Genomic DNA, 72,089 nt, shown 5'->3' with positions numbered 1-72,089 from the left:
AGCATAGGAACTTAACCACTATGCCACTGGGCTGGCCCCTTGGAAGTCTTTTTAAAATGCATTTTTCTATCTACATAGTACTTATAGAATGGGATTAAAGAGATTTGAGTGAATTTCTGACTCTTCCACGTAATATCTGTGTAAATCTGGGGAAGCAGCTGAACTTTTCTGAGCCTCATATTCCTCATTCGGTAAGTGAAATAACCTCACAGGTTTGCTGTAAGAATCAGGCAAAATATTGATCGCTTTGTAAACAGAAGTAGAGAGCATAAAATTTAGTTATTACTGTTCTCAAATAACATTTATATTTTCAGTAAAGAACGTGAGTCTTGGGCTTACGTGACTTTGACAAGGGAGTACAGAGCCACACAGTGATTGACAAGTGACCAAGTCTGTCAGTTGCAACATGCCTGCCCTAGACAGAGCTTTCCAGGCCCGAAGGTGTGTGGCCTCCTCCTCTTGCTGTACCTTCTTACCAAGCTGCTCTCATTATTTTTGTGCATCCTTCACATCCGTTGATTTTACTGCCAGCCAATTTGGGTCGTTAAGAATCCACCATGCTTGTTAAAAAAAAAAAAATCTCTCTTTGAGTTTTCGTTTTATTTAGAAGAAATTTTGTCAGTTAAAATACAAGGCTCAATTTTTACCCTCGTATTTAAATAAAGCAAATTAGAGATGACAGAAAATACAGATGAGAGTTCGATATAATGTCAGAGCATAGGAAGGGATGATATGTTAGCTTCTTTGTTTGTGTGTTGTGGGTGGAGGAGTTTGATCATTGGCTAAGACTGCAAATGTGATTGAGCCTGAATATTTGTGGTTTGGCTAAGGAAGGATACCAGATGGTCACCAATCCTAAGTGGACTCTTCACTCTGGGAAGTGGCCCCTCCAGAAGACACTTTTGTGTACACTCTCATGATTGGATGTTGTCAGCCTCTTGTCTCACTTAAAATAAGTGGATGCTTCTATTTTTCTTTCTTAGCTAGAAAGTAACTTCTTATGGCATTTTAAATTATTTCTCAATTGCTAATCTTATTCCAGGAAAAAATATTTAGAAAATATTATGAAAATTACCCATGGTCATAGGATTTTTGTGATTCATTATTGTGGACTAAGGTCATTCTAGAAGTTTCAATTGGATGCTGATTCCTCATTTCTTAAGCCTATACGGTCCACAAAATGAAAGTGTTTACAAATCCTTAAGAATGTCTTCTTAGTTCAAAGAGAAGACTCTGGAAAGTAGCAATTTGGGGGTAGTGTATTCTTTCTTTAAAGCTGAAAAGGTGTATCAACTTAAACTTTTTAAATTTAGGTTGAACATTTACTTACTATTTATTAGCTTCTTGCACGTGTGTATATATTCAGTCATTCCTTTATCCTGATTCATGAATAATGCTCTGGGATTTATAGTTTCAAGTCCTGTTTGGACACAGAAGGAGTGTATATCCACTTGGTAGTCATGAGTAGAACTAATACATGCAAGAATTAGAGAGTGATATAATAAATCACATTAAATTATAAATTCAGAGGAATTCAAAGAAGAGAGCTGATATTGTGCTTTGGATGTCGGCAGGAAAGAGAAAGATGTGAAGGCCATCCATGTTGTTATGAGAGAATAATGACAGATGTATACCTTCTTACATGTAAGTGTTAATAAGAAGACCAATTCGACTAAACCAGAAGATTTAGGTTGAAGAAAAAGAGCTATGGAATCTTATTTTCAGTGACTTTAAATGTTAGCAAAAGTGTTCTAGATGAGAGTTCTTCAAAGCTGGAAAATAGGGGACAAAATTCTGAAAGTGGTATTTTAACAAAAGCATTATGCAGGATAAAGGCAAGAGGATTTTGGTTTTGACTCTCTGTCTTCTAATTTAGTTTTTAATTTCATCAAAATTATGCATGGACATAATTTAAAGTGGCAGATATTCTACAAAGCATCTTATGAAGCACAGTAATCCTCTAGCCCTCTTTCTTCTGGTCTGCTTCTTGGGGGCAAAAAACAACAAAGACGTTCATACTTTTAACTTCAGATTCTCGTGTACCTACCTCTGAATGCCATGCTTATATTGCCACATCCTGATTTATCAGACACCCACTTCCTGTCTTCCTATTCCTCCATTGTAGATATTTGAAACCATTTTTTTTTTTTCTCCCCAAGCTTTTCTGTTTGCTCTGCTGTTTTGAATTTTCACAGAGGTATGCCTCGGTGTGGGTCTCTTTTCATTCACTCTGCTGCGCCCTCATAGACTATTATGCTGGAATCACATGTACTTTAGTTCGGGAAAAAGTGCTGCAATTATGTATTTGATGACTTCTTCCTTCTGTTTTCTCTCTTCTGGGGTCTTTTTGTTATTTGAAATGTTCCTCTAATTTTCTAATTTTTCATGCCTATTTTACGTGTTTTGTCCTTTTCCTCTATTTTCCAGGAGATTCCTGTGGCTTTATCTTTGATCCTTCCAGTGGCTTTTTTCTCTCATTTCTGCTCTCTTGCTTTTAATTTCAAAAGCTTTTATTTATTCTTCAACTTCCTTTTTTAGACGGCATCCTTTTCTTGTTTTGTAGCTGTAACATCTTCTCTTATCTATCTGAAGATATTAACGGTCATCTTCAAGCTCTCTTTCCCTCCACAGTTTCTGCTACATGTGACCTATTCTCTTTGTCTTGGTCTCCAGCTTTCCCATTACAGGCATTTCTTAAATGCCTTAGCAGTTGGCTCAGGTTTAAGAAGGAGAAATTCACCATGTCAGTGGGAAGCCTGAGCTCACAGGTGAGGCTTATCCTCTGGGTCTTCACTTTAGGATCATCTGGCTGAGCTGCTTTGTCACGTAACACCTGAGCTTGATTTCTTTAGCTCTTTCCTCTTCAGCTTCAGGAAAGAAGGTGCTTTCAATCTCATGTTTCCTGTGTGTAAGTCTGGCTCACCGCATCCTCAGATCTGACAAAGGTGGATGTCTCAATCCTCAGGAAATGCACTGCCTTAATCTTTCCAATTTCAGTCTGATATACCTAAAATTCTAAGTTAGTAATAATCAGCTAATGTCTCCCCAAAATAAACCTTTAGTCCTCTCCCGGCATTAGGAAGGGCAGTGGCACCTTATTTTTTCTAGGTGAAATTTTTAATCAATTCTCCCATTTTGGGCTCCCCTTCAGCTCACTCCCAGAGGAAGCTTGTACTGTGGGATTCTGAATGTTTCGTGAGCTCTGCACTGTTGAGTGGGCTGCTTCTTGGCGTCCTGATTTCTGGCTAAGCATTCAGCTTTTTTATGTCTTCTGTGTCATTTACCACTCTTCCATTTCTTTTCTAGTTTCAATATTTTGGTGCTATTGTCTTTTAACCTGGTATCTTTGTCCTTGGGATTTATGTCTTAAAAATCCCTTTACTCTAATTTTTGTGGGACTTAGAAAGAGATTGGAAGACAATATGAGTGCTAAATATTCTACATTTACCCAGGAGTTCCCATCTGTGTTTGCTTTTGTTTTATTAGTATAGGAATATTGTAGATAAGGAAACCAGTTAGAAAGTGATAACAGAACTATTATGTGAAATTAAGAGGATTTGGACCAACATAGTAATGGTAATAGATGTTTTCAGAGGAAGATTCAACAGGACATGTTGGCTGATTTAGGTGGAAGAAATGAAGAAAGCAGTCAAGGGTGAGGCCAAGATGTCAAGCTAGGTGACTAGACCAATGGTGGTGCCACTGTTGGAAATTATTAGGGTGGGATTGGGAATCAGGTTTGACAGAAGGTAACCTGAAAGTCTATGTGTGTGTTATTTTCCAAAGTAAACATTGCTCATGTATAAGACAGAGATTTTCCTTCTGCTAATTGTGGATTGGGTTCTATCTACAACAACCAAAACCTGTTCTAGCTAGTTTAAGCAAAAAATATTTTAATGTGGGGAATTAGGTACTATAAAATTCTTGCAAGTACTAGAGAAGCAGACTCTATGTTGCGTGTCCAAGAATAACTTCTGGAACAAGACTGTTGAAATGACATGCCAGGAGAGTCACTACCTCTGCTACAATCATGTGTGTCGAGAACCAAGAGGAGATCATGGAAACTTGAGTTCAGGAATTCACTGCCATAGCTATGATCCAGTGATCAGGATATTGTTGCCACCACAAATGTGTTGCAACACTCGTGTGGAGCCAGACATTAGCACATTTCTGTAGGTATAGCTAGCATCCTTATAGAATGTTTTAGGATGTTGCTTTATAGGATGTAGCATCCTTATAGAATCTTTTATAGGATGTTTGTAGGTTGTTGCTTCATAGGAACAATAACTGAAATATCAGCAAAGTTGTTCTTTTTAACGTCCATCTTCGAAATCTCATGCAAGTGCATGTCATTAACGGAACTTAATTTCACATTCAGAACTCTAGCTTCAAGGGAGTCTTGGAAACGTAGTTTTTAACTTTCTAGCCTCTAAAGTAGAGGGAAGATTACCAGAGGGATGTGGGGATGGATGCTGAATTTACAATATCAAACACAATCAACCTCAAGATGATTATGAGGATAAACATGAATACCTGCTTACTCAATGTACATAAATATTACCAAATAATAAAAGAAGAAGCAATATGATCTCACACATAATGCAACCATCCATTGTACAAGTGAAAAAGCACTTAACTTCTCACCCAAAGGGAGACTCTTGACCCATTAATTGTGAATCAAACTCTCAGTGATGTTCATTTTCCTTGATATTCTATAAACTAAGGAAGAAATTATAAATTTATACTTGTGCTATAAAAAAGCAGAAGGGTGGAAAGGGAAAATCTAAATAGGTTAATATACATAAATATACCTAAAAGAGAGAAAGAAAGAAAAAAATTAGCTAGTAAAGTCTATTACTGATACTAATCATAAGACTGTAATTGATACTTAGAACTTCCTTCCTCTACTATCCTTTAAATAGTCCATTTCCCCTCAGCACTTCAGCTAGTTGAGTTCTTTACTGAATGAAGGATGATTCAACCTGTTGGGGGATATGACTCCTGCCAATATTGCTCCAGGCTTCTAATCAATTTTACTGTTGGATATAGAAGTGTTAGGGGCACTCCCACATAATCCCTTGGATATAAGCACAAGCTTCTTTGCCCCATTGTCTATCTTATTTCCCCTTGTTGATTGAGATCAACCACCCCAGTCAATATATTAACCTATTTTTTGGCCTATTGGTTCAATGATAAGAGGAAATGAAAAATGGCAGTCTTGACATCCAGTTCATTTTCACATCTCTCCCTTGGTGGAAGCCTTCTTCCCTTCAAAACTAAATCAGCTTCTAAACCAGCAGAGCTCAAAATTGCAGCAATAGGGAGCAAAAATGTTGCAAGTAGGTCATGAGGTATAATAGTGAGAGAAATCACAAACCTACTTCTACCTCTTGGTTCTAAAATTCATACTTTCTGGTTCTAGGAGAAATGGCATCATGTATATTCACAGATTTAGAGCGTATTTCACATTGTGTAGGTCAGCACCAAGCTTGTAAGTTGTCATCCTCCAGGTGGTGCCACAATTAATTCTTCAATCAGCCAATTCCACAATACTGTGAGTCTAGCTTCTTCCAAATGATGGGGTACATGAAAAGATTAGTGAATCCCATGAGTGTCAACTCACTGCTTTACTTTCTTTTTCTGTGTAGTGACCTCTTTGATTACAATGAAAGGATACTGTGACGATGAATATGGCATAAAGTAAGATTATGGATGCTAGGCTTGTAGATGCAGATGAAGTAGGAAAGGCAAACCTTTTCTGTACCCTTATGGTGAGAAACAATTTCTATCCTCTCTCTGAAGGATGAGTTCAGTGTTATCAATTAGTAGGAACTGGTGCTGTATTGGAGGCTTAGCACTGATTTCTGCTGTTGGAAGACAGGCTAACCATTTGTTTCTAGAAAAGCTTTGAGGAGGGTAAATCCTTATGGTTGAAAGTGTATATAACATCAAACCCTGATGCTGTGGCCAGTGTGTTCACGCGTGCTTGGAGCCAGTCCTTGAGTAGTAATGGGGAAAACCCGATTGAGAGAAAGGATTGATACATTCTCACTAAAGGCCACTTGTTGCTTTGTAGTCTTTCAGTGACAATTCTTCAAGGACATACATATTCTCAAATTCTGGGCCAATTCTGAGAGGTACATCCTCTTAGATGCCTTTATTCTTTCTTCAACAAGTATATGTTTTTCAAGAGTATATGATGTGTCAAGCTATTCTTAACACAGGGAATACAGCAGTGAGCAAAATCCTGGCTGTATGGTGCTTACATCATCAGTGCTCTAAACTTGTTCTTCCAGTTCTTGATCATACAGGCAAACTGTTAGCTATGGACCAGAAATCTATATAGATCTCCACCTCTGGTCTTATTTCTTTCCAGGCAAAGTGGACAACCTGATGTGCCTCTCAAATTTCTGTCCATTGGAGATTTCCCTTCACCCCTCAGTGGAGTTTTGATGCTGCCAAAATCTTTTTAATTTCCATGTGCAGAAATTGATTAGCTTAGTAGATATGAGCCCAGTACTGATGTGAGCACAAGATGGGGACTCTGGTTCCCTAGGGGCATATAACATATTTTTGCCATTGATCACAAAGGGAATCATGAAAGAGTGTGAGTAGATTAGCACATACCCATCGACATATGTTCACACACACACACACACACACACATCCCAGTGGTCATTTTATACTGATGATAGGTTTGTAACTTCATTTCTACATACGAAGTGATATAGTGGAAAGACCACTAAACTGAGTTAGAGACCTAGTTTATGGTTTTAATTTAGCCATATACTTGCTAAGAAAATCACTTACCATGTGATCCTTTGTTTCCTCTCTTATAAAGTAAAGATTGTAACATTTGACCTATTTTCCAGGATCATTGTGAGTCTAAGATATGAAAATGCTATGAAATGTGTTATGTAATATGTGGGAAATACATATGTACAGGGATGTTTGTAAGAATGTTACTACCTAAGTATCAAATAATTGAGGGGATAATTAAATAAATATAGAGGGATAATTATGTTTTCAAATAACATTTAATAACTCGGGAGATTTTTCATTAAGTAATGTTATATGAAAATCTATTCAATAAAATTGAATTATGAATCAAAATATGAACAGAATAAAAGTCATAAATTTTTAACAATGGGTTTTGAAGGACTGTTGGGTTAAAGAATGAATGATGTTTGTTTTCTTTAGTCATTTAAAATAATATTTCAGTGCAATTTAGTTCTTTGGTAGAAGTAACAAATTTATTAATGTACTGTGAAAGATATAGCTATAGTTCACGAAAAACTTGAGAAAAACCATACATTGAGCTTATTTTCCTGCTATGTTTAGAGAGTAGACTCTTAATGATTAATTACAGAAGATAGAAAAGAATAATTAAACCAAGCTTTTCCCACTACTTTCATTTTGAGAAGTTGTGTCTTTTAAGTTGTCAAGCAGTATCTCTATGAGGTCAACATTACCGCATTCTTCATTTTACAGATGAGAAAACTGAGGCACAGAGATTAAGCAACTCATTCAGGTCCAAATCAAGCTCACATAGCCAGTAAGTTGCATAGATGGAATTTGAACCCAAGCCGTTTGGCACTCTAGTCTGAGCTTTTCATTGGTATGCTGTAGGGGATGTTGCCTCCTGCCCTGTCTCCAATCTCTGTTTATTGAGTGTTTCCTGTCTCTAATGAATAAGACACAGTCCCTGCCCTGTAGGATTTTTATTAATGTAAGCAAATACATTAAAATGCAGCAGGATAAGTTAATGCAGGTATGGCTGGAGTCACGGAGGAGTTAAAAGGAAGATGCTACTTCTCTGGGGGAAAGAGAGAAGCATTAGATAAGGCTGTACAGAGGAGGTGATATTTGACTTGGGGACTGAAGGAAGAGAAGAAGCTGGTTGGGAAGAAAACCACACGACTAGCGTCAGGAACAAACTGGTCTATTAATTCATGATGAAATGGTCTGTGTCTTAGCTTTGTCTTCTCTGTTTTAGGCATGGTAAGCAAGCATTCAAATGATTCTCACATGTAGGCAAGACAAGAGATGACAAAATGGCCCAAGGAGTTTTTTGGCAGTGGGCAGGAGGCTCTAAATATTGCCTGTGTGGTCAAGAGATGCCAATGGTGATATCTGACTGTTTCTCTTTCCTGAATCGTCTTGTTCCTATGAGGCCAATAGAACATGCTGTGCCAGTTTGTGAAATCTCTCAAATGTTTTGGATTGGAATTTTGAGCTGAAGGGAATCCTTTCATTTACTCTTGGGGAAATATAATTTCCTATTTAGTCTTTTTAAAAGGAGTAATTAGAAGGCTTTGCAAAACTAAATTTTACCAGACATTAAAAAAAAAAGTGAAGCATAATTTTGATGAACCAAGAACAAAGAAACTCAAAAGACATAGAATATACTATCTTAACAGATTGATTTAACATGCAGAGGTAAGGCGTTTAGCACAATTTGCTTGGAGTTTTTACTGAATTTATGCTTAAAACTGAAACTCTCATCAGAGTCACCTCTAAGGATGGATGTGTCTGTCCCCGATTTTCACTGTAGCCAGTGAAAATAGGAACTACTTTCTCTACTTACTGATTACCCCCTCAGAATGTGAGAGGCTTCATTTACGGTAACTAGAGGAAGACAGAGATATGTTTGCTGGGTTTACCAAGGCTTATGAAAGGCAAAAATACTATTTATGCTTTTACACATATTATGCTGTCAACAGAAATATACAAGCTTGCAAATCCCACATCTAAAGTTGATTCTTTGTAATTCACATCTTTATATGTTAATAGCATAGTAGTGCTATGGATTGAGTCCAAGAAATCAAGTGTTTTGTTATGTTTCACTCTTGCTACCCTTGGACAGAGTTGGCTTATGTTGATGAGGTTTTGGGAACAAGATTATCACAGTGCCTTAGAAACTGTCCTCAAAGTACTGGCTGAAGCACGGAGATCTTGTCTTGAGAACATGTCATAAAATTATTAAAATGATTGCTGTAAATTATTGGAGACTGTCATAAAGAATGTGGCATGTTAGGATGTTGGAACAAAATGGAAAGCAAAACAAATATCAAAGTTTCTAAGGAAGCACTGAAATAGATTTTGTTGACTTGATGTGAAAGGGTAAGAGGACTGGGAGAGGCCCTTATAACAGTCATGTGATATGGCTGTGGAACCTCATCCTAATGAAATAATTCAAAAGAGAGAGAGAAAAAAACTATCTTCATGTGACTGTTTCTTGTAGTCTTATTTATATTAGCAAAAATATAATATTCTTGGGCCGGCCCGGTGGTACAGCGGCTAAGTTCGCACATTCTGCTTCGGCAGCATGGGGGTCGCTGGTTCAGATCCCAGGTGCAGACCTACATGCTGCTTGTCAGGCCCTGCTGTGACAGGCGTCGCACATACAAAGTAGAGGAAGATGGGCACGGGTGTTAGCTCAGGGCCAGTCTTCCTCAGCACAAAGAGGAGGATTGGCAGCAGATGTTAGCTCAGGACTAATCTTCCTCAAAAACAAGAAATATATATAATATTCTTTATTAAATCTCAACCTGGTTCATAACTAACTGTCCACTCTCTCTGACCTGTATCTGAATGTCCCCTAGGCACCTAATTGTCCCCCTAACGTCCCAGCCAATGATGTTCAAGGCTGAATAATCATTAGTGAAAATGCCCCTCCCCACTGCTCCCTAAGCTACACTTTACACATTTCCTGTTCCAGGATAATGGGTTCATTGTTGACCCCATCAGTCACTTGCCAAATGGACTCAGATCTGCCTTCAACAACGATAGCTCTTTTTCATACATCTCCATGGTGTTCTAATTTACTGCCTTCCCATATTTTTTTCACCCTTTTATAAAACTTCCTAACCTGCTTCCTTGCCTTCAGGATTCCAGGCCTTCCCTCTTCCCTCTCTCCAACCTCAACCTCAGCCATCCTCTACATATTGCCACAAGTTCTTGAATCTCATCCCTGATATTAAACTCTGCGTGCCTGCAAAATAAACTCCAAATTTCTTAGCACTGGGATATTGCAGTAAACATCCCCGTGAGCTCTGCCATCCCTTATTTCCCAGTCTAGCCCTCATCGACATTTTGAGCTCTACCGTTCCAAGCATCTAGACCCTGCACACAACTGAGTGTGCCTAACACTCCAGCCTCACTCCCATATTTCCTTAAAGGTCCATCTTTTCCTTTTTCTTGTTTTCCATTTCTTATGCTATCCTGTCAACTGCTTTTTCTTATGTGCACTATTCTTATGCATTTTGTCCCAAATTAGAGCTAGTTAGTTGTTCACATAGCTCTGTCTTTCTTAGTAGATTGCAAGCTCATTGAGGGCAAGGATGCTACATTTCTCACCTGTGACCTTATGCCTCCTTTTTGTCCCAAGTAATAATATCAGTCTTCAGCTTATAACAGATCTTAAAGTATATCCGTTGCATCATTAAACAAAATATTTTATTAACTAATATCTAATTTGATGTAATTGTAAGAATAGCTTTATACAACTGATGTAAACTAAGAGATTCAAATTGAATATTCTCTTCTATACTTAAACAAGTAGTTGAGTGTGATAGGAGGGTGCCAACATTGATTGTGAACAAACTATGTTCCAAGCACTGATCTAGTGCTGGTCTGCTGGATGCATTCAGTTGCTGATTCAAATGTATGTACTGTGGGTCTGCTATGTCTCAGGATCTGTATTAAGAGCTAGAAAGATGAATAAGATAGAGCTCCACCCTCAATGATTTTATAGTATAGTTTGGGAGAAAGACAATGAAAGTACCAATTTTAATATTATTCACCATGTACCATAATAGAGGAAGCCAGAGAGTGCTTGGGACACATAGCATGGTAGAATGTTAAGGGAAGACTTGTTCAGGGGACACTGCCTGTTCCAGGTGGGGATATCCAATGATGGAACCATGAAAGAGGACATTGGTGCACGGGTTTTATAAAGAGTTGAATAAATATGGCTGATGAAAGAGAGTGTGTATGTGTTGGTAGAAGTTAAGGAAGTTGGTGATAAAAGGAAGAGGCTTGAAAGAGAAACTAGGGCTGGGAAATGGGGTAATGGAACATCTTGTGTTGATCTAAGAGTTTGAATTTCGCTTAGAAGAAAATGGGAAGGTACTGAAAGTTTTGAATAGGTAAGTGGCAAAATTAGAATGTTCAGAAAGTACATTCTAGGCTTTACATATATTATTTCATTTAATCCTCTCTTTCCAGATAGGTGGTGGTTATTCCTGGTTTACAGAGGAGGAAAGTGATCCATCTCTTCTTTCTATTCCTTTCAGAGCTGACTATTTCTCATCATTTATCTTTCTCTTTCTATGTTGCCTCTTCAAAGAAGATTTCTCTGACAACCTTGACAAAATTTCTTCTTCGATGGGGGAAAAATAGGAGCAAGTGCTGGAGGAAAAAGGGGATGGAATTTTAATAGGTTGGCCAGAGGAGGCCTCATTGAGAAGTTGACATTTGGGAAACTTTAAAGATGGTAGGGGAGTTAGTCATGAAAATATCTTGGGGAAGAGCATCCAAGGCAGTAGTATCAGCCAATGCAAAGGCCCTGAGGCAGGATAACGCTTCTCTTGTTAGATAACAAGCCAGGAAAATGAAGCTGGAGCATATTCCATCTTTCCATAACGAAACACCTGTAGAGAATAAGTATGAAATAAGTATTTGTTGAATAAATAAATGAATAAATGAAGAAAGGTCATATATTAAGTCCTCAACTAGTTTGCTCAATCCCTAGTCCATATATATCCTTTCCATTATATTACCCTGCCCTTTGACACTCAACTCTTAGATGGCCGAGATCATTTAAGCAGTGTTGAAGTAGAATATCTATGAGGGAGTATCCAGTAAGGATTCCATACAAACTCATCTATAGTTTACGTATAGATGTGTGTGCCATCTCTGCAGACAAATACTCTTTCATGTGTCTTTACAAGAAGCAACAGTGACACACAGTGGTTGATGGAGTGAATCAGACATGTACTCCCTCCAGATATCCCAGGAGGTGCGGCAGATATTTTTCCGACTTTCTTTCTTTGGAAAGTTGGTTGTCTTGTTAATTCAGGCAGGTATTAACCGCCCAATATATTCAGCATATCCCTTGTTGTAAGCTGTCAGACTGTGACACAACATCATATAATGTGACGTTACATGATACAGAATGCCTGAATTAAATAATAAAAAAAAAGATCCCAGACACTTCTTTCAGTGAAATAGTAGGTAGGTAATCTGAATATTTGGGGTAATTGGCTCTAGGAAGAGAGAAGCATCATTATTTCAGGCTCCCTAGTGAGCGTTAATTAGCCATATTGCTTCATTGTGCGACAAAGAGAACACTGCTAGTAGTGCTAAATCTATAATGACACCCTGGCTTTAGGAGCACAGGTATTTTAAACTACCTTGACTGACTGACATGTAGGTAATTCTATTCGGAGCCTAGCAGTGAACTCAGGCAGTTGGAACTGTCTCTCCTCCAAGGGGCATGAATTTGTTGTTGTGACTCTGAGAGCTTTCCTTCCCTTTGTCTTCCCCAAACCCCGTAGTCTTCCAACGGGGGAAAATCATCAAGTATTCTCAACGGCAGGCCTGTGTTCTCCCTGGGCTTTGAGAACAATGCGTCTGTGTTTTTGAAGCATCAAGTTCTGCAGAAAGAGATTCAGCAGCTCTTAGCATTTAAAGATGGGCCATGACAGCTCCGAAGGGCTTTCTGGGGCCCCGGGAGCCCCCTTTAATCCTTTGTTTGCAGATATGGCAGGAAGCCTCCTTGCAGAGAAGGAAAATTCTTAAAGGCTGAGTTTTCTGTAACCAACATTCAGCATTTTTTATTTTAATAATAATAACACCAGAAATAGTGTAAGTGGAGAAGCAGCAGCATAGAGAGCCTGCTGCTCTGCTTCAGGTAACGGATGAATGTCCTGCACGTAGGGACGTGCTGCTCTTCCATCTCTAGGAAATGCTTTTGTAATTTTCTATATTTTCAGCCAGTTGGGATTTTCCCTACCATCCTCCCACCAGAGCCTTTGGAGACATTCATCAGCACAAGGGAGATGGCCAAGGCTGTGGAACAATTTGAGGCCAAGGGTCAGAGAGAAGCTGACAGGTTTACATGTGCCATCTTAGCCTCTGAGAACACTAGGAACGGGAGCTTGAGTGTCTGAAGTCTGTGCTTCCCAACAGAGCTCCTGAGATGCTGAGCTGAAAACACTGTTTATGGACAACTGCTGGAGGAAGGCGCCTCTACATGATTTCCTGCATTTTCAGTTAAACGTGAACTTCTTTCATTGAGTTTACGAGTCCATCTGTGAACTGTGGATACAAAATTGAACTGAGCATGTAACTGAGACTGGTATTATCTAGGTATTGCTGCAATGTGGGTGGAGGAAGGGAAGAGGAAGAAGCTCAAAAGAAAGTGAGATTTATATCATCGTATGGAGACAGGAAACTCAAAGGATTGACTTGCGGCCCTGAACACATCTGTTGTGGGGGCAGCACGAGCACTTAGCAAGAATCTTTTTTTTAGTAATCTTTCAGGCTCCTTTCCATTTTTTTCCTCTGCTTAAAATAATGATAACAATAAGGCAATAGGGGCTGGCCTGGTGGCACAGCAGTTAATTTTGCACATTCTGTGTCGGCAGCCTAGGGTTCACCATTTCAAATCCCGGATGCAGACCTATACACCACTTGGCAAGCCATGCTGTTGCAGGCATCCCACATATAAAGTAGAGGAAGATGGACATAGATATTAGCTCAGGGCCAATCTTCCTCAGCAAAAAGAGGTGGATGTGAGCTTTCAGCTAACCTTCCTCAAAAAAAAAAAGATAGCAATAATAGTATTTTTATAGTATATTATGGCTAAATGAATGCTTCCATGGATAGCCCACTTGCTCCTGATTTTATCAACATAAAAAATTTATTGACTGCCCCACTGCATGACAGATCATTTGCTTAACAGCTCCCCACTCTTCATCAGGTTAGACTCAGTCTCCAAGTTTCACTAACTCAACTCTATTTTCCTGGATTAAAACAATAACAACATCAAAATAAAGCAAAAAAAAGTTCTTACCTGCTATTATCTCTTCAATAGTTTATAAATATGAAAACTCTGACAATAATTTTTACTGGGTACAAGGAGGATAAGAAATATGAAAAGAGATGCTGGAGGAAAGAGAGGTTTTCTTTCCTGATGAGAAGGCTTAGGGCTAAACTTGGAGTTTTATACAAAGTGAGGGGCACTCCCATCGTGGACTGGTGTGTCCCTCTTCTGTGACCAATGTGGTATAACCTGCAAGCACTCTGAAATGGGGCACAGTGGGACTTTTTCTAATTATGATTTTTCAGATTCCATGGATTATAATTTTGTCTGTATGTGAAAGCTAGTTCCATATATCAAAGACTTAATGACATGAGAGTACATGGAAATGTTATGCTAATCATACGTTTTGATTGGTTGCTGTTTGTCAGGATTCCTGTGAAGGGGTCATCTTGAAGAGGTAGGTAAAATGATATTAATTTGACTCTGATGGAGCCCTCTTATATAGTCTGCAGATTTTCCCGAGTGGGAAAACTTCAAAATCATATCAATCACAAATTTTAGTGATTGTAGCTGTTTGTTATTTGTTTAATTTTAATTAAATTAATTAATGATTTATTTTCTTATTTTGGCAAGTGGACATTGTTTTGCATAGTGAAAATAGAAAGGGATTACTTATGACTGCTTTAGTAATTTAGAGCTTGAAGAGTCTTGGGGAATAATTTGTTTTTTATAGTTGGAGAACCTGAAGCCCAGACAGATCGGATGAGTTGTTCAAACTAAGTGTGGAACAAATTCGGGACAAAAGAGAAAATGAAAGCTAGTTCTTACTCTTAGTCAAATGCTTTTCCTGATAAAGCATTTAGCCTGTCTCAATTCTTTACAAACTCCCATTGGCCAAAGACATTGCTTGTGAATCAAAACATTCTAAAATGACCTTGCTTTCTTCTTTTGGCATCACTTTGCATAGTGTGTTATGGTCTCCCAAGCCCCAATGCTGTGAGCTCACATCTCTTCAAGGCTCACTGTCTCTACATGCGGGCTACTCAAGGCTGGCCTTTTACCTCATCAGCCTCTTTGGATCCCCAATCCTGAGACTGTTTTGTTCTTTTTTGTGAGGAAGATTGGCCCTGAGCTAACATCTGTTGCCAGTCTTCCTCTATTTTGTATGTGGGATGTCACCACAGCATGGCTTGATGAGTGGTGTGTAAGTCCGCACCCAGGATCCAAACTTGTGACCCCCTGGTCACTGAAGTGGAGTGCATATGCCACTAGGCCAGGCCCCTGAGACTGTTTTTTGACCTGGCTTTTCATTTGTGGTGTCTCTGGATTCAATCCGTAAAGCTGGGCTAGAAACAGATTCACTTTTCAGAGTAATGAGAGACGGTGAATTTTCTAAAATATTTTCTCCGTGGTACTTTGATTTAAGATTTTTATTGGGAATTAATACTTTAAATCAAAAAGGAACATGGAAAAGACTGGAAAGGGAGGACAAATGGAAAGACAGAAGGAAATGAAAACAGAACTGGAACTAGTAATCCTATGTTGGCAAATCTCAAATAATGTTGGTCGATCAGTTAAAACAAATCAGAGGCCAGTGAACTACCTTATATGACACTCGGCAAATTATAAAGATCTTTCATATGTATTACATTATTTGATCCTGCCAATAGCTCTGTAGGGCAGAAATGATTATGAATAGTTTATAAATAAGAAAACTAAGATTCAAATAAGCTCAGTGGCCTGCCCACATTCACCCAGCTTATAAGTGGCGGAAAGAACCCAAACCACAAGCTTCTGGCTACAGATCGTGTGCTCTGCTGACTATATCACCCAACTTTACAGTTTTTCCAAATGACTCAGGTGCATTACGGAACTCAGCTGGTTGGATCTCTGTTTCTCTTAGAGCAGAAGTCATAGGTTTGATTCTTGCATATCTCAGTACCTATTTAGAGTAGAAAGCCACAGTCAATTACAACACAATTGAATGCTCTTTAGTTTCAAGAACAAGGTATCTGTATATATGATGCAAATCCCTCCACTTTACTAGAACAAGAATACACAGTCTCCATCTTACTGGTAGAGGGTTAAACCATCTTTGCATATCAAGAATAGTTTATTTTTATTATCATCTGTTGTGATATGCAGTATTGCTTCAATATTTGGATTTGCAAAGCTAGACTATAGCCTAAATACCTACCGTTGAAGTCCCTGCCACCAGGTAAATGGAGATGCTTTGAGATACGATTGTGGATATCATCTAAAGCAGAGAGGTCTATAATATTTTCCAGAATAAAATAATTTTTTTTAGTTCCCATAAATGTTACTAGATATTAGTGAGGAAAGGTCCTGTGAGAATCTTTGACAAGAAAACAAAAATCCCTTCTTCGATTAATGTTTGCAGGCCTTGCATATTTAACAAGGCTATTAGTTTGAACTGATGGCATAGGAGCAACATTGTGATCTTCAGAAAAAACGTTTTTCTCCAGAATTGTGCCCTGCAATCTTCAGGCTTGATTCGTTTATTTCAAGGGAGGATTGTGGGGGAAAAAAATCTCATTTGCTTGGCAGCATATCATTCCTGGGGGAATAGATGTTTACATTTTGCTGAATTATACAACTCCATAGCAGTTATTGGAGAGCTAAAAATATATTCATATTGAACTGGAGGCAACCACATGTTGATAATGAGCCCATTTTGTGCCTTGGCTTGTGGAAAAGAAGGTGAAAATGCCTTATTCTGTGTTATTTTTTCCTTCTGACAGTACTGATACCCTGCCACAGGCAGTCTAAAAATAATAGCATGAGGTTAACTGACAATTGCCGCTGTATTTACTCTGATATTCTGATATTAGCATGTTGCTTAAAAATACTACTGGAGGTGCTGCAGTATGCATCCAAATAAATTTTCTTTATTAGAGGGGAAAAACTGGCAGAAAAGACAAAGAATGTTTCTTTAAAATGATCAGTAGAAATATACGTGACTATTTTAATAATCTGCTGTAATGATCTGATTTTTTTCTAAATCTGCTCTGTGCACTGAAAGTAAGAGAATCCATCCAAGAAAGGTGTCATTAAATGCCCCTGCCTCCACACACACATACACACATGTGTGCGCACACGCACATCTACATTGTGCATTCACATACCTATGTGTGTATACGTACATCGAGTAGTTGGAAAATCGTGATTTGGAAACCTAAGTCTGTAAGGATGATCAGAAGCCTCTCACCTCTGTGACACTGCATCTCACCCTTAAGATCCGCTGTCCGCCCTTCTTCCTGTTTACTGCATTAAGAGGCTCTCTTGCTTCTATTTGGAGTCAACCAATGGGAGGTACCAACAGGATATTGGAGTGACTTTGAGGAATCTATTTCCCCATCAGCCTCCCTGTAGGACTAAGTCTGCTCCCTTAACAAAGGCTGCAGCTCCTCTCAGGAGCTCTTCCCTAAAAGCTACAATTCTGCCTGGGTTGCAGGTAGATCTCCCATCTTTTTTACCATTGGCAAGAGGAGGTGATGGCTTCCCCCAGTGGTTGCCAGGCCTAGCTGCTTTGTCATCCCTTGTTGCTTCTCTTAACCCTGATTACATCTTTGCAAATAATTATTTTATTGAACTCTCCTCAACCATCCTGTTTGAGTGTGCTTTCCGTTTCTCATGAGGACCCTGAACTGAAAAAGATGCTGTGTTCAGGCACTGTGATAACCAATGGGGTTATAAGGGCAAATGACACCCAGACCTGCTCTCGAGGAACTGATCACAGCTAAGACAGAGTTATACACAGAGTGATGGGGAAGCATGGAAAAATGTTATCTAAATCAAGTTGAGAGTGGAACTAAGGGAGGAGATTTTTGCATGAGATGATACTTGATTGAAACTTGTTGTTATTGAAAAATTCAAATATTTAAAAATAGAAATAATATTATAATGAATTCCAAAGTAACATCACTCAGTCTCAACAATCATCAGTTCCATCAACTCCTGGCCCAATTTTGTTTACCTCATCCACTTTCCTACCCCCTCCCCAGGATTATTTTGAAATAATTTCTGGACCATTTATAATTTCATCTCTAAATATTTTAGCATATATCTCTAAGACATAAGCACAGTATCATCATCCTCCAAATTAGGAAACATATATTTAAAAAATATGTCGCGAGTTCATATTGATACTTTCAGTTCAAATTTAAGACCATAAGGTTTTGGGGCCGGCCCAGTGGCCGAGTGGTTAAGTTCGACCGCTTCGCTGCTGCGGCCCAGGGTTTTGTTGGTTCGGATCCTGGGACAGGACATGGCACCACTCATCAGGCCATGCTGAGGCGGCATCCCACATGCCACAACTAGAAGGTCCCACAACTAAAGTATACAACTATGTACTAGGGAGATTGGGGGAGAAAAAGCAGAAAAGAAAAAAGACTATAAGGTTTTTACTTAACCTTATCCATGTTAAAATAGTATCTCCTTTCTCTCACTGTGAAAAATCCTTGCTTTTAATAACATCAACGGCTGCTGGCCCGGTGTTGTAGTGGTTAAGTAGAGTGGCCATGCTCCACTTCAGTGCCCTGGGGTTGGCTGTTCAGATCCTGGGCGTGGACCTACATACTGCTCCTCAAGCCATGTGGTGGTGGCATCCCACATAGAAGAACTAGGAGGGCATCCGAGTAGGATATACAACTACGTAAAACAAACAAAAATCTGCATAATTCTCCTTTGTTTATCCCATGCTAATCACACAATAATCTTAGACTAACAATATGATTTCTAAAAATAGTTTCACTTTACCTGTTGTTTTTTATTTTTTGTTTTTGCGTTGTTGTTTTTTGCTATACTTTTAATCCTTAGGGCATATCCCACCAGGGATGGACAATCAAATTACCATGTTAACATTACTTGAAGTAGATCCTTTCTGAGTACTTAAATCCCTACCCCCACTGGATGTAGTTACGTCATTTTTATACTTTTATTTTGATTTTTAAAGTTTGCATTTTGTTAAATTAAGCTTGTTTTATAATTATGTAAAATATCTACAAAATTAAATCTTTGGCACAAAGTATACCAAAGAAGGCTGACTATGTCACTCCAGTTCTTCCCTCCCCGGACAAGTAAATTTAAAATTTTGAAAAATACCTGCGGGCATTTAGGAAGGTTTGTATTTTTGTTTTAATGATTATCTTTGTACTAATACTTTTATATAATATTCATCTCTCCCGCCCCCCTTTGGCTATTGACTCTTGTTTCCTACTATGAGCAATAATGAAATCAGCCAGTGACTTCCTTACCTTTCTTTCATTTCTCTCACCCAGCAGTTGTTGATGTAATATCCTTGTAGATCCAATGGAAACTATTAAACAATCAGGGAGTTTACTGTATTTCTCAGCTTTTGACACTCGTACCATATCTACATTGTTAGGATGTGCAACCATTTTATTCTTACAACCAATAGCCTTAGTTCTATAGAAAAGTATGTATTTCATGCTTACTTCTTGTCCTTATGCCAAAGACGCTCAAGTTACTTTTGTTGTATGAAGATCAGTCTCTGATGGATTCTTCAGGAAGGGCTCAAGGGAGTAACTGACAGTCCTATCCTGCTCACTGTGGTTTATAATCCCAGCAGCTTCTCCTTAGTGCTAAGCTTTGTGATGTAAGGGTTGTTTCGTTAGTCAATTCTGAGAGTTTATAGCCCCTAGACTCCAAATAGGACCATCAGGTCATATTTTGGACTTCTTGCACTCATCCTTGAGTTGGAAATTTCAAAATCCTCTCCCGTTTTCTCCTGCTGTTCTCAGAAAGGCCCAGTGTGCCTTCCAGTGAGCTCCTGATAGAAGGTTGGGTGTTTCCAGCTCTCACTAGTTCCTTTGCCTCTCCTCCCATTTCTCTCACCTAGTTTTGCAACCATATGGGTCTTGTAGTTTTTGGTGATTTAGCCCCACCCAATCATATTTTGGACTTGTGGATGTGTCTTGTGACCTAGAGTTATGATAGATGTTGTCCTTTGGGTCTTGTTTTTCCTACTGTAGCTGCTCTATTTTAGTGGGAACATTTAGGGAACTGCCAGATCTTCCAGAATGCTCCTTGTGCTGAATATTGGAAAGTTGGCTAGATGTGTAGGTGAGAGGGCTGGAAGGGAGATCGCAGGGGAGAAAAAGGAGGGCTTCCAAATAAAAATAGCATGTGGGAAGGCATGACTATATAAAGCATCACGATGCAACAGCAGAGCTGGATTCTGCTTCGGTCTGCCTCTGCTAAAGGGCTGGTGTGAGGTCACGGAAGGAGGGGACCACCGAGACAGTTGGAGCTTGGTCACAATGAACCCTGGGTGCTAAAGTGGGGAGCTGGAACTTTAACGCTACAAGGAACTGTTGAAGGATGTAAAGCAAGGAAGTTCCATTAGATTAATCATTCAGAAAGGTTTCTCCGGCAGCTGTGTAGAGAACGGTCTCGACATAGTCCAGAGGGTAGACAGGAACTCTCCTCCCTCCCCACGTTAGGTACCTATGGTAAAGTGAGAAGTGCCGAGGGACTAAACCAAGGCAGTGGCCGATGGAACAAAGATGCTGTTTGTTGGGTTAAATCTACAGGGTACGGTTAATGATTGGATTGGGAAGGATGGGGTTGAGGGGGAGGTGGACCCAAAATGAGTCTTAGGTTTCTCTGTAATATCTTGGCTCCTAAGGTACTACTCATTCTACTTCTTGTGGTTCTCATTCTTCTGATACTTCCCCAAATGTTGCTTTTGGAGATACTTGTTTGTTTGATCGTACCCTGTGAGCTTAGTTATATTTAGGATTCAGATATAAGACTTGTTTTAAAACTTCAATAAACACAGTCCATCATCTACAAAATAGTACAAAGAAGACACAGGATTATTTTTGCTCAATACACACCCAAACTGGCTATCTCTCTGCCAAAATTTGACTTCAGCATTTATGTTTATATTAGCACTCTAGTTTTCTTCTTTGAGATGAGAGAAGAATAAGATAGCAGTAGAAAGGGGCAGGAAGCTGAGATAGGTAATCTGGACTAGATTGTGGCTTCAGAGAACAACTGGAGCTTCACTCCTGTCCCTTCCACCCATCTCAGATAAAAGCCTCTCTCCTGGCTACTCCAAGTGTGTTCTGCAGCAGGGAGCTGGTTAGAAATGCAGACTCTCAGGTCCCGCCTCAGACCTTCAAAATCAATTACCACATTTTTTTTAACTTGAGTTCATAATAGTTTACATCATTGTGAAATTTCAGTTGTACATTATTTCTTGTCTATCACCACATAGGTGCTCTATCACCACATAGGTGCTCTCCTTCACCTCCTGTACCCCTCTCCCACCCACCTTGAACTGTTTTCTTTGTCCATGTGCTTCTTTATATTCCAAATATGAGTGAAATCACCTCGTGTTTATCTTTCTCAGTCTGGCTTATTTTGCTTAGCATAATTCCATCCAGTTCCTTCCATGTTGTTGCAAATGGGATGATTTTGTCTTCTTTCCGGCTGAGTAGTATTCCATTGTATATACATACCACATCTTCTTTATCCATTCATCAGTAGATGGGCACTTGATTGTTTCCATTTCTTGGCTATTGTGAACAATGCTGCAATGAACATAGAGGTGCATATGTTACTTTGGATTGTTGATTTCAAGTTGTTTGGGTATCAATTACTGCATTTTAACAAGATCCGGAGGTGATTCCTCTGAATATAGATGTTTAAGAATCACTGCTCTAAAGCATGTTAGGAAGTGAACTTTTTCTGATTCTACCTTAACTCTTTTCAAATAACAAGATTCTCTACTATAACAAAGCATAGTATTCACATTCATTTAGTGAATATTCTACAGAAACTTCAAAGAGTTAGCGTGAGGAGAGAGTATAGCATGGCAATTTAGTATTTGTGCTCCATCTAGAGTCAGTTTACTTGGGTTTGAATATGACTTTACAACTAATTAGTTATATGACTATGAGAAGATACTTCATCTTTCTACAGACTACTATTATCATTTGCAAATGTGAATTAAGAGCTCTTACCTCTTTTTTTTTGGTGAGGAGGATTGACCCTGAGCTAACATCTGCTGCCAATCTTCCTCTTTTTTTTCCCCTCTCCAAAGCCCCAGTACATAGTTGTATACCCTAGTTGTACATCCTTCTAGTTCTTCTGTGTTGGATGTTGCCCCAGCATGGCTTGATGAGTGGTGTGTAGGTCGGCGCCCAGGATCCGAACCAGCGAACCCCGGGCTGCCAAAGCCGAGCACGTGAACTTAACCACTATGCCACCGGGCTGGCCCCAAGAGTTCTTACCTCTTAAGATCATTGTGAGGATGAAATGAGATCGTATGTGTGAAGCGGTTAGCACAGGTCCTAGTGCATAGGAAATGGATCCTAAATTTTAGCCATCATTATTAAAACTGCTGTATTTGTAAGGCTGCAATTTGATTATATCTGATTCTGTTATCACCATCTGTTACATATCCTACATAGAATATAAATTCACAAAGCCACTTAGAGGCCAAAAACAAACAAACTTAATAGCTTAAAAATGTCTTTCACACATCTTGGATGTATTTAATGCCTTGTTAGAAGTAACACTACAGTGTGCAGAAACTTCATGCTTTCCAAATGGGCAATGTTCTTGGAGAATATGTTAGTGTAGAAGTATCTGGAGATATTTCTTAGAGAAAGGTAAATCTTCAATATGGTGGTTCTATGTATGTCTGTCATGGTGCTTCCTGGAAAAAGTGAAATATCAACATTAGAATTTAAAAAATATTCTATTCAAGGATTTGCTTATGTGTTCTGATACAACGCATCTAGGTAAACGAAACAGAAAAATCCCTTTTCTTTTTAAAAAAATTATTGAACTTTAGAAAGCTTGAGTCATTCTTCATGTTTCTACCCACTCTTTTTATAGTTTTTGGTGTCTATGTCCTGATAAACTCCTGGTGAAATTTCACTTTAGGAGCTGAAGGCCCCAGGCACTGTGTATGTCTTCAGAGCAGTTCTGGATCAGTCATGTCAAGAAGCAGCAATGACACATAAAACGTGGATTCTAATCATAAACAAACAAAAACAAAACAAACCCCTAAGTTTTTATAAGCTTCAGGAAACGATCTGACTTAGTCTATAATCATCCACATATTCTTGTTATTATTATTCCCTAGCAAGCATTTCAAACTGGAGAGGCCCATACTATGGAGGGGAGAACCAAGTCAGAGAAATAAAGCCCAGATTGTCTTTGTTTCTTCTTACAGAGCTCAGCATTTCCATGTTCCCTCAAAACAAAGAGACTCCCCCCTCCACACCCTTGGCGCTCCCTATTTATGTTCACCTGCTACTCAATTAACACCCATCGCACTGCACGCTTGCGGGGGGTTTACTGTCAGACCACCTCACTGCAGTCCTTCACCCTTCCTCTCACCTACATTACACATGGAGTTAAAAACGGTCCCCTAACTGTGCTTAGAAACACGTTGTTTCATTTGGTGTTTGTGTAAGGTTTTCCTTGTGAGCATTACCCTGGGTGTTCATAAAGTTCGGACTGTATCTACATGTGTCTGACATTTATTACCTTCCATAGGACTGTAAAACCCACTTTTCTCTTTTAACTGCTTCTGCTGACATGTTACATAAAATCAACTTTAAATATTACCTATAAATTAATTAGCATTTTCCCTCTATTACGAAAAGCAGATGTGGTCTTACCAACACTGCTTTAGTGTAGTTAGAAGTTTGAATTGGATTCTCTGAGAAAGACAATGGGATCACTCTTATCCAGTTTTATTTTTCATTTAGTTACTTTTATGTTTTTATATTAGCCAAGTAGTACATATTCTTCTGTAGAAAATTAAGGAAATACAGAAAAATTTCAAGAAGAAAAATTAACACCTCTCCCCCAAAATTATTTCACTAATTTCAGAATCCTTGTTAGTGTTTTGATCTTTTTTCTTAAATATATAAATAACTATTAATTCTTTTATCTATGTACCTATTTATAAATATTGTTCATAATAAATAATTATATATGCAAATTACTTTATATAAATGTATTTTTCATACAAAATTTGGCAATCAGCTTATATTTTTAGGTTATTTTGTATCCAGTCTCCATTGCTTAATATTGTATAATTGATATGTCCCATGGGGCTAAATACTCTCTCTCTTTTTTTTTTTTTGAGGAAGATTAGCCCTGAGCTAACATCAGCCACCAATCCTCCACCTTTTGCTGAGGAAGATTGGCCCCTAACTAACATCTGTGGCCATCTTCCTCTATTTTGTATGGGGGACGCCTGCCACAGCATGGCTTGATAAGCAGTGTGTGAATCTGTGCCCAGGATCTGAACCAGTGAAGCCCGGGCCACCAAAGCAGAGCACACGAACTTAACTGCTGTGTCTCCAGGGAGGCCCTCTACATGGTCTGTTTAAACTTGGTTTTTAATACTATATACAGTCATTCATCTGATGAAAGTGCCATAATCTCTTTCACCATTTAGATGGGTTCAAAATTTTTGCTGATTATTTCATCAAGAGAAATTCATGGGAGTGGAAACACTGTATCGAAGACTTTTAAAATCTTTCATAAGAATACTTTCCTGAAAGGCTGGAAAGTTTTACATATCCACGTTGTACCCTGATCAACTGAATTTTGTTTTTATCATGATCAACCTGGTAGTTGATCATTGCTATTTCAGTAGCCATTTCTTTAGTTAGTTATTAGTTAAGGTGAATATATAAAAACATTGCTGGATTGTGTCATCATTATGGTCTTTATAGAACATATTGATAAAATTCTTCAGTTCTAAAGATAGGTGAATTTTGGTTCAGATCCAGACTTCATCACTTACTTGGGCAAAGCTTAAGTTCACGTGTAAAATTCAGTTTCCTGGAGTAACTAGAAGAACCTACAACTAGCATATACAACTATGTCCTGGGGGTCTTCGAGGAGGAGAAGGAGAAGAAAGAAGAAGAAAAGTTTCACAACAGATGTTAGCTCAAAAAGAAAAAAAAACAGTTTCCTCAAATGTAAATGGTGATAACATTAGCCTCCATTTTATAGAGTGTGTGTGAGGATTAAGAAAAAAGCATTAATGCGTGTAGCTTGGTAAGTGCTCAGTACATATGAAGTGTTTTTGGATTCTTACATGAATTGACTTTTCATTACCTGCATCCACTTTTTTTTATTACTGCTCGTTAATATAAATAAGCTCTTCAAAATCAATAGGAAAAATATTAAGTATATTAAGCCTTTTTTATCATTGACTGCTATGTAATTGATTTTGCCATGTTTTGGCATACAATTAGATTATAATCTTTATTTACAACTATATCTCCAGCACCCAGAACAATATCTGGTAAATAGAGAACACTTAATAAATATTTTTGAATGAATGTATAGTTCTTTTTCAAAATTTTCTTGGCTAATTTTGAACATGTCTCTATATGTAAATCCTAGAATCAATTAAAAAAATCCTCTAAAACATACTGCTGGGATTTTGGTTGCAAAAGTATGGAATTCATTTGACAGAAGAACTGACATATTTGTAAAATTAGGTCTTCCCATCACGTTTTGTAGTTTTCTTTATGTAGGTCTTAATTATTTCTTGTTAGGTTCATTTGAGAGTTATTATTGTTGGGTTTTTTGTATTCTGTGAATAGTGTTTTCTATTTTCTATCTCATTTTCTAATTGATTATTGTTCTAAAGGGAACTATTGATTTTTGTATGCTAATATTTTATCCCTCCAATCTACTAACTCTAGTCCTACCAGTTATAGTAGTTGTTCAGTTAATTTCTCTTATTCACACCATTTACCAAGATGATTTTTCCCTTTTTTTACGTGCATGTCTATTATTTATATTTCTTATCTTATTAGTTGCAACTGCAAGAATGACATGGGATAGTAATAGTGATAGCAGAATTCCTTGCATTAACACCTGACTTTAATGAGAAGGCTTCTAATTCACAGTTAATACATCACTAGTTTTTGGTATATATTCCATATATTTCTGAAAATGATACACATTGCCTCTTATTCATAATATATGCTATTTAATCTATAACATAGAACATGTATATCATATGTGATATTAAACATATAAAACATGCTTGATAAATGTTATTCAAATCCTTGGGATATTTATAACACTTTGGTTATGGTAACAACAATTTAGAAGATGAAATTTCCAGAAATCATAATCTTAGTGTCTACCTTCCACGCATACTGCCATACTCCAGGGAATGATACACATTAATTTTAAATTTACCTCTTATGTCACCTATAAGGGTCTTTTGATACATATCTTGATACTTCCTGAAACTAGGTATTTCCTAACTCCTCTTAGCCTATAAGTAGGTAATAAAGTGTGTGTATCGGGGGGAGAGGTCTTTCCTCTGAATGTCTAGACTAGCCCAGGTCTGCCCACTCGTTGTGAATTTATGTGACTGGGTGACTAGGAGTCCTTTTCTTCTGTAACCCACTTACTCTTTCCTTCTTGATGATCTCCTGAATATTTTTCTAATCCTTTCCCCAAAATTTAAGTACAATTTAGGGAGTGAGGAGGGCTTATCATACCTTAAAATCCCATTCAGCACAGGCTTTAGAATGAAATATCTACAATGCAAAGAAATATTTTTCTTAATAAAGTTGGCTAGTTCTCACAACATAATTCCAATGCATTATTCTGCTCATAAAATCTCTCTCTCTCTCTATGTATATATCACCTCTCTCTGTACATCTCTTTCTACAGCCCTGTCTTTATATCTAACCGAGGACTTCATCCAAGAATTTGGAAAGGGAGAAGAGAAGCAAAAAGGAGAATGATGGCCAAGAAACCTTCACCCTTTGTTGCTGAATAACTTTTAGTCTTTATTTTACTTCATTTCTTGATTGCCGATAAGATATACTTCCCACAATACTGTGGGATTCAGTACTTGAATCTCAATCATTTTTTCCCTTTTATACATTTCAGCACTATATTTTTAGATTGTTCTTGCTAGACTGCACATTTTTTCAGTGTGAAATGGCTCTGATATACTTCCAGCTTTTCACCTAATATCAGCATTTTTCTGATGCTGTCTGTTTTAATATGGGTATTTAGTGGTCATACTTATTGAATAATTGTATGTTTGTACTTATCTCTGACAATTTATTTTGTGTTTTCTGTTTGTCCTGGTTTTGTTCTTTGTTTTCCTTTCCTGTCCTTTTTGGGTTGATCGAAATTGTTATTTTATTTCTTCCTTCCTCTTGATTGACAGTCATACTTTTTTCCTACTCTTATGACGGTTATTCTTACATCTCAAAATATACCTTTACATTTATGTTTTTCTATTAAAATATAAATTGAATTAGTATATACAGATTTCCCCAAAGCAAGACAGAAACCTAACATGCTTCCATTTCTCTCTTTTCTTCTTTCCCAACTCCTCCATGACTATTACCACTCTTAAGATCACTTGACATTAGACTGTGATTACATTTTAACTCTATGAATGAACATTTATTTAGTCTTAACTGTATTTCCCACTGTCCCTTGTATCTCACATCTTCCTTTTCTGAATTCTTGCATGCTTTAAAATTACTTTTATTTAGACCTCACACTTGACTGATGATTTGCTGTACATAAATTAGAGGTTAAATCATTTCCCTTTATGATTTTGAAGTCATTGCTCCATTGTATTTTAACATCCAGTGTTATAAATAAGACGTCTGACTCTGATATGATTTTTTTCCTTTGTAAATATAATGGATCAATACTAGTCTGGTTAATGGACTGCATACTCCTAAGAATTCACACTTGAATCATTACCATAAAGCAAAGTTGATGGAGATTCAGGATATAGATAGAGAGCAATGAGTGCAGAAAAGATACTAAGCAACCAGCAGTTGCTTAGAGCAGCTGCTCTGATTTCTCTCAGTCCTACAGGGACGCCCTAAGCAGTGGGCCTTGGAGAAAGCGGCCTACAAGATGTGAGTCTTCAGCAAGAGTGAAGTCTGGGGAAACAACCAAAGATCTGGTAGCTGCCATCCTTTCTTTGTGTGTGAGGCATGGTAATACATAGCTTAGTATCACTCAATATCCTGAGTTCAGCAACACATGTATAACTCAACAAGAGACGTACTAGTAAACCTATAATTTATTCTGTTCATTCATGCCTTTTGATGACCGTCTTTTTTGGTGTCATAGTCTGAGCATTAATCATAAAAATAATCTCCACCATAGCAGCTAGACTATTTTCTTTCTGGAAACTTAGAATTTTCTATGTTACTCTAAAATTTCAGAACAGAAATGTCCAATTATGCATATTTTTTGCATTCATTCTGCTTGGCCACTGGTAGGCCTTTTCCATCTGGAGAATTTCACCTTTCTTTGGGACAATATCTTTGATAATTTCATTGTTACTTTCTCCTTTTTCTTCTTCTCTCCTTCTGTGAATTCTGTTAGAAGATGTTGAAAGTTCTGTATTCTCCACGTCACATAACTTTTCAATTATACTTTCCCTCAGGGGCTGGTGCTGTTGATGCTCCACTCAGATTCCAAGTATCACTTTGACTGGCTTGTTGAGCACATTCCCAAACTGCCACCTACATTGCCGCTGCTGATTCACACCTATAACCTTCTTTGGAGAACTTTCCTTGGGCATTTGTAGCTGCTTTGCTTGCTTTGCGGTAAGTAGCCAATAACTACCAATGGTAATATAAAAGCCCAACTCTTTTGCCTCATGGTGAGATAAACTCTCTGATGCAATTTTTTTCAGAGTGTTCCATGAAACAGAATGAAGTTAGACATCATTTGAACTCACATTCTTTCTTGACTTCTTCCTCTTTTCTTTTCTGTTTCTCTCCTTCCTTCCTGAGAGCACTCCCTTAATAAATTGCTTACGTGGGAATCCTTGTCTCAGGTTCTGCTTCTGTAGACTCACACGGCCCCTTTACCTTTTTTGCACTCTGTTCCTGGAGAATTTCTTAGTTCCATCTCCCAGGTCACTAAATTTTATCTTTGGCTCGGCCTATTTGGTAACTTTGCCTATCTATGGAATTTTCTTATTTTGCTAATTAAAATTTTAATTAACAAAAATTCCTCTGAAATATTTATGGGTAAATTGGTATCATATGTGGGACTTCTTTAAGATAACCCAGGGTGGAGGAATAAATGGGAGTATAGACAAAATATGATCAGCCATGAGTTGATAATTATTGAAGGTAGATGAGGGGAACATGGGTGTTAATTATACAATTCTTTCTCCTTTGGAATATGTTTAATATACTTTATAATACAACCTTGTTTTAAATTTTTCTGTTAGTTGGTTTTTATTTTTCATGGATATAGTTTTGAATTTCTCTAAGATTATTAAAGACGTCTATGCCCAATTTATATCATTTGCCCTATTAACTTTTTTTATGGGTGCTTATTTTTATGTTACTTCTAGGTTTTTTGGGCAATATTTCTCTCATCCATGGTGTTAGTTTTTCTCAAATAGTTAGGAATATCGAATGGTTGTGATTTTTAAAATTTGCCGATCATCTTTGAATATGAGAATCCCTGTCGACTGCCCTATTATGCTTATAGCAGCCTGCCTCAGATGACTGAGGGGGAGGATGGATTCTACTGCCACATGCAGTAGTCTAAGAGTTTTGGGCAGCACGCAGGTGTTCCCCATTTCTCCTGGGAGAACTTACCTACCTGGGTCATTGCTCTGCCTCTCAGCTCTAGGACCTCCACCCTCTGCTAGGTTTTACTTATAAACGCATAAATTCAGGGTGGTGTTGGATGGTGGTTTGGGTGAAGATGGGTCTCAACTTACTTAATTTCTTCAAATGCAACTTTCTCCTTGATGGAAGTTGCAGGACTCTTTGTATCTGCCAACTATTGCTTTTGAAACACCTTCCTCCCAAACAATGCTTCCTCCATAAATGATCTGTTTCTGTATATCTTTAGAGCTATAATTTTCTTCAGCTTTAATTTTTCGTAAATGGAATACTGACTCCTTCCCATCTTACATAGATTATTTTCTTGCACTGTTATAAATCAATTATTTGAAAAAAAATCGTGTGTGTGTGTGTGTTATTTCACGGCATTTGTGACAAAAGAGAAAGGAGTCATATGACCAGAGTTCACCATCTTGATCCAATCCCTCATTTACATCCATTGTGGCTTCTAATTCTGTTGCTGCAATTCATTTCCTCATCATCTAATTTATTGTTTTTTGCATCTCATCCTGTTCTTTTGTCTCAGCTTGTTATTCCTTGTGGCTTTCTTTTCCCATGTTATGTACTTTTGCATACTATTGAAGATGCTAGATGTCTTTTTTCCAAGTCTGCTCTGGTTCTTATACTAGATTATTTTGGGAAGAGAGCTTAACTCTGGATCTTCAAGGTGACAGTCCCTTTTACATGGTTATATTTTTCACGGGCTCTATGCTGTTTGTTTTCTTTTATTTTTCATATCCATGCTAAAGGAGACACCCTTTCATTCCCATTATTTGTCAATGCCCAATGTATAGGGCTGTTCCTTGGTTCTGCTCACTGTCCACTTGGATGCAGGTAGAATCTCCTCTTCAGCAGTAGGGCGGGAGAGAAGGTGGATTCAGGAGCTTGGAGAACAGTTCCCAGTCTCCAGTGTCTGGTGGTTGTTTCCCTGGTGTGGCTCCTTGGGCCAGTGCAGGAGGACGACCTCTGATGCTCATTTGCATTTCTCCATACTTATTGTCCCTGGTCCTCTCCACTTCTGTCCTCTAGTTCTAAAGATCTTTTGGTCGGGCTAAACCTCATAGGAACATTGTGCCAAAACCAGTCCTTTTCTAACTTCTATGGGTTTCTAGGTCTGAATGAAAGTAGATTAATGCATTCAGTTACTCAATGATTATGAGTTGCTTTTTCCATACTTCACTGGGGGACTGGGGGTGAGAGTAGGAAGATGAAAATCTGCTTTGTCTGTTGCAAAAGTGGTGTAGATCCAATAAAGGAAGAGGCCCAGTAATTCTGGAAGTCACAGATTATCTGAGCCAGAAGGTAGTGAGGGACGCTTTCCCACATTTTCTTTTTTCATGCTGAGTAGTCTTTCCCTATCTTGTCAGTCCTATCCTTAGGGTAAATTTCTAATGTATGCTAACAATAATTTCTCTCTTAGGGTTTAATTTGGGTATTGGTATGAGGTTTATTGTTTCATTTTGTTTTCCCAGACATTCTGGTGAGAAGTTGTTTAAACGTCTGCCTCAAGGACTGGAGAAGTGCAGTTGACCTTTTCATTTCTGTTCAGCATTGCTTTTTCTTTACAACAAAGCCCACATCTTAAGTATACTTTTGTCCATAGCTTACCCTTCCAGATTTTAAATACATTTGACTCACTGGTTTTATAGCTGACAGAGGAAAATCATTTTGAAAAAATCTCTATGACTAGACAAGATTTTGATAGACACTGGTAATTCAATATGTCATGTTATCCAACAGGATATTACCAGAAGTTACTCTCTCAGGTTCCATCACTGTCCTTGATTTTTTTTAAAAAACTTCATTTTACGAAGTAGCTGCTTATGGAAACTTTGCATGTCGTGTCAATTAAGGTGGCAATTTTACCACTAGATTTTATGAAATTAAGAAATACCAGTGGGATTTCTTAAGGGGAGGAGAAGTAGTTCTGTACACATTTGTATATTGTACTTACGCTGTCACCACTGCTCTGGATTTTCCATAGGGATCTTTTCAGGAAGCTGAATCAATGCTCATGATTCTGAAATAAGTGTATGAAGGAACAAAGAAAAACAAATAATAGCATTTTAAATAAATAAATAAAGTTGAATCAACACTCCGTCCCCCCTCCATTCTTTTCTTAAAGTAGGACTTTGTTTTGCTTTACCCCCAAATGCTTCAGAAGTTGAATTTTATAAAGAGAACTTCTTTCTTTGAAGCATTTCAAACTTCTCCTCAATATTCTGAGAAGTTCAAGTGAAGTTTCTGTAATATGATTAATATTTTTCTTGTTTGCTATAGCCTGGACATCATTTCCTTATTAGCTTCGCTGAGAAATTGTCACGACAATTTTCCAAATGACTCAGAAATATGCTTTTTAAAAAAGTTTATCTAACATACGTGTGCAGTGAAATTATTGAAAATTTACCATCTTGGAGACTTTAATTTTGATTTTGATCTGTTAATTGTTATTTTGCCATAGTAGAGGAAGAGTTATTACTGAGTAGATCTGATGCAGCCAGTATGCCTTTGGTGGGTATGGCTCACCGTGATCTTCATCTCACTATTGATTGCCAAGGTTCATTTGGCTGCTCTGAGCCCTGCGCTGAAGTGATGATAAAGATTGTTTATGATTGTCCTTAGTGACCTCGGGGCTTTGGCTAATTAAAACCTGAGTTTCTATAAACACGGGCTGACTTCTCAGTGAATCTCTTGACTACAGTGTTCTCAGGAATATAAAGCCATAGCTCCTTATAATCTTTACATGCTCCCTCACAACCTATGAATCCCTGGCAAGAATATACACAGGACTTCATGAAACAAGGATCCTTAGTGGCACAGAGCTGACTATAGATTTTACACAACTGAACTTACGTTTTCCCTTTGGAGACCTAGAAGTGAAATATTAAAAAAAAAAACAACTCATATTATCTCTATATTTTTGGTGCAATAAATCTACATTATGTAATCTTGTAGAATTCTGGCCTAAGAGTCTGGGGGCCTTCCCTTTTTGATAAAATGATATCTCTTTTAAAATAATATATATATTTTTCCAACTATGAAAGCATTACATGTTTATTGTAAGAAATGTAAAAAAGGGATGAATAAAAAGAAAACAGGAAAATGAAACTGCTCAGAGAGAAGTGGTATTAACAACGGAGAATCTTTCAAGTCATTTTTAAATTAGTTGTTAATTACACACAACCCCTGAATACCTCCTCTCTGAATAAAGTTAAATTACTAAAGGAAAGATTCAAGCCCGCCTGAATTACCATATTAAATTCCAGTCTCTACCCATTATTTTTTCTATGTATTACACATCGACACACAAACACACACACACAATATTGCTTTGGAATATATTGAATTTATAGATTGAATTGGAGAAAAACTGACGTGTTTGCAACATGGAATATTCACCTCAATGGAAATGGTATGTCTCCTTAGTCAGTCTTCTTTTTATGTCCTTCAGTAAAGATATATAGTTTTCTCTATAAAAGTTCTGCCTATTATTCCTAGATACTTTATAATTTTTGATATTCTTGTTATTCTTATGAATGAGATTTATATTATATATTCAAATTGATTCTTGCTGGTTGGGAGGAAAGATGTGGAAAACGTCTTAGTCTTTTTAGGCGCCGATAACAAAAATACCATAGACTGGGGATCTTCAACAAAAATATTTATTTCTCACAGTTCTAGAGGCTGGGCAGTTAAAATTAAGGCACAGGCAGATGTGGTATCTGGTGAGGACCAGCTTCCTGGTTCCTAGGCGGTGGCCATCTTTTTACTGTGTCCTCACAGGGCAGAGAAAACAAGTGAGCTCTCTGCGGTCTCTTTGACAAGGGCACCGATCCCATTCATGAGGTTCCCACCCTCATGACCTCATCATCTCCCAGAGGCCCCGCCTTCTAATACCATCACCTTGGGGTTAGGAGTTCAGCATATGGAATTAAGGGGACACAAACATTCAGTTCACAACAGAAGCCCCCTCATAAAAAAGATTATGTAAGATTAGAAATATGCATTTTTTTCTCGAGAAATAGAAATCAACTTTCTAAAATAATGTCTCAAAAATATATCCATTTTTCTTTAGATTTCTGACTGTAGTAGAGGATGATAATTCTCCTATTTTAAATAAACTTTCTAGTAACTCTTGTTTCACACGTAACACTGTTTATATAGTTTAGCTGTCTCAAAGGTACAAAACACTTGTAGGTAGATCATTGTGAAAATTAATAATGGTTCAAAAACAGTATAACGAATGTTAGTGATTCAACAGTCAGGTAACTAATTCTTCTTAAAGATGAATTTTCCTTGAAAAATGTCATAATCTCACTTTGTCATTAGGGTCTTGGGAATCACGTCATTTATTTCTCCTGTTATCATAGAAATTTAACAATGTGGTTTCTGAAATCCCTTATCATCATAATACATTTTGCTTTGGTTTTGCTTGGTTGGTTAACTTTTTTCATTCATACTGGCATATAGGCAAGCCGTTTGTTTTTATGTGTTACCCTGGTATCCAGTCAGCTAGCTAAATATTAGTTTTAATGGTTCACAATTGATTCTCTTTAGTGTTCTAGGCTGGTAATTATACATTCTACACATAACAGGAGTCTTCTCTCTTCCTTTCTAATATTTTAAAAATTTCCTTTCTTTTTCGTATCATACTTGTGGACTGGAACACCTAGTTTTGTATAAATAGCAATACAATAAGAATAATGATGGCAGCATCTTTATTTCATTCCTAACTTTAATTGGAAGACTTGTAATATTTCACCATTAAATACAGTGATTGGCCTGGGTTTTGGTTCAGATCTTTTATTCAGTCAAGAACATTCCTTTTTTTTGGCTGAGGAAGAATTGCCCTGAGCTAATATCTGTTTTCAATCTTCCTCTTTTTGTACATGAGCTGCTGCCACAGCATGGTCACTGACAGACAAGTGGTGTAGGTCCATGCCAGTGGACTGAAACGGAGTGTGCCAAACTTAACCACTAGGCTACCAGGGCTGGCCCAAGAACACTCCTTTTGATTTCTTGTTTACCAAATGTCATTTTTACAATTACAAATGAATGTTAACATTTATCAAATTCTTTTCAGTTTAAACTGGGATACCATATAATTTTATTCCATGATAAAAGACATATGTGATTTATATTTTTAGATTCTCCTTTGTTGCATTTCATTGATAAATGCTTCTTAGTCATGACATACTCATTGAGCAAACTATAAGATTCATCTTGCATATTATTTAGAATTTGGTCAATTTCTGTTTATGTTTCAACCATTTTTTCAAGGAGTACGTATTGAATATTTTCAAACCTCTACGTAGTTTTCTTCCTCTTGTGTTGATTCCTGAGAAAAGTTTGCTAAAGTCTGCCATCCACATGATGTATTTGTTAATCCATTTCCCCATGTTGTTCTACCATCTTATGCAAACATGTTTTGCATACTTGAAGGTATGCTTTAGATGCAAAAGGTTTATGGTTATTGTATCTTCTCAATATATTATTTCTTTTATAAATATAAAATTCCTTTAGTCTCTTTTAATGCATTTGCTTTAAATTTTATGTTGAATGAGATTTACATTGCTACATTAACTTTTTAAATTATGAAGTAAAAGTGTATACTTTTCCATCCCTTTATTTACAATTTCCCTAAGTCATTTTGCTTTATGTGTGTCTTCTAATATTTTCTAGACATTTTCTTTCCTTGTTTATTTCTTTTTTCTTGTGTTTCTTACTTTGTAGACTTTCTCTCTCTCTTTGTCCTTTCATTTTTCTCCCATTTAATTGTTTTTTTCTTTCTAGGTTTGAAAATTATACATTGTGTTTCTACATTAGCCACCTTGAATATTTTAGCTTATTTTTAAATAATTTCAAACTTACAGAAAAGTTGCAATAATTGCACAAAAAAACTCCCATAAACTCTTGATCCAGGTTTTGGTTGTTAATTTTTCTTTTTCACTACATTTGTCACACATGCGCACGCTTCTTTTGCTGAAGTACTTGACAATGAGTGCTCCATTACCCCTTGATATTTCCATGTGCTCTTGTTCAAACATGAACACTCTCCTACATAACACATTATAACCATCAGTATCAGGGAATCAACACTGATACAATATCACCATTCAAATTTTATTGACTGTCCCAATAACGCCCTCTATGATTTTTTTCCGAGTCCAATATCCAATAATGTATCACAAATTGCGTTTGTCATCATGTATCTGTTGTCTCTTTCAATATGGTACAATCCCTTAATGTTTTCTTGCTTTCGTGACCTTGATACTTCTTAAGAGTACAGGCCAGTTTCTTTGTATAATGTCCCCCAGTTTGGATGTCTGATCTTTCTTTGTGATTAGAACTAGGCTGTGCTCTTGGTTAGAGATACTTTGTATACATCCTGGTTTTTTTTGTCAAAGTTTCACCCAACAGTTTTAGCATCCATTGCTGATATAGTTATTACAGTGATGGCCAAAGTTGTTTCCTTTCCACATTTATTACTTGGCATTTTACTGTAAGATAAAGCTTTCTAGTTTTGCCCATGTATTACTCTTTTTTTATATTAGGTGGAGTCATGAATTCTCATTTTATTCAATGGGTTATAATCTGTTAGTATCACTATTTATGCTAATACTTGGATTATTTGAGATTTGGTCCTTCCTGGTCATTTTTGTGTTCTTTGCTCTGTCTCCATTCTTTGAGCAGTTCTTATTTTCTGGCATAGCCATTTCTCCAAGAATCCCTGCTTTTCTTTAAGGAAGAGAGGAATGTAGAAACCAAGATTTGTTTGCTTGGTGTGTTCATTGTTGCTGAGGTGTCATTGCTTCTAGGACAGAGCTGGGAAATATGTGTATCCACATATATCTTTATACTTATTTCTATATTTCTCTTTCCATATTAAAAATGTGTTCAGACTAGTACTCACAACACCAAACCAACATAACAGAGTTTATTCTAGCCTTCCCCCTTTCCATATTTATAACTCCTTCTTTGACAAAGTGAAATGTTACTCTCACTACCCTCATTATATTTACTTATTTGCTCCCTGTATGCAACCTATATCCTGAATATGCAGGTTGCTTCCTTGGCCCCAGCCATGATGAATATATCAACACAGCTGGTTCACTCCTCTGCCTCTACCAAGGGAGAAAAAAAGAAAAAAAGGGCCTTTTGATTTTTAAAAAACATATTTGAACTTATTTTTTATCATAATCTGGTCATTATGTATACTCTCCCTCTGTATAAGAACGGTAGCGTACTTTTGCTTCCATCTGTCCCCCCAACCCCTACTTCCCATGTTGATATCATCTGAAATTTTGTTCCTAGGTGATTATTAATGAACTTCAAAAGCACTTTGAATTAGACTTAATAGTGAATTTCCAAAAAAAAGTTTTTATTATTGCTATTTCCTCCTTCTTCTGTTCAAATTACATCCTTTAATGATACTTCTGAATATTTGTCAGTCTGTGACTGGAAATGTCTATTTCATTCTCACATTCCAATGGCATTCGTCTGATCATAGATTCAGAATTATGTTTTTCTGAGTTCTTTAAAGTTTTTCATCCTTGTTTTTAAAATTATCAATGTTGCTGATGGGAAGACTGGTCCCAGATGTAAGATTGACTTTCATTAATAAAAAATTAACAAAATTAAAAATTAATTTAAAAACTCATCAATAAAAAATCAATAGTAACAAGCATCCAGAAAATTTTACAAAACGTAGGATTCCATTTAGCATATCAACAAAAATTACAAAGTATTTTACATTTAAACAAAGTAGTCCTGAGATTTCTGTGGGGAATAATTGAAACTATATTTGAAGATGCAAAAAGTTCAGAAAATGCAAAGATAGTCCGTGTTCTTGGATGAGACAACTTGACATATAAAGATATTAATATTCACACCAATAATTTATAAATTCATTGGAAGCTGTATCACAGCTCTGGGTAAAATCTTTACAAATACATTCTATGATTATTATACTTGCTTAAAACAAACAAATAAATCAAGAGAATGGAATAAAGAACTGAGAGAGAGGGAATATATATATATAAAACATAACTTTATATATATCAACTTCTTGATCACACACATGCATGCATTTATACATTCAGGGGGAAGGTTAAGTTTAGCTCACAGCCTTTGGTTTTTTTTAATATACAATCTTTGCCATTTTCCCATTATGCTAATTACATAAAAGTGAATTGTGAATTTTTCTTTATTTCTAGCTTTTGGAATTGCTTATATATGAAAATTATTTATTCTTTGAAAGTTTGGAGAGCCTAATCTGTAAATATATCAACATACGGAGACGTGTTTGAATATAATGCCTTGATAACTTACAAAAATTCCTTATGAAAGGGTTATCTACTTTTATGAATCAATTTTGTAAGTGACTTTTTCCAGAAAATTGACCATTTCATTGAATTTTTTTCAAAAGAGAGGCATGATTTTGCATATAGTGTTCTTTTATGCTTTAAACTCATTTCTGATTTTTCTATTCTGTCTTTATATTTGTGTGGATTTATCATAAATTTTTTAATTTTACATTATTTTGAAAAAAGTTTCCTATGTTTATTTTACATATGATTCTTTTTTTATTGTTGTTTGCTGTTTAATTGCTATTCTTCTCTTTAACTTTTCAGTCACTTATTTTCTTAGGTTATTTAATTTTTCTCTTCTTTTCATATTAAAAATACTTAAATGTAATATGGTAAGTATATTTTTGTCTAAATTGCCTGATTTATACACACTCATTTTTAACCTTTATTAACTTTTACATTGCTCATCATTTAAGCTTTGATTTCTTTTCAATGCGCAGCTCAAGGAATTTTTTTGTTTCCTTTTTTAATATTCAGTTAGTTTAATTTTCCTTATACTTTTGGTCCTTTGAAATATGGATGGAAGATATGTTATACTAGTGTTCTTTAAGATAATAAACACATTTTTCTAGTTATTAAAGCAAAATAAAGCAATTTCTAGTGATTCCAAGAAGATGATAAATTTAGATAATTGTATTTCCTTGGATTGCTTCCCCACTCCCCCATATTGAGCTTTCTGCCTTATGGTACCATAAGACTGGATTCAAAACCCAGGTTATTACTAATTTGAGAACCTATATTTCCTTTTTCAATATTTATTATGACGTGCGTTAAATTTGATGGACATATTTACACGAAATAGTTAAGTAACACTGTGATCTATATTTTTCATTATTACAAATGCCCCTTTATAATATAATGGCTCATGTTTGTAAATGTCTTAGATCCACCTCTCCATCAGTTGGAGAATGGTCTTGAATAATTTTTAAGGAATATACTGTGGATGGTAGGTTTCTGAGCTCTGTGGTTCTGGACTGTTTTTCTACCACCCATAATATGCCTGGCAATGTGTTTCTGTTGCTTCTTGGCTTAGTGTCGGATTTTTTTCCTCAAAACTCTATAGCTAATGCTCCATTTTGTCCTGGAGAGTTAATGTTATAGAGAGAAAAAAACTGAAGGCAACCTGATTTTTCTTTTCCTTTTAGAGGTAATGTGTTTTTTGCTTGTTTTCTGCCTGAATGGATGTGTGAATTTTTCCCCATCATTGCAATTCCAAGGATGCCTCCAAATATACAGTTCCTTCCAACCTATTTTGCCTGGTGTGAGTATGTTTGGGCGAGTCCACCTCGTGCTTCTGTGCGGAGTCTTGGGTAGTTTGCCTGGTCCCTTGAAGCGCCCCTCTTCCTGTTCTCTAGCCAGGTCCCCGGAAGGAGCTTCTTGTCCGATTTGTGTGTTTGGCAAATGATGGTCAGCTCTTGTTGAACCTTTCTTCCTGTCTTTTGTAGTGCAGCCTGCCTGCTCAGAGCACACATGTCTGGTGTTCTCTGACCCCTGTGGGAAGCTGCCAGCCGCTATGTGGGGGCCTGCAGTTGCTCAGCTGTGCTAGTGACTGGGTGGGTATATCTGTCTGATTCAAGAGTAAGCTATTAGGAACCTGTCATGGCCTAAGATTTAAGCTGGGTTCTCAGGTCAGCCTTATTAACCAGCTGATATTTTCATTTCTCATTACCTGATTCTTCCGTGTTCTTTGTCATTGGGAATCCTCCCATCCAAACCTCTAGTATTTGGTGTTGGTATCTAGTATATTTGGTATCCTTCAGTCCCGGGTACAAGTCTTTCTTCAGTTCAGAAAATTGTCCTATTCCTCCTCTTCCGCTTTCTTGCTTATTTTCTCCTCTATTTACACTCTGTTTATCTTAAATTTAGAAATTCTTATTACTGCTTTGAATTCTTTTGGTGTGTGTTTTATCTGCCTTCAATATCCTTCACCTAGCAGAAGGTAACCGCAACAGCAACCAACCCAAGAAAAAATGGGGGCAATGCCCCAGCCTCAATTCTAGGATGTTCCCAACATGGATTACTGAATTTCTGAATTGATAAGTTAAAATTATAGCCAACCATGAACTTTCTCCTTTATTCCTTCATCTGAAAATGCGAGAGTTTAAACAGGGAATCATATTTTCTCAGACAAAATTCACCCAATATCCAAATATTAGCAAACATAGGACTCCCCCACCCCCCGCCAATAAGGAGCATATGAAAATATACTGATGTTCTGAAAAGTGGATCAATATGAAGGGGTAAAGCATGTGTCATCATTTAAACAGAGCAATTGCAAAGTGATGGGAGGAGTGTCAGAGAATGAGAGGCTTTTTTTTTTTTTGGTGAGGAAGATTGGCCCTGAGCTAACATCCGTGCCAATCTCCTTCTATTTTGTTTGTGGGATGACTCCACAGCATGGCTGATGAGTGGAGTAGGTCTGTGCTTGGGATCCAAACCCACAAACCCAGGCCGCTGAAGTGGAGCTCGCAGAACATTAACGCTTGGCCATGGGGCCGGCCCCTAGAGGCTATATTTTAAACTCGCTATTGCTACCCTCTGCAGAAGCCAGCCATGGGCAATGCTTTCATTATGGGATGGGGATGGCAGGAGAAAAAGCCTTGCTGCATGATCCCTAGTTGCAGTAGTTTCTAGTCTATATCCTAAAGGTGCCAGTCATCCTCACCCAATCGAATTAGATGTTTGTGGATTTCTGCTGGGATTCCATCTACTCACTTTTCAGATGTTCCACTGTGGTTACGGACTGAGTTGGCTCTTCATTCTAGTAATGTCTGCAATCGCAGACAACTCAGGAGTCTGATGTGTGATGTCCCCATGGACCATTTCCAGTGCTGATATAGTCTTTCTATTTTTATACCTGAGTAATCATTTCAATGACAATTTCAAAAGCAGACTGAGGCAGTTAAACGTTTCTAAGCTACTATCTTGTCTGCGAGTCTGTTTACTTAAATGGGTTACGTCGCCCTGTGACTCTATTTCCCTATTTGTAAGGTGGGGATGATCTTAATTACTTCGCAGGGGCATGAAGAGAAACTTAGTTCATAGATGTGAAAAAGATTTGGCAGTGAATGTTGTATGCATTAGAAATTCTGATTGAGCTTTCGAGTAGTCACAAATATTGCAGCGAAAATATTATGAGTTCAGGACAGAAATCTTCCACTGCTCCCTGTGAATAAAGTATTTATTCTCTACATTAAAAATTGCCACTGGATATAATAATTTTGGTTAGTGGCGTGCTCAGAGGTAACCAGAACAGGAAGTAGTTACATCTTCTTGTAGCAGACCATGTGGGCAATCAGAATAGCAACAAATAAAATGTGTGGCTTCTTTTTGTTGTACATCTGTTCTTTCATCTCTATTTACTTTGAAAAAGCTACTTCTTCAATAAAACGACCTTATGATGAGTTTACTAGAGTTCCATAATATTATGATGCAAATATTTCTTTACTGCTACAGTTTTAGTAAGCAGAGGTAAAATGCAATGATTCTAAGTTACTATTTGCGTTTCCTTTTCTTTTGATCTCTAGAAATGTAGGTGGGAGTCGGTCAGAACCTAAAGGACTCAAAACAGTATTTGGAGGGCTTAGTTTGATTTATTCATTTTTTTGGTCATTCATTTTTAAAAATCAAATAACCTCTCGTTAAAGAAACTCTTTTTCTACTGTTTGTAACTCCTGAGAGGTAGTAGGGAGTAGATTATTACTGCAGACTTTGGATAATTTTTTGGGTTCGAATCCTATACCACCGTTATGTAACCATTTTAAGCCTTGGTTTCTTAAATAGAATGGAGATTGCCTACCTTTACTGAGTTCGCAATTATATAAAACTGATAGTTTTGAAACGAGTTTGATAGTCTAATAACATACAGCAATCTGTTAGCTAACAGTCATTCACTTGCTCTAGGGTGGCGCGGAGGCAGAACCTGACTTGGATTTCAGAGAGGTAAAAGGCTCCTTTGCTGTGGCTAATATTTGCTTTACCCTCTGTGGGATAGTTCTGCATGTCAGAGAGTTATAAGCAGAGGATATCTAAAGGACAAAGTTAACAGTAAATCATAGTCGTCCTCAATTTGCTTTTTAAAAATCACACTGTCCCAGGTGTGAAGGCAGTAGGTAAAAATATTAACTGAGTGAGTAAACTGAGGAGTGTAATCTGTGCTGTTGAAGGCAACGGATAATAAACAATCTCATTATAAAGCATGCGATTAACATGGAATTCTCGGTTAAATTGGAACTTGTAATTCTTAATAGATAGGTAATGGGCAATGAGAACTCCTAAATTTAAATATTGAACAAGCACTTGCTTCTAAATATGATGCTGATGTGTCGTTAGTGAACAATTTTGTCCATGGAAACAATGAAATACTTGATGATAATACGGCCATATATTTATATGCAGAGACCGATTTCTTCAGGGAAGTAACATGTGTGGAATAAAATAATGCAAATTGCAATTACTCAGATCCCTTAAAAATCTTGATAGGGTAAATCTTAGGGGACTTTATTTAGATGATGCATTTCAAATGCCACTGCAGTTTTAATTACATCAATATGAAGATCTTTAATTAAACTCACAGGAAAAATAATTATTTGCATTAGCTATAATACCTGGTGCTATCAAGTACTTGGCATGTCAATCAATAGAACATGATGCCTGATTATCTAAAGGTGATCATAAATCACTTAATATTGAGAATTATGCTCAATCTCAGTTTGAAGACCATATATCATAGAATCAAAGTTCAGAATGCTGTTCAAGCATGGCTTCTGTATTCACAACGGTAATTCTATTGAGAATCCACAAAATATTTTTCTGCATTTAAAGGTTATTCTTCAAGTGGTAGGGCCTAATGAGTGATATCTATCAAGGCCACTATGGGAAACCAGATCACATGCAGTTTGGTTATTCTCTCTGGAGTATCACCTGTTCCACATCATTTTTCCTCACCTCTATCGGCCACTGTATTCATTTTTGAGCCCTAAGACATTATATTCCTACTTCCAGAAAACTTAACTGACTCCTTAGATTAGGTTAAGTGCCTTATTAAGTTCTCACATAGCAACCTGTATTTCTCCTATGAAAATATTCATTACATGATGTTGATATTACTCATATAATTCTCTTCTCCTCCCAGCTCGATCCCCAAGACTAGACATTGGGTCTCAGAAGGCAGGGACCTGGCTTACTACATCCATCTATAGCTCTTAAACCTCTGTCAGGGGGGTCAGCCCATGTCAAATGTTCAAAAATGATTTTGAATGATTAAGTAAATGAGTGAGTAAGTGATTGTACAAATTAGCAGGTACAACCTGTCTAAATGGAAAGAAAAATGTCATTTAAAGCTAAAGTTGGAAGTTAATTTTTTCAAGCCCATAGATTTGGGTTCAAAGTCAGTAAATTAATGAAAACAACCTAATAAAGCTGTCTAGGTGGTTTTGTAACAGGAAAAAAATTATGCATACATTTAAATTTTTAATTCAACTCAATGGCATTAAAAAATTGTGAATGGAGCCAGTTTCTCTCTATAAACTTTAATCTGAAAATAAGAAACTTACTGATCTTAAGTCAGCAAAGTATCTCATGCAGTTGTATGGTCCACTTTATATATGGCCTTCAGATAGATTTATAAATGAATTCTGTTCATCATAATTTTTCCTATAGCTATTTGATAAATGTTTTAGACTCTAATTTGATTTTAATAGGGTACAAGATTCCATTGTTTCCCAAACACTATACGTGAAGAGGAGATCCATGATTTAACCCCAGATAAGGACATTTTCTTTGTTGAGCATGTGTACGCATTGTTCACACATTTATTTCTAGTAAATTTCAGACATCCTGGGCTGGATGTTTACCTTGGAGATAGTGGGGATACCTCTTCTGCTGCCTATAAGGCAGTGTGGCAGTAGAAAGAAACTGGCTCTTGAATCAGATGAATCTGAGCTTAAATTCCACCCTACTGTGTACTGGAAACTTAGCAAGTTTCTTATTTCTCAGAGCCTCAGATTCCTTATCTAAATAGTGGAGAAACAATACCTAAGTCATGAGAGTGCTATGTGGGATTCAATGAGATACTATGTGAGAGTACCTAGAGAATAGTAACAGTGTTTTCCTTTCTTCCTTCCACCTTTTCTTCTCTTAATCAAGAGCGATGTGAGAGGAACTCTCCCACTTCTCTGGGTCACTAATATAAGTGGGTTTGAGGCAATCTCTGAAATACATTAGAACTTTACCATAATAGATTTGTAATAGATTAATAATAGCAATAAGACAATGAAAATTTATAGAGCATGTGAGGGTTTCTAAGACACGTTTTCACAATTATCTTATTTACTCTTCACAGAGATCTGATGAAATAGGTCTCATGGTACCTAGTAAAGTGTGTTAATTCTAAAGTCAGACCATGTTGATTTACATGCAGGTTCTCCTTCTTATTCACTACTGTGCTTCGGTGCCTCCCTCTCCTCCCTGTGCTTCTGATTCCCCATCCATAAAATGGAAAAAATAGTGTGTGCCTTACAGAATCGTTGGAGTATTAATGCAACAATTGTCAGAGTATCATGCAGGTATGAAATACTTAGTAAATGTTAGCTGTAATCATTTTATTTACTGCCTACTCAATGAAATGCTTAGTGCTTACTCAATGAAAAAACCTAAGGCCAGAGAGTTTGTGACTTTAAAAAGATCAAATAGTGTGAGTCTAACACATGGTTTAGACTGTGGTTTTCTGAGGCCAAACTGTATGATATTTCCTTTACAGCCATCTTGTTATCCAGGAAGGTCCACGTGAACCCTAGGTATTGTCAAAATGCTCACTAAATGCCACATAGTGGTTGCCTTTATTCTTGTTCGAGAACCTGATTCTGTCTCCTGATGAGGCACAGAGAATCAAGAGTGAGTAAGTAAGCCAAGTCTGGTCTATTGGTTTGCACCAAGTAATTGCTTAGAAAACGTGTGTTGAAGGAATGAATGAATTGGGAATTTGTTTATCAATAGATTTTTAAGGTAACACTTCTGGTGGCATGTACTATATCTTTCTCCAAAGGAAGAGGCAATTCAAGATGCACTTACTTCTCATATGATTTTGATTGTCTGGATGTACTACAAAAGAGTTTCAGAAACAGTGAACTCAGTTTGGTACACTGTAATAATTCACCATTGTGAGAATATTTTTCTTTGCTAAGGTGGTTATTTTAGGGGGAAAAGATTTTGTATAGAGGATGAAGTAAAATATTTGACTTCGTTTCAGTTAAGGACCACTAAACTTTTAGAAACAACACTTTCCAGGAATTCATTACTGTCTTAAAAACTCCCACTGAAGAAAAATCGCAAATTTTATCTTTGTTGATATTCCTTTAAATCTAAAACGAATTGTCTTTGTGTATTTATGTAGCATTTTATCCCCCAATTTAAATTCTTGTTGGCCCTAATCTAATATATGTTAATGTCTTGGATTTATTTTATAAACAACATTAAGAATTTTGGTTCTACCACAAATGAATGGTGAGTCACTCCTGATGGGGATAATTAGGGAAAAAGGAAAACTCTGAGAAGAAATGAGAAAGAAAAGAAGCTGCAGAGTGGTTGCTATGGAGCAAATTTGGGAAATACAAACGCTGAATAGACAATACAGAATTTACCTCAGTCCCACAGAGGATCATCTTTTTGGACGTGGGAAATAGAACTCGAATATACTCCCAGTGTTGAAATCAGAACGGTATTGAGTAACTACTGGGATGCACGCCAAGAAAAAGAGGGCCTAGCAAGAGATGGTAGCAGTGGGGATAGAGAAGAGAAGCCAGATTTGAGAAATATGAGGATTTTCAAATTGAGACAGGATTTTGACTGAACTCGAGACTACAGCGCATGAACCAGGAATAGTCATGGAGGACTCCTCATTTTTTGCTTTGGAGAGTAGATGACTGGAAACCTGACTGAGATGAAGAAGCGAGAGGAAGAAGGGCTATTGAGGGGGCGATAGCGGATTAATTTTGGACATGTTATAGTTAATATAATTACAGAGAATTTATTTAGTTTTTATATGTGCAAGGTGGTGGGCTAAGCTCTGTAAGAGTTTTAGAGAGACACAGAATATTAATCTTTACTTTATAGAATTTATATTCTGTTACAGAAGAAAAGACCAGATTCCAACTAAAAATGGTATTTAGCAGATTATTCTAAGAGCCGTTGCAAGAGAAAGCAAGTCAAGTCCAGAGAAAAGAGATGTCTATGATCTGAAAAATTATTGTAATGTCTCTATCCTGCCAGCTGGGTTTCGTCTGATATTTTCTTTGTAACCTATCAATAAGGAAAATTTCATTAAACTAAGAGAGCTTTTATACATATTAACAATCTTAGGTCACGGTAAACAAATACATTTCAGTTTCTAACTGATATTTATACAATAGTATATACTTTTGTGTGAATATACAAAGAAATACTCTTCTTGGAGCAGATCCTCCAACTCGATTTTGTAAACTTAAACCTTCTCCCTACGTTTGTTATTAACTGAATCTCAACCTATTTACTGAAGCCACAGTAGTAAATAAGATGTATTTTAGCAATTTAAAGTTGGATATTACCATCTAAATTTGCTAATAAAATTTTATCTTTTTATTAGGCACTTAATTTATTATTTTTGTGCATTAAAAATTTCCAAAATATTTCTAAAGACTGATAATAGTCATTTTTATATATAAAATCATAAATTTTATATACTGATTTTTACTTTCAGTAGCCCAATAATTTAAATTGTTTTCATTAGCTCAGGTACATTTAGTAGTACAGTAAAGCATATTTCTTGATTGCTACATTAGAAAGAAAAGTAATTTGTATTTCATATCATTAATCCATTTTAATGGATATATAATTTCTGTGGGCTTTTCTTTCTTAGTAAAGTCATACCTTCTATGTAAGCCATTTAAAAATATTTGTATAGCTTAGAGTTGAAGGCTTCTTAAATTTGTTTTTGTATTTCAAGCTTTCTATATAAATGTATGTGATACTAATTTTGAAAGAAGAACAAAGCCTGTGTGAGTTATATTGTGGATGTTAATGACATTGTTAAAATGATGACAGATTGCTTTAATGGTGGATAGGCACTTAATTGGAGGAAGTCTAGCAAAATGTGCTGTTTCAGATTCCTTAAGAGAGTCAGTCAAGAGCCATCACCCACTTACAGTCATGTCGTAACCCAAATCACAAAGCATGTGCGGTATCAAAACTGATAAAAATTGCAAGAAATATGTATTCATGCATTGTACATGTATTCAGACAACCCATTAAATAGTGTTTGTTAACCTTTAATTCAGATGTCTGCAATAAGATAATACCATGTAAAACACAAGTCAAGGGAGGGTCATAAAACTCTTTCTGCTATAGATTTTATTAGCCTGCTATTTGATGCTGAATGCAGTTGCACCCTGAAGCAAGTCTTGTATATAAGCATGGTGTCAATGTATTATAATATGAATTTAACCTACTAAATATGTGACAATTATTAGGAGTCCTGAAAATATAGACATTGTTGTCGACAAATGTCACCATATCCTACTCTATATCATGGGCTTGCCCTCATAATTCAGAGGCCCCATGGGGTCTCTTGGCTGCACCCTCCAACTTACATTGTCATAAAATCCAGAGTGGTTTAGCTACCCAGAGGACTTTTCATGTAATTTTTGTTAGCTATTGTAGTTTTAAAGAATTAGGTATATACATATAGGTATATATTTCTTAGATAAAAGGGAGGGATATCCTACTAAAATGGGTAGAAAGTTATGGATGCTTTTAATTATGTTCTTTTCACTTTCCCATATTTTTAAATTTTTCTAAAACGTACGTGTATTCTTGCATAGTGAAAAAAACTTAATTAAGCTAGTTATTGTTGAATAGAAAAAAGTGGTGCTGAAACCAGTGCTAATGTTCTTTTCGTGTTCACACAACCATCTTTGCAACAGGAAAATTAGATATTCCTTTAGCGAGGGAGAAGTTTAACATTCCTTTGATCAGCCAGAGAAGCCATGTATGTTATTTGCTCAGCATTGATGGAAATTATTTTTTCATGGTCCTCCAAATACAAAAGTTCAGAATGATGACAGACTCATGAGAGTACCATCAAGATATTCACACTGCCCATCACACTGTGGATGGAATGGACGAGCTCTTGAACTTTGGATAGAGTCAGAAATGGAGTTCCCTTATTATCTGTTAGATTTGGATCTTCCCTGTCTAAGCGTTAATAAGCATTAAACACTTTTTTTTTTATAAAGTCAACCTGGTTTGGGAATAAGGTAGAATAGTCAGGAGACTTTGAAATATAACGTTCAAACTAAATGACCTACTTATGTATAACCGCAAATCAATTTTTCTTTGTGTTGGTAAGAATGTAGTTGGCATAGCTTTTAAATCCATTTAGGTAAGAGGCAAAGAATCTTGGGTAATTTTCTTTGTATGTCCTTTCTATTTTTCCATTTATATTTGTACACACACACACACACACACACACGCAAATACTCAAACACACATTCACACACTCACACATACAGACATTCAGATTTAAACTTGTGAATCCTCAAGAACTGAAGCTATTTACATAAGCCCTCTGAAGTGACTAATGTGTTCTTGGCTCACAAGAAATGAAGTGTGTGTGGCTCACTGGTGCTTTCTCATTTCTTGTCGGTTTTCCAGAAGTCATTTTTGCCTCTGAGTCTTTAACCCCTCTTTCTTCACAGTTGTGAGCCCAGTATATTTCTTCAAGGATGATCACAAATTCAGTGCACTGCACCTTGCTTTGCTGTTTGATGCGGAACCCTATTCTTTATCATGGGTTCACACCTAAAAATCGTGTAATTATGTGTCAATTTCATTTAATTCATTTCAACATACATAAGTTTCAAATAAGAGGCCTTTATGGTAATTTTCAACCTCATTTTCCTCTTTCCAGAGCTTGTGACTTCCTAATATCTAGATATTAAGTTTTTAGGTCATATTTGGAACCCATACATGTCTGGGACTGACTCTTGAATAAGTTATATAACGTTAAAATAGCTTCTCAAACTCCAGGATTCACATTTAAATCTATTATTAACCTTCCTAAGGGTTTCTAATCTCTTATAACTAGTTCTATGAGATTGTTTACCTTATTCATGTTGGTAAATAGAATAATTTCTTCCAATTAAATTGTCTGCTAACACTTCAACTTCATTATTAGAATAGTGGTCAAGTTACTGTATGTTTAATTAAGAACTAGTATAATTTGGGCTAGTTTAGTTATTGGGAAAGTTGAGTTGTTTGGTAATGGAAATGGAAGTGAAGTTTCTTCTTCTGCCCCTCTACTACATACAGACTAACTCTGCCTAAATGTTTGAAAATTTTGAGCAAGTTCAAATGACCTGTTTGCTGAAACCATTCTATTCCAGTCACATCCTTCTCTGATTCTCAAATCATTGGACAGTATCTTCTCCTGAACCACCACATAAATAGCTTATTGGAAGACTAGACAAAGGTGAATCTTGTATTTGTTTTTTACTGCTGTATAACAAATTACCGCCAATTTAGCAGCTTTACAAAGCACGCGTTTGTTCTCTCACTGTTTCTGTGCATCAGGAACCTCACAGACTGCAATCAAGGGGTTGGTGAGGCCGGGTCCCTTTCCAGAGCTCAGGGCTCTCTTTCAAGCTCACATGATTTTTGGCAGAATTCTGATCTTTGCGGGTGTAGAGCTAAGATCTCCTTTTTCTTGCTGCCTGCAGCCAGGGGCACTCTCAGGTCCTAGAAGCCACTCCCTGTTCCTTGCCCAGCGACCTACCCATACACCTCTCACAATGTAGAAGTGACTTTTCAAGGCCAGCAGGAGAATCTCTCTGACCTCAGAGAAGGCCTAAACCCTGTTTTAAATGGCTTCACCTGATTAAGTCAGGCCCACTCAGGATAACACCCTTTTGATTAATTTAAAGTCAATTGACCTGAGACTTTCATTACCACTGTAAGGCCGCTTTACTCTTGCCATAAGGGAACTGCAACATGGGCATAAAACAGAGGTAGAGATGGTAGGGTCGTCTTAAAATTCTACCTACTAGAAATTTGGATTTCAGGTAGTTTAGGACGCTGCAGATTGAGGGGAAAAGGTTAAACCAATGGAAGTGGTAGATATTTTTTTTTTCTATCATACAGAAATTATATTCCCCTGTCCATCCTGCTTTTGTTTCTTTGTCGTGACACACAGAAAGGGCTGAACTCAAGTCACCTCTTTAATGTTAGTGCACTAGAAATGCTGCTGTTTTCTATACCCATTGCATCTCAGAGGTTGCTTTGGTTGAAAATCCATAATATTTATAATTAAAAATAATGACTTCAACATATTGAACATCAACTATGTATTAGGCTGATAAATACTTTTTAATTCTTAAAAAAACTCCACAAATATATTGGTATTACTATTTTATAGATGAAGAAACCAAAGGCCAAGAAGTTTACATTATTTTCTGAGCATCACAAACATTGTAGGAATAGAGGATGTGCTGGTTAATTTTATATGTTAACTTGACCAAGCTAAGGAGTGCCCAGATCCCTTGGTAAATAACACTAAAACATTATTTCTGGGGGTGTCTGTGAGGATGTTTCTGGAATAGATTCACATGTGATTCAGTAGATAAGTAACGAGGATTTGACCTTACCAATGTGGGCGGGCATCATCCAGTCCATTGGGGGTCAAATAGAGCAAAAGGAGGAAGAAGAACAAATTCCTTCTCTCTTCCTGAGGCCATCTTTTGCCGCCTTTGCACATCGGAGCTCCTGGTTCTCAGACCTTTAGTCTCTGGGACTTATGCCATCACCATCGGCTCCCCTGATTCTCAGGTCTTTGGATGAGACTGAATTAAACCACTGGCATTCCTGGTTCTCTAGCTTGCAGACAGCGGATTGTGGGACCCCTCAGCCTCCGTAACCATATGAATCAATTACTATAATAAATTTCCTCTTGTATATATCTGTATATCCTATTGGTTCTGTTTCTCTGGAGAACCCTGACTAATACAGAGGATTTATGTGAATTAGGTAATTCTAGAGTCTGTGTTTTCTCCTTTTTTACTGTATTGAAAAACCACATGAATTAGGAAAGGTTGACACAGTCCATCTAAAATATCCACTGAGCCCCAAAGACCAACGTGTAGCCAAATCTCACTTACCACAATTTCCCCTAGAACCTTGGGATTTGGTATCCAAAGGATTTAAATGTATAACCAGAAAGAAAGATGTGTGGGTTTCATTGCATCATTGGTGTCAAGCATTGAAAAGGTAATAGATTACGCTACTTTCAGAGATGTGGTGGAAGACAGATGGAAAAAGAGTTAAAATCCCTGTATGCGTTATTGCAGTTTAATGTGATTTTCTCCATTGTTCCACTTGAACAAAAAATGCTCTAACGACTTCTAGAATATTCCCCAGAGTCAATCACTTTGTTAATGCACAGTGAAGTTTGAGAATGTCTTCTTTCTAAAGAAAGCTAAATTCACTAGGATGTGTGAGTTACAGCACCCCCCCGCCTTCTCCTATGTATTTATTCTATAAGAAGTCTAGTTAGGTTTCTTAGACATTGCTCACTTTAGGGAAAAAATTTCCTTTTCAGAATCTCTCCTTGTAGAAATCAGGCCTCCCAGAAGATTTTAATATACTCCTGGTTAAGAATTATTAAATATATTCCGTGCAATATTTCATGGAGGATTTGTGAGCAGCAGACCATATAGGTCCATTAAGAGAGTAACAGTGAAAACTTTCTAGGCCTTCTGTGCAAGTGCACTGACTCCAGAAAGTCAACAAGGACTTTGGCCAAGGGCACCTAAGGTACTATGACTAGTCAAAGGATCTTCAGCTTCTCAACAGATGAATTGAAAGGGCTGGGAATTGATAAGCAATTGCTGACAAATATTGTTGTACAAAAACTTCGTTAGGCACTGCAATGCACTATCAAACACTAGGGAAAATGAACAGCAGATACTTCCTTTCCATGATTCTCTTCTTTTTGAATTCTTCTTTTTGAATTCTTTCCTTAATTATTTCTTTTCTAAGTCATCCTGATCCTTTTAGAAAAGGCATTGTGTAAAGCAGATATACAGAAATTTGCTAAAAAGCGAATCCATTAAAACTCAGTGGTGCATGACCCCACAGGATATATGCGCCCTTCATTATTTACACCAAATGGGCGCTTTGGCATAGCTATATCCTGCAAAGAAAATATTGCCTCTGGCTTGTAGAATCAGCCTATGAAAGTATCACCTATTGCTAAGATTCCTTAAAAACAAGCCAATAAATGTAACACTCTATTGAGAACACTTAATAGCAATTCAAGGAGCAAAAGTAGCAACTCATTTTTGGAAGAATGTACTTTCAGTGACATTGTGACCTTAAAAGATGATGTTGCTATTCAGCTAACTCCTTAGCATGATCTGGAGACATATGTGTCACACATAAGGCACTCTGCATACTTGCCTCACTTACTCTTTACAACCCCATGAGAAAGATATTTTCCTCATGTCGGCAAGGATGAAAATCAACCTGCTTCGTGAATCTAGAAGCTTCTCCAAGGCAAAGAAAATGGGTTATTAACCACACACTTCAGGACCTTACACAAGGGCTAGGACATAACAGGTGCTCAATAAATATTGGATGACTTGTGTTCTCACACCGAGAGGGGCACAGCTAGAATTTAAAACCCAGGTCTATCTAATCCCAGAGGATATGCAAATCAATTATGCCATGTGGATAAGTATAAAGTTGTATGTTGTATATAAAAGTTAGACTGATAGTTAACGTGATCTGACCACAAAAATAGCCATAGATCTTAGGCTACTTTTAAGAAGTGTGCCTTCCTTAATTCTACTCTACTTTGCTCAGGCTGTCTACGGATGGGAGATACGTATTTTAAGGGAACTATTGTCAATGTCAATATTCTCTGTCTCTCTGTATCCCTCTCTATCTGACTATATCTATATATGCATAAAACTTTTAGTACAGACCTTTCTTCTGAACCCTACATTAGTTTATCTAACTGATTTATTTAACATATCTATTTAGAAATCTTAGAAGTATCTCAAACTTAAAAACAATCACCCCAAAGTAAGCTCCAACAGGGCAGGAAATACAGCTCTCTTGTTCATGACTCTTTCCTTTGAGTTTAGTGGTTCCTGACATAAAGCAGATTTTTAAGAAATTTGTTGAACGAATAAATGAGTTAATAGACTCATAATCTTCCCCATCTTCTGAGAGTCCTGTCCAAATCTGCTTTTCCTCTTGGATTTCTTACAAAATGGAAGGCACCACCTTCTTCCTGGTAACTCGAGTCTAAAGTCTAGGAATTATCCTCTACATTCTATTTCATTTATCCTTTGATGCCCAATTGTAGCTGATGAACATATCACGTTGCTTCTCTTTCCTTGTGGACTCTCGTACTCCCCGTCTTCTCTATCCCACCTGTTATTGCTGTAGTTCAAATCCATGCCTTCCTTTCAAAGACTGTTGGACTAGCTTCCTAAATCTTGCCTGTGCCTCCAGTTTTGGGATCCTCTAACCCATCTTCCACTTTATGCTGTTATCTTTCTGAAATACAAATCTAATTGTGTTATTTATCAGCTTAGAACCATTCAGTGGTTTAACCTTATCTAGACAATTAAGGCTAATACCTTGAATGAATCAAAAAAAAAAAACACACACAAAAAACCAGACAACAGCAACATAACACACTACAATGGATCCCAGGATTATTAACATTTATTTTGAATTCTTTTCCTGCCAGCTTTTTCTAAAACCTCTCATTATCAATTTTTCTTTCATTATCAATTTTTGTCTTTCCTATATATTTATCCTCTTCTGCTTGACTGGAATCACCCCATCAGCATTAAAATATGAAACTAATTTCTATGCTAAAAAGTAATTTAAATCCTCTTTGAACCACCATGACCCCTCAGCAAACCTAACTTTACTTCCCCTTTTGTAAGCAATTGTCTGCCTCCTACCCCAGCCTGACTTTCTCCAACTTCACTGAAACTCTTCTCACCAAGGATGCCAGTGACTTCCACGTTGCTAATTTCAATGTTCAGAACTCATCTTCTTTGGCTTCTTAGCAATATCTGACAACTGTCCACTACTTTTTTCTTCCTTGAAAGATTCCCTTCCTTCTGCTTCTGTGACATCACACTCTCCTTGTTTTCCTTCCGTCTCTTTGATTATTTTTTATTTTCCATCGCACCCTCTTTCTTCTTAACCTGGGCATTAAATGATAAGAGTTCCTCAAAGCACAGCCCTAAACTCCCTATTTACTTGACATCTCCACTTGACATCTGAAAGTAACTACAAATATTTATTGAATGCTTACTATGGATTAAGCACAGTGCTGAGAAATAAAAAAAAAACAGCCCTTAACATCTAGGGACTGGTCTAACACTTTTGCTAGGCAATGCTATTCTCCTGTTGAATATAAATATTCTCACTAACGTCAGACAGGGTCACTAGGAGACTATGTGACAACACAAGACCAATTCATAACTTTGTCTAAGGACAGACAAAAACAAGATCACTGTGCAAAATAGCTAACACTCCTCTCTCCTGGTTAATAGGAGTGACTGATACTTATTTACCAATTACAGCCTTAAGCCTGGCTCTAGTCTGCCTTCTCTAAGGATACACTTTATTGAAAAGCCCAATAGTAGAATTGCTCCTACTTTTGATGGCATCTAATCTAGAGAAAAACTCTGCTTTCTTGGATGCTCCCCAAATCACCCAACCAAAGCCCAAATCCTGTAATAGATCCTCCTTAACATCTTTTACTGAGAGATCCATGGCTCTCCATATTATTTGTTCTATTTTTCTGTATTAAGTAATAAACCCAGCTTGTTCAACTACCAGTAACTTCTTGATGGTCTTTGACCAGAAAGCATCGACAATGCTAAGCATTTTAAGTGGATTATTTTATTTAATCCTTATAACAACTCTATAAATTATCATGGCTATTATCATTATCTTTCCCAGTGTACAAGTAAGCAAACTGAGGCTTAAAGATGTTAATAAAAATTTACCCAAGATCACATGATTGGTCAGTAGTAGAGAATTTGAACCCAGACAATTTGAATCTAGAGTTAACGCTCCTAAGACATACACAGAACTTCTTCAATAAATATTACTGAAATAGATTGAATAAATGCATTACCTGATCCTGTTACCACTTCCAACCCACTATCCCCTAACTCTAAAATATGGAGTTACTTTCTCTTTCGTGCCTCAGTGCTGCCATTTCTATTTCCTTCTCTTTGTGGATTACCCTAGAACACTACCCTCCTTCCATCTGACCAGCATGATTGTATACACAAACACCTACCCACCTTTCACAGCCTCAGCTAAATCCTAAATTCTGCTATAAGACCAAATACAACTGATAGCTTTCTCCATCACTATAACAAGCACATTCTTCAGTCATAGTTCAGAATATTTTGAATGTTTGTCTGTCTCTCATCTAGGCTGTGAACTACATAAATATAGGAATAATGTTCATTAATCTGTATCCCCGTGTCAGACACATTACAGGACCTAAGTAAACATATGTTGAATAAATTAATAAAAGCTCCTGAAATAATGTATATCTGTGATTCTAAGTACAGAGGTACTGTCTGTATTTTCCCTCTGATTGATTTAAAAGAATTTCTGTAAAAGAATTTCTAGACTGGATGGGGGGGCTGCTCTTTAACTGTAATTAGTTCAACAGTTCCTAACTAATCTAATTAGTCAAATAAGTCAGACAACATCATTTATTTAGTGTCTATTAAGGTAGTCTTCCTAGAAATGGATATGAATGGGAATGGAAATAGAAATGAATAAAGAAAGATGTTAATTTCTTCCTTTTTAAAAATCTAGTCTATAAATTTTATTGACAATATACTGTGTTCATATGTCATAAGTCTTCTTTTCCTGAAGGAGCTCACAGTTTAATAAAAAAAAGGAACACCTGAAAATAAATAGCTGAAACACCCACACATGCATAATGGATATAACAAGGCCCTCACCACAAGAAAACAAGAATAAAAAAATTATAGCTAAACCAAGGGAACCAGGCGTGATTGCTAAGGATTACTGGGAACATTTTGCTAAAAAATTCATGGAGAGATGAGTTCTAAGTATAAAAAGTAGGATGTTCTACCCAACAATATTAATATTTTTTATCTATGATATAGAGAAGCACTGTCCAATAGAAATATAACGTGACCCACAAATGTGAGACATATAAGTATTTTTTATTTTCTAGTAGTCACACTTAAGGAGTAAAAGAAATGGAATTAATTTCAATTATATAGTTTACTTAACCTAATATATCCAAAATATTATTATTTCAACATGTAATTAGTTAAAAAATTGTTGTTGAGATATTTTACTTTCTTTATTTCTAACTAAGCCTTTGAGATCTGATGTGTATTTTACACTTACAGCATTTCTCAATTTGGACTAGCCACATTTCAAGGGCTGAAAAGCCACATGTATTTGGATAGTGCAGGCTTAGAACACTGAAATATTTCTGGCTTTAGGAAATTTAGTCATGGCTTTCTAATTCCAGCAAAAATTGTCACCCAGCCAAGACATACAAAGTCAGTAATGACAATAAATATTCTGTTACTCTACAGTATACCAGTTAGTATGGCTAAATTTCTTGATTTAATTTGTTATTATTTTTAAGTATTTGCCTTCCCAGCAACAGCTTAGAAATGTGGTGATAGATTGAGCTATCATAATATAATCGGTGTATATTTGCAATCTATTGACTTGGCTTAAAGGACTGTATCTTGCTGTCAAATTCCAATATCATAGTCTCGTTGTAACTATAAATTTATCAAAAAAAAGGTTTTGCTTATCAGAACCTTCACATTTTCCAAGAATAGACTAATGTAATTCCAAAATACACTGACAGGGATATGCAACTGAAAATATGAGAGACATTTCATTATTTCTTCTTCAGGGTGTAACAGCTCAGCTTCACCTTATCTTACCAACAGTAATAGACAAATTGGATTCAGGGCTCCCAGATGAACTTTTTGATAATCAAAAGAAATCTGTATGCTCAGCTCTCAAATATTTAAAAGACCACCAAGGTCTCTTGAAAACTTATGATACTTTGATTCCAATTATGAAGACGATAGAAATAATAAAGTCCTCTTAAAGAAAACTCACTCCATAATGATAAGTCTATAAAATGACAATGTGATTCTATTACTCTCAGAAACCTACATTTTTTATAGACAGATATCCAATCTATTGGAGGTGATGGGTATATCTTGGATGAATTTCAGTAAAAGACTCTTTGACTCCTAGGTTGAGACGATATCTTCTTGGTAAACAGAAGCAAAAAGGCATCTCATTTCTGGTGGGTTTTTGTTATTGCTCATAACTGTCCTCTGAAAAGTGTTGTTAATTTCCACCTCTAAATTGCCAAGGATGATGTCAGAAATAAACAGGATGTCCACAGGCCTTTTTGTGCATGTTAATCATATAATGTCAGCAAGCAATGTTTATATTTTGTTATTGTTGAAGAAATATTTTGATTTCTTTCTCCCTCTCACTATCATTCATTCATTATCGTTAACTCAAGCTCTCCAGGAATATAGTAGAGGATGACCTTTCATGGAGACAAAACGGGAGTCCATGACACTGGTGAGAGTCACCACAAATTTGAAGAGGTTCTATTTACTCCTGAGTGTAAATTGGTCAACATTGGGTGGACAGGGTAAAATTGATTCACATCTTGATGACTTTTGATGAATTCCCTTTGTGAAACGTTCTACTACATAATCCTTTTTTTTTCCTGTTTATTCTTCCGGCCTTCCCCTAAACCAGCTCCAAATGACCAGTTGTGACACAGGCATCTAAGACCCTGAGAGGAGATCTTGGGTAGAGGACCTGAGAAAAGGGACTCCTGTCCTAGAAGAATGTGGGGGAAATCCCCATTACTGTTTCCCTCTCTTCTTCCCTTGCTACTGGCCCCCGGTAGCTTGGAATTGTACAAGAGGGCAAGAGGCTAAACTCTGAAAGAATCCAATTTTTCTGGCTGGAGGAGCTGAGAAAAGGGACTCTTGAGAACTGGAAAGTGTGGTAGAAAACGTTAGAGAAAGTCATCCCTATTTTTTTATTTGAACTGGCACAAATGCTGAGGTCACATATAAGTTGTACATGTATGGAACATAAAAGAAACACAGCAAAGGCTTTGAAAACTAGATTGCATTATAAACACCTATATACTTTGAGTTTTTAAATAATCACTGTTTATGTCTTCTGTAACTTAAGAATTTAAAAATATGGATCTATAATAGTAAAGTCACATGAGGTTGATTTTAAGGCAAAAGCATTACTAGAGATAGAGGGGAGGGGCTGCCCCTGTGGCCGAGTCTTAAGTTCATGCGCTCTGCTTCAGCAGAGCAGGGTTTTGCTGGTTCGGATTCTGGCTGTGGACATGGCGTAGCTCACTGAGCCATGCTGAGGTGGTGTCCCACATGGCACAACCAGAAGGACTTACAACTAGAGTATACAACTATGTACTGGGGGGCTTTGGGGAGAAGAAGAAGAAGAAAAAAGAAGATTGGCAACGGATGTTAGCTCAGGTGCCAATCTTTAAAAAAAAAAAGAGAGAAATAGAGGAGAGTGCTATGCTTCAGAGATTAAAAATTCCAAATTTGTATGCATCCGATAGCACAATGTCAAAATATATGAAGCAAAAATCACAGAATTACAAGATGAAATAGACAAATTCACACTTTGATGAATTCTCCTTTTCTTAAAGCTTAGAGGTTAGTGATGAATTGATGCTGGCAGAATCATTTGAGCCACTTCTTTCCAAGTTTTGTAATGATGGTCACACCTTCTTATAGGATGTGGGATATTTCATCCTGATTGTTTTGGCCTCTAGGTTTCTCCTGAAACTAACATAAGAGGAAGAATCTAATTTAATATCCTTGGTTGTAAATTTCTCACAATTTAAAGTTAAACAGCACTTTGTAGGATTTCTTACTTGTAAAAAATTTAATTTAGTTTGCAAAAATTATCTCATTATGTCTCATGTGTTAATAGTTTTATTTTATGTATTAAGTATGATCATCTCTTTCTTGAACTATTTTGTCACATTTTAATGATTTAGAAGCTAGGTGTGATAAAGAACCAAAATCAAGTTTACACAACAAGTAAGACATTGAGCCAAAACAGTTGTCTATTGTCCTAAGCTGGCTCCTCTTGCTTGTAATGGGCTAGTAATAGGTTAGCAGCCTATTACTGAGAAACTAAAATTAGTATTTTTTAAAAGCATCAATTCCTTTTTAATAGGAGAGTAAATGTGATTTCTGACTTTGGGATAGTTTATTGAGTTCAGCTCTTTGTGGCCAAATTATACTATTTGGGTTTGTGGGGACTTTTTTTTAAGCAAATATTTCAAGTTGTTAATGTAAATTTGCAAGACTTTATCTTTTTAATAACTTGCATTGCATCTTGAAAGAAAGTCATGAAAGAGGCTAGTGAAGAACTCAAAGAAATCAATCAGATTCCAGAGGATTCTTTTGAAGAATTCAATTTGTTTATTCATCTAATTGTTGAGTACTTATTATGTGCTGTATGCGGACGATACAGTGGTGACCATAGCTGATAACGTCTTAGTGGAATTTATATTTTCCTTCAGGTTAGAGATAAAATAAACAAATAAACAAGAAAATAGCTAGAGATAAATTCTCTTTAGAGAAATAGTGTAAGATGATGTTATAGAAATTAGTTGGCTGTTTTAGATTGGATGGTTAGTAAGAGAAGATCTCTCTGATATGGTGTTTAAGCCAAGATCTGAATGACAAAAAAGAGCCAGACATTAAAGACCATGGTGAGGAGCAATCTAGGTAGAGGAATCAATTTATGCAAAGGTCCTAAGAAGGGAAACAGCTCAGTGTGCTCAAGAATTTGGGAGAATCCCATTGAGATTGCAACAAGACAGAGAGTAAAAGATGAAATAAACAGGGAGCCTATTATTCTACAGTTTTGCAATCCAGTCTAAGTAGATTGGATTTTGTTTTAAGGGCAGAAGGAAGTAAATGGAAGATTTTAAGCACAAGAGTAACATGATCTGATTTAAATTCTACAGTGGTAAATATCTGCTGTTTGGGAAATGGATTGTAGAGGCCAAGCATGGAGGTGGTGAGACCAGTGAGCAGGTGATGGTAGTAACCCAGGTGAGACGTCATGGTGGTGGCAGGAAAGACAGAGGAATAGACTAAGTACATTTGTTGATGGATGTGAGGTGGGCAAAGAGGTCGTGGGTCCAGTAAAGGGTAAAATCATCAATAGCCTCCAAGACTGTTGATTTAAGCAATTGGGCGGATGGGACTGCCATCTATGAGATGGGGATTCTAGAGGAAGGATCCAGTTTTCTGGACAGCAAGATTCAAAAGAGCTCTGTTTATTCTCCATGTTAAATTGACCACGTTAAGATGCCTATAAGACAGTCATGTGAAAATGTCAGGAGTACAGTTATATAAATGAGTGTGGAGTTCTGGTGCAAGTTTGGGGCTGGAGATATGACTTAGGAAATCACTGGCAAGTAGCTACTTAAAGCCACGGAAGGGGATGAGTATATCTAGGAAAAGTGAGCAGGTAAGAAGAGAAGAGACCTTAGGATAGAACTTTAGAGATGCTCAAATATTTAGAGATTGAGCAGCAGAGCAAAAATCAACAAAGGAGACTGAGAGGAAATAATCAATGAATCCAGAAGAAAAACAGCATAACGAGGTTTCTTAGAAGCCAACAGAGGTCATCACTGACAGGAGGTAAAATATAAAATGAGCTCATCAGAAGCCCTTTATACTAAGGATGTGCATGAAACAAAGGAGATAGGATAGAGAGTGAAATGTTTTAGTCACTCCCCTAATTTTATTCCCAAAGAAGCAAAGTATTGAATGAGAGAAAACTCAGAACAGTTAAGAACAAATGACATAATTTTGTTAGATGAACACTTATTTAGGTGTCCAGGGTTCTGGCTATGCATTTTCTGAGGCATTTTTGGAATCCTCCCAAACAGATATAATAAAATGACTTTATCTGCTCTCTTACAGGGGACAGGGTAGTTGTGACATTCAAATGAGGTAACTTCTGTGAATGCACTTTGAAAGGTATGAATTTTTATATGAAAGTCAATGTTGTGTTGTCTTTTGGGGACTAATTAGGAGGAAATAGACTTCTAAAGGGAGATTTAATTTTAAAAGTCTATTGTTAACAACAGAAAAACAGACAACTGATTGAAAAGTAGGCAAAGGACTTGAATAGACATTTCTCCAAAGAAGTTATACGAATGTCCAATAGGCACATGAAAAGATGCTCAACATTACTAATCATTAAGGAGATGCAAATAAAAACCACAATGAGATATCACCTCGTACCTATTGTGATAGCTACTATCAGAAAACCAGACAATAATAAGTGTTGACAAATACATAGAACATTGGAACTCTTGTGCATTCTTAGTGGAAATTTAAAATGGTACAGCTGCTATAGAAACAGTATGGCAGTTTCTCAAAAAATTAAAAATAGAATTACCATACGATCCAATATTTACACTTCTGGTTATGTATTCAAAAGAATTGAAAGCAGGGTCTTGAAGAGATATTTTTACAGCCATGTTCATAGCAGCATCATTCGCAATAACTAAAACATGAAAACAACTCAAGTGTCCATCGACAGACAGATGGATAAGCTGAACGTGGTATGTACATACATTGAAATATTATTCAGCTTTAAAAGGAGGGAAATTCTGACACATGTTACAACATGGATGAGCCTTGAAAACGGTATGCTAAGTGATATAAAGCAGTCCCCAAAAGACAAATACTGTATGACTCCTCTTACGTGAGATACATAGAGTAATCAAAATCATAGAGATGGAAAATAGAATGGTGCTTTCCAGGAGCTGAGGGGAGAGGAGAATAGAAAGTTACTGTTTAATGGGTATAGATGTTCATTGTGCAAGATGAAAAGAGTTCTAGAGATGAATGGGGGTGATGATTGCACAACAACATGAATGTATCTAATACCACTGAACTGTACCTTTAACATTGGTTAAGATGGCACATTTTGTATTGTATATTTTGCAATAAAAAATTTGAAAAATATGTAAATAAATATGAAGAAAAGAATTTTTTCAAGGCTGTTGATAGTATCTGGAACCTATTCAGCAGAATTCCATTCAGAAAGCAAACAGAGCCTGGTATGTGGACACTCAATAAAATGTGTTGAATAAATGAAACTGCATCTTCAAGGAGACAGAACTGACAAACTAAGAGACCCTGATAGAGCACGTGATGTATTTACAGTGACTGAAAGCTTGGTTTCTGTTAGCCTGGGACGTTCTCTCTGGTGAGTGCCTTGTGGAAGCAGGTAATTTGGAGACGTGATTTCATATAGTGGAGAGAGTACAAACTGGGTGAATATTCAGTGAGTCTTCTTTACAACCTGAGTGTGTTGGTTCAAAAATAATAGAGCATTTGAATTAAAACAAAACTTTAGTTTTTTCCTTTCTTGGAAGGTATTCAAAACAATGAAAATGATATGCTCAACCACACTGCTTAATATGAGAACTGTTCACTCTTTGAGTAACATTTAAGTGAGTAACAGAAATAAAAAATTAGTATGATGTTAAAAAATAAGTTTAAATTACACAACAGGGGATTTGGCAATCTCTATATTCTAAATAGATTAATTCACTCAATTAAAATTTGTAAATTAAAATTTGTGGCAGTTGTTGATCTCTATGTAGTCAAAATAATGAGTAGAATCTAAACTTTCAGATGAATGTTTTACAGATTTATGTTGGGAATAAAATTTATTAAAATATGAAAGAGGCTTTGATATTATGCTATTTCAAATGTTTAAATTAGAGAAAATGATTTGTCTCAAGTAATGTAAGCAAAGAGTGTAAGAGCGGCAAGAAAACAGACCTGAAAGCCACTAAATTAATGAATACCTGTTTTTGCATAACACAGTTCAGAGAGGAGATAGAAATAATTCTTTTATTCATAGATAATACACACCTTTTCTTATGTTCTGATTATGTATCTATTCTAACCAATTTCCAGCATTTTGCAATGAAAAGAAACAGGTGAAATAATAATAAAGGGACTGCAATTCAAAATATGATTTTGAATATCTATTAGAGTAATTTTTGAACGAGTACTTGATTATGGCATAAGAATTGGAAAGGGAATACTTGAGAGGAAGAGAAAACAAGCTGCCCAGCTACACAATGAGGAATAATTTGCTAAGTATGTGTCAAACACTAAAACACGTAGAACTTAGTAGTCCAAAAAATACCCACAAAAGGAATGGCATATCTATGGGAAACGCTAGATTAATCTCATCAAATTCTAAGCCTGAACAGAATCCTGATAAAGGATTGTAGCATTTCTGGGATCTACAGCATAAATATGATACATAAAACACATAAAGAACTTTAGAACTCAATTACTAATTGTTGATTATTTTTCTTCCTCTCTATTGCTATTTTGTTATATTTCCCTCTAGTCTTCTTTTCCCATGTTATATTTTTTAATTTAAAAAAAAGTATTGCAGTGTAATATTATATGTGATATGTTTTGTTTTGCTGTTTAAAATGAATGTGATTAAAATGTTTTTCATGTGACTATATAATCTTCATAGCCACTCTTTTCAATAACTACATACTATTTCATAAAGTGTATCTGATACATCAAATGTATCACAATTAATTGAATATTTAGGTTTATTTTGCTGTCATAAATATTGATGAGATGAACATCTTTACACAGAGAGCTTCAGTATTCGGGGTTTTGTTAATGACGTATTTCTGGAATTAGGATTATTTGATCAAAATGTTAAAATACACAGCCACACATGACTCATTTGATAAGTGGGAAGGCGGTTTCATTATTGTTTCAATTTGCATATATGGGATTGCTGGTGAGAGTTAACATTTGCATCACGTTTACTCATTCATTGTAATTCTTCTTTTGTGAATTATCTGATAATATTCCTTGTTCATTTAGTTATGAGCTCTTAATGATTGTCTTATGAATTTATTTGTGTGATTTATGTAATAAAAGCAACCCTATTGCTATATTTGTTGTAAATATTTGCATTAGTCTATTATACACCTTTTACTCATTCTTTTTTCTACCAAAGAAAAATATAAACAGTACCTTTCATAGTGTAAAATCTGTCACTCTTTTTTCTTTGCAATTTCTTCCATTGTTTCTAAGCTCAGCAAGTCCCCTCTCTTACAGGAGTTTTATAAATATTCTCTTCTATTTTTATTATTTTCTCATAGTTTGATTATCTACTTATGTTTTTAGTTATATAAAATGACTTAATTTGTAAGTGATTTACTTTGTTCTGGCATTTAAAGTAAAGTAGAGTCCAAACAGATTGTTTTCTTCAATATTCGTACTCAGTTGTCCTAATATTTAGTAAAAAAAAGTTCCCTACTCTACTACTCTTTTTCTTTTTATTAAGAAAAGAGATAAGGTGATAGGGTTTATATGTGGATTATTTTTATTTCATTGATTTGTGATGTGTATATATACCTTAGTCTCTGCCACGTTCTTTTAATTATTGTAGCTTAATGAAGCATTTTAACATCTGGTACGGCTAGTTACCTAGCATTACCATTTGTCATAATCGTCTTTGATATGCTTGTCTCTTTGTTTTCTTAGACAGGAGTTAAAGTCAACTTCCAGGTTTCAAAACCCCTTTACTATTTTCATTAATAGCACAATAAACTTCTATGTTAATATGAGGAGAATTTGATCTATTCAAGAATTTGACATTTACTTTTCCCTTTATGGATTATGTTGTATTTCTCTACACCATCAAATATTTCCTTATGTTTTAAAAGTGTGTGGAATGTGTAGAATTATTTGATGTAGGTCACATACGCATACGTTGCTCAGATTGCTTCCGAGCTGACAGAGCGTTGTAAAGTCAGTCAGACCTAGTTCACACCTTCCTCTGTCACTTACTAAAATAATGAACTTTTCAGTTGCTTAACTAGAAAAGTGAATTCTATTATTTTTTCAGTTGATTTTTATGGACTTTCTGATTATACAATAAGATCATATAAATAGGTATTTTTTTCTCTTCATTACCAAAATTTATAACCCTCATTTCTACTTGCACTGGCTAGTGCTGTTGGGACAGTAATAATTAAAGGCAATGATTCAAGACATTTCCGGTTTGATCCCAATTTTTATAAGATGAACTTTTGTATTTCACTACAGGTTGAAATAGATATTTTTATCTTAATTAGGATGTATTCTTTTATGCCTATTTGTAGTGTTTTGGGGGGGGACACGTAATCACTCATCAAATCTCTTTTCGTCTTTCTTACGCAATCTGTAAATACACTGTATTATGTAGCATAATCTTAATATTGGAAATTAGTGTCCTGTTTTTCTCTTTGAAGTTTACTTTCTAGACCAGTAATAGTTTTCTCAGAGACGCATGAATATGTGGAATAAGAGATTTGTCATGGGGTCGAGACAATTGTGAGAGCCAGCAAAGGACCCTCTGCATTGGAGGGCGGGCCTGAAGGTGTTACAGTCAGCAGGGCCACGCGTGGGGACAAAAGCTGGGTGTGAAACAAGGGAAGCAAGGACAAACTGGAACCTGTAAGCACGAACAGACCTGCATCTGTCTCCCTACTTCCCGCTCTGACAATGTGGGTGACCTGCAGAGGAAATCAGTCCCCTTCATCACGAGGTACACGTGTACCAGGCCAGGACTCAGAGAAGCCGAAGGATGAGACTCAGCGGGAGCTGGAGGAACCGCAGAGTGAGGCAGCAGGTCAGCAGTGGCCTGCGTGAGATTAGTGGCACCTGGGGCCCTATGCTGACCTCTGAGCCAAGTGGCTGCTGCTTCACTTTGGTCTTCCAAATAGCATGCAAACTGCTCCTGTGGCCAGGCTGAGCCTGGAGCCAGACAGGGAAGGGAATTCCGGTAGATGTATTCCCAACTTGGCTAAGGTAGAAGAGTACAAAATCACCAAGATTATTTATCTATAAAATGGGACTAATAATATGCATTTAGCATGGCGTCATGAATATTAGAGATAAGTCATATAAACCAAATGGATGTAATATAGGCTCAGTTAATGATGTCCATTACTACTACGGATTATACCAATAGGTTTCCTAATATTGCCTGTATGTACTTGCTGCTATCATTTACTTTTGCCTGTGAATCATACACTTTGTGCTACCTTCCTTTGACATCTGCTTTACTTATTGTCAACACACACCAGCTACATTATTTTTTATGTAACTTCCCAACGCTGGACCATCTTTTACCTATTTCTCTCTCTGACATAATGATATTTTCATTTTGGTAGAAAAAGAGTAGATATCATAAGGATATTGTGTGGATACCAGTTCAAACATTGATATGGCTACTTTACAAACTGAAAATTCACCTTACCTATTGCTTCATTAATTTGGCTTGGAGTCATGGTAATAGGATAGGCGCATATCTTTTCATATTTTACAAGTAATCTGGTACTGAATGAGAGTTGTCATAGTTTTTAGATTACATGACAGATTCTTTGCCTGGCATTTGTATGCATGTAGAACAATGAGAACAATAGTAAGTTATTCACTATAGCCCATAATAATAATAACCCTAAGTTTACAGACTTCATATATTCTCTCACATGTTAATAGTAACATTTGAAAATTGTAGCTTCCTTGATTAATCAACACTCTTAATTGACCATCAATTAATGGTCAATAATGAAATTCTTTCCTATTTCCTTAAGGGCACCTTGAAAACATTTTGGCCTAAACAAATTTACTTTAAAGAAGAGATTAAAGTCTGATCCATGATTCTTTAGTTCTTTTTTTTTATTCTGTGGATGGCACTCTCTCTGTTTTCAGTCTTTGTCTTCAGGATATGTAATATACAGGCATGCCTCATTTTATTGCACTCTGCTTTATAGCACCTCACGGATAGTGCGCCTTTTTACAAAGTGGAGGTCGGTGGCAATCCTGCATTGAGCAAGTCTGTTGCACCATTCTCCCAATAACATTTGTTCACTTCATGTCTCTGTGTCACATTTTGGTAATTCTCTCAATAATTTAAAATTTTTCATTGTTATTATATTTGTTGTGGTGATCCGTGGTCTGTGATCTTCGATGTTACTATTGTATTTATCTTGGTGCATCATGAATCACGCCGGTACAAGATGGTGAATTTAATGAAAGAATGTTGTCTGTGTTCCGTCTGTTCCACCAACCAGCTGTTCCCTCATCTCTTTCCCTTGCTTTAGGTCTTCCTCTCCCCTGAGACACAACAATATTGAATTTAGGGCCAATTAATAACCCTACAATGGCCCCTAAGTGTGCAAGTGAAAGGAAGAATTGCACGTCTCTCACTTAAAATCAAAAGCTAGAAATGATTAAGCTTAGTGAGGAAGGCATCTCGAAAGCCAAGACAGGCCAAAAGCTAGGCCTCTTGTGCCAAACAGTTAGCCAAATTGTGAATGCAAAGGAAAAGTTCTTGAAGGAAATTAAAAGTGCTACTCCAGTGAGCACACAAATGATAAGAACGTAACAGCCTTATTGCTGATATGGAGGAAGTTTGAGTCTGGATAGAAGATCAAACCAGCCACAACATTCCCTTAAGCCAAAGGCTAATCCAGAGCAAGGCCCTCACTCTCTTCAATCCTATGAAGGCTGAGAGAGGGGAGGAAGCTGCGGAAGGAAAGTGTGAAGCTAGCAGAGGTTGGTCCATGAGGTTTAAGGAAAGAAGCCGTCTCCATAACATAAAAGAGCAAGGTGAAGCAGCAAGTGCTGATGTAGAAGCTGCAGCAGGTTATCCAGAAGATGAAGCTAAGATAGTTAGCGAAGGTGGCTACAATAACAACAGATTTTCAATGTAGATGAAACAGCCTTATATTGGAAAACGATGCCATCTAGGACTTTCATAGCTGGAGAGGAGAAGTCAATGCCTGGCTTCAAAGCTTCAAATGACAGGCTGACTCTCTTGTTAGGGGCTAATGCAGCTGGTGAGTTTAAGCCGAAGTCAATGACCATTTACTATTTTGAAAATCCCAGGGCCCTTAAGAATGACACTAAATCTACTCTGCTTGTGCTCTGTAAGTGCAACAGCAAAACATGAATGACAGCACATCTGTTTACAATATAGTTTACTGGCTATTTTAAGCCCACTGTTGAGACCTACTGCTCAGAAAAAAAGATTCATTTCAAAATATTACTGCTCATTGACAATTTACCTAGTCACCCGAGAGCTCTGATGGAGATGTACAGTGAGATTAATGTTGTTTCCATACCAACACAACATCCATTCTTCAGTCTATAAATCAATGAGTGATTTTGAATTCTGAGTCTTATTATTTAAGAAATCCATCTCGTAAGGCTATAGCTGCCATAAATAGTGATTTTGCTGAAGAGTCTGGGCAAAAAGTAAATTGAAAACCTTCTGGAAAGGATTTACCATTCTAGATGCCATGAGGAACATTCACGATTCAGGAGAAGTGGTCAAAATATCAACATTAATAGGAATTTGGAATAAGTTAATTCTAGCCCTCATGGATGACTTTGAGGGTTCAAGACTTCAGTGGAGGAAGTAACTGCAGGGGTGGAAATAGCAAGAGAACTAGAATTATAAGCGGAGCTGGAAGATGTAACTCACTTGCTGCAATCTCATGATAAAACTTTAATGGATGATAAGCTGCTTTTTACAGATGAGCAAAGAAAGTGGTTTCTTGAGATGGAATCTACTCCTGGTGAAGATGCTGTGAAGGTTGTTGAAATCACAACAAAAGATTTAGAATATTACATAAACTTAGTTGATAAAGCAGCAACAGGGTTCCAGAGGATTGACTCCAACTTTGAAAGAAGTTCTTCTGTGGGTAAAATGCTATCAAACAGCTTCTCACGCTACAGAGAAATCATTCATGAAAGGAAGTCAACTGATGCAGCAAACTTCACTGCTGTCTTATTTTAAGAAATTGCCACACCCAACCCAAGCTTCAGTAACCATCATCCTGATCAGTCAGCAGCCGTCAACATCAAGGCAAGATCCTCCACCAGCAAAAAGATTATGACTCTCTGAAGGCTCAGATGATGGTTAGCATTTTTTAGCAATAAAGTATTTTTAAATTAAGATAATGTGTACTTTTTTTAGACATATGCTATTGCACACTTAATAGACTACAGTGTAGTGTAAACATAATTTTTACATGCACTGGGAAACCAAAAACTTTGTGTGACTCATTTTATTGTGGTATTAGCTTTGCTGCGGTGGTCAGCAACTGAACTTGCAAAATCTCCCAGCTATGCCTGTACCTCACATCTCATAATATCGTTAGTACTTTGATCACTGAGTTTAAGTTGTGAATGCTTAATAATTTTACAGGGTCATATTAAGTAATACGTGAAGGGGACATGTAAAGTTAAATCCTTTGAATTTTGCAGGGATAGGGACTTTAAAGTCTTGAAGTCTGGTACTTTGAATAATTAATAGTATCACTGATAGAACTTCTCAAAATCACTATGATTTTCATTAAAAAAAGAAAAATGAAAAAGGGTGGTATTTTCAAAGGAGAAAATAATTCTCTCTGAGGAATACAAGAGCTGATATTTATGTGGCATGATGATTTTTACAAAGGGCAGGTCTAGGCTTTGTGGGGCCTGAAACATGTGTGACTAGGGTGGAGGACTCTTTAAGGAAAGGAATACAAAAATTATGAAGATAACATTATTAGGAATACATCATTTGCCTTGGATGGGGCCATTTAATTGATGGACCCTGAAACTTAATTTTTTATTATCTTCACATAACATCTGCCTCTGCTCTAGGGGAATATTAGATGACTTTTTCATTGCCGTTAAATGTTTTTAAATAAAATTAAGAGCATTTTGATGAAAACTTCAACTGTTTGGATCTAATTTTGCATTGTAAAATAATCCACTTTTTTGTTCTAACAGCTGTCCAAAATAACAGATAGTAGTTTCATAGTTTATTTCTCCTTTGATTCCTGATAATCATTTAATGACAACAGAAGATACCAAAAGGCACCCTTTCAAAATTTGTCAGCCATGTTGATCTGGTATTTCCCTGTGAGGAGCACTGAAATAATGGTATAAAACATCTATTGGGGTCTTTCTTCTCAACAATTTTATGCTAAGAACAACATAACTCCTGACTCGTAAGGGCACTTTGAAAAGGGTAAATGAAATGGTAGCACAAGGTTTACTTTAACAACTGAAAAAATGTGTCACATGTATTAATGTCAACAACTGGAATTTTACCTCATTAGGCAATTTCTGGATCTAAGGCTCTGATTATTATTCTGAGCAGAAAAAATATGCTAATTATTCACTCTGAATGTAGAAGGAAAAAAGGTGTAAAATCTCCCGTTAGCCGTGTGACCATGTACTAATTGCATGTCATGTGTCAAAATAATGCAACTCGCGGTGCCTAAAGCAATTAGACACACAGAACTCCATTAATGAAACACTGTCTGTCACTAAAAGTGTTTTCTGTGCTATAGTTGAAGATTAAAATATTAACTTCTCAAATATTTATGATAGTTACTGACAGGATTTCAAAATGTTGCTTTTAACAAAAGCTTTCTATTAAGAATTAGTTTTTAATTTGAATTTTATATTCAAAGAAGATATTAACATATGGGAGTATGATGGGAATTTTTAGGTATCTGAGGAGAGTATCATAAAAGGTAGATTACTTTTAGAAAACTTCAGCATGTCTTTGCCCCTTAATTTTTTCCTCAGAAAGGGGCTTTCTGAGACTACTACCAAAACGTCTCTTTTCCTCATTGAAATATTCATTTGACAATGATGCGCAAATGTAGGTTTTACTTGCGTTATTTTTCTCTGTTATTCAAATTAATCCATTCTGAACTCATTATAGCAAGTGAGGCTGCACTGGTCAAATGGAATCTGCATATTGATGATTTCAGAAGCGTCCAGAAGGGAACCTTGAAGATCATCAATTCTAAATCAACCAGTGACAACAGCACTGCTGCCTCTATGCTAAATCCATTCATTGAGTGATTACTATGGACCAAATGCTATGCTAGGCATATAGTATTTTATTTAATTCTGGCTTTGAACTCCATTTTTGTTCCTTGACTCTTGGTAACCATCTAATTTTGAAGTGCCTACCATGAGGGATAACTGACTTTGCCTTGGACTATGCCTCAATTTTTACAGTTTGTACGTTTTTGGCCAAAATAACAATCTTCTTTCATTTTTTGTATATTTCAGCACCGTTCCTTTCAGTGCATTCTGCTTCTTTATCAATTTTTATGAATGAAAAAAGCTGTGTTCTCTCTTTGTCAGGATTTCTTGATCTCAGTCTATCTAAGTTCAGTTATTTTCAGAAACCTGCTTAGACTCATCCCAAAATGATATCATTCTACTTATTAATTGAGGTTAAAATGAATGGATGTTTATTAAGCTTTGCCAATATTACATTAAGATAGCATCTCCACTGATTTTTAAAGTTCATTTTGCTATTTTCAAGGTGTCTTTTGCTTTTAGCAGAAGTCCGTTGTTTTTTAACGATATCTTAGAAAATGTAGTGCCAAACACCCTGTCCTGAATTAATGCTCCAAACTTTTAAATCTAGCTTAATAAATGCTGTAATTCAGACCAATATTAAATTATAAATCTTCACTCAGGTGGCAGTAAATACTAATTTTTCATTTTCACATTTCAAGTTCAAAGCTCATTTGAAATTTTTATGCTAGATTACATTCTTGTCTTTCTCCTGCTGGTGACTCCTATTTATATAACAGAAGGATGGACTTTGTATGTAGAAACTTCATTCGTATGGCAAACTGGGAGTAGAACATTTTGTAGCAAAATTACTAATTTTTCTGATTGGTAGGAAAACTCTCTGCAGTTCTTAGCTGACAGAGTGCTT

The sequence above is a fragment of the Equus quagga genome, chromosome 2 (genome assembly GCF_021613505.1).
Source record: "Equus quagga isolate Etosha38 chromosome 2, UCLA_HA_Equagga_1.0, whole genome shotgun sequence".
In the NCBI taxonomy this organism is placed as follows: Eukaryota; Metazoa; Chordata; class Mammalia; order Perissodactyla; family Equidae; genus Equus; species Equus quagga.
The sequence above is the reverse complement of the archived record's forward strand: the minus strand, read 5'-3'. Positions refer to the sequence as shown.